Below are 72,089 nucleotides of genomic sequence, written 5' to 3'. Positions count from 1 at the left end.
TAGTTCAATTACATTTCCTTTTCTTCCTTCTTTTTCATAGTTTAATCATTTCATTTAGAGTAATTCCTAGTTTAATTTCGTTTCTTTCATCAAAACATTTATTTTTATTCCTTCTTTAGAAATTAGTTTTAGACATTAAAATTCATTAGATTTTGTCCACTAACATTTAAAGATTTCATCTAGAAGCATAACTTTCATTTCTTAATTTTTTTTTTTAAGCATAAGAAACAAAACCCCAAAACAACATAAAAACATACTCAACGAAGTAAGAAACATGGTTAACTAACCACATATTGTGCACCACACTTCATCATTTTGCTAACCCCGGTCGATAATTTATGTTAGCAATTTAAAACATTAAATTGACTGAACAGATGTATGATGGTACATTAATTTTAAAGTGATTGGATTAATATTGTGCATTGATTTTAGTGTAAGCATAAAAAATTATTGACAATGTACGTTGAATTTTGTGTTATAGTAATTCAACCTATTAATATTATTTTGTGTTATAGTAATTCAACCTATTAATATTGGAAAGAAAGAGAGACAAGGTATGATGAATCTTCAACCTATTAATATTGAAGAGGAACCACATTGATTAGTTCAAAATGCGTCGACAGGATCTTATTTTATGTGATTTTTACCAAAAATGTTGTTACAACAAGGTATGTTGTTTACTACAATATCTCGAGATAAAGATTTAAATGGTTTATGATTTAACCTGTACTTTTCATATAATTGATATGGCAAAGATGACAAAAGTAACAAGGGTGACAATAAAAATAGTTTGAGATTAATCATAATGACGACTATTTGTAATTTACTATATTCTTATTATTCACATTTTTTATCATTCAACACTATTACATTGTCACTTTACATTCAAAATTTTGATTTCATCATTAAAGTTATTCACAATATTTATCATCTCAACAAACTAAGATAACTAAGCAAATTTAAAATTAAAATGCCCAAAGTAATCTGAAACATATTTATCATATTTAGAATGAGTATATTAAAATTAGATAATTTTACATATTATTGATAAAATCAATCATCTGTTCATTAGAAACTGAAACTAGCCTAGATCCATCTTAACTCCAAATCTATCAAGCGCCATAGAAACTGAAACTAGCCTAGATCCATCTTAACTCTGGATCTATCAAGCGTTGAAGAGATGAAATCTCGAGGTACAAACATTTCCTCAAATTTTACACTCAAAAAAGAAATTTGCACCTCAAAATATTTGATCCCTCTCCGCGCTTAATAAATCCGAAATTAAACTTATGCTAATGTTATGTTACAATAATATATGGTGGAACTTCTCATTTTATGCTTTTAACTCTTTTGTAATATTTCTCTGTGAATATTTATTTTTAGTAGGCCTCGTCCTATCTTACGCATTATCCTTTGTGTATTTATTGTATTATATTTATTAAAGAGGAATATCACCACCTTAAAAACAAAGAAGGATTTGAACTCTTAATATTGAGTTATAGTAGATATCCATTAAGAGATAATGTTGAAGGATGGAGAACGGGCAGGATAGGGTTTTGTCTTTATGTTGCGTCAGTGATGTCGTTGCCGCTTGGTTGGTTTTCTTTTTTTATGCCCTCGGTGTCCTAGGTTAAGGGGAGCTCGTGACCTGGAGTGCTTGCAGCTTTAGATGGGATCATGTTCTGCCCTTTCATGCAGAGATCCACCCAGATCTTCAACATTTATATGTCGAGGGAGTAGAACGATGGAGGGAGATTCGACCTTGTGGATGACTGCTCCAGTAGGGTTTCCTCCAGGACTGCATACTATAATAAAAATAACGCGAAGGAACTAGTGTTTTGCGATTCCATAGTGGACGTGGTGGGGGTGCAACTTTGGCATCCCGTTGGTACTTTCTTCCTTCAAATATTGCATTAGCTGTCTTTTTTAAGTTTTGGAACACTCTAAGGTCCAGACCTTGGTGTTTTAGGGGCACTCAAGGTTACAACAGCTGGCGTCTTCTCTCATTGGCCATTGTGCCTGGTTTTTATTTTGCACAAGGTCGATGTAATAGGAGGGTATCTCTTGGGTTGATCTGTAAGCCCCCTCTCTCCCTGTTGCTGGCATATTTTTTAGGTTTCTTGGGTGTGTCAGATAGCTTGTTTCCAGAGCATATACGAGTGCCTTCTTCTCTCCTGGATCTGAGTTGTATGCTCCACAGGCTGTGGGGGATCAAAGCTAATTTCAAATATTTATCAAACGTTTAAATAGGAAAACCTCAATCTTTTGCGTTACGAGTTCATATTTTGTCAACAATATGAAACAAAGCATTGGGGTTACATGGTGCATTCCTATCATTTTTCGAAGTCTTCCATATGAAGGGAGGGTACTTCAAAACTCAGCCCAGATCAAAGACTAATACATCCAAAGGAACTCAATTGTAGTCCTGAATCTGGGGCTGATGGGTGGAGCTCCAATTCCCAGGATATCAAAAGGAACAACTACCACTTTTAAAGATGTAGTGAAAGGGAAATCTTCCACCTCAATAGAGAAGATTCAAAACACTTCAGGCCTCTACATTGTTGAACAAATGGAGTTTTCTTCATCCATTGAAGTTAATCTTCCAGAGGTGAATTCCCTTTTCACTGCCCTGCAATCTAAGGTCACCATTTGTAGGTTCAATGGCTTCTGGCCAAAATGATAAGCATTACATCAATGGGATTTTTCCTCTTAAACAATCAACTGCGACATTTATGTATGTTGCAAAGGCTTTTTTATTGGTAATTTGATACACAAAAAGATTATGATTATACTAAATGAAGAGCCTTGGTTTTGGGGTAATGTTGGGCTCTTCACAAGTCCATGGTTTCTAGATTTCGTTGCAACAAACATGGTGGTCTCAAAAAAGTCGGTATGAGTCAGATTCTGAAACCTACCTATTCCTTTTTGGAACCATAAGGTCCTAGAGAATATTGGAAACACCCTAGGAAACTTCAAAAAGAGGGATGTTGAAAGAATAGAGAAATGTATTTTCACTTTTGCTAGAATATGCATAGAGATCGACCTTAGCAAAGGATTACCATATCTCATTATTTTAAAACACAAAGATCTTCAGTGATCGCAAGTTCTAGACTACAAGAACATGACATTTAGATGTTGAATTTTTTTCCAAACATGACATTTGCAGAAACATGCCCACTGATAAAAAAAAGAACCCACAAAAGAAAAAAGCACATAAGCCAAGAGGATGACAATTTACAAATCTACATCTATTTGAAGAAGAAGAAGAAACTATGGAGAATCCAACAAAAGAAGAAGGGGGCTATTAGGATAAAAATGCCATTGCTACCCCCAATTAGTGTGGGCCAAATTCAGTGGCAATCTAGGTGTCATAAATTCAACCAACAATGGATGGATCTAGGGGTACAAAGCGTGACCACGTATTAGAAAGCTCATATTCAGATAAATAACACCCCCCAACGACACCTGTGGATGACATGGATCTAGTTCTAGTGGGCCCCAAATCTGGGGAACTGTAACAAGTCCAAAAAAGAATGGAAAGAAGGGGAAGATAAGTGGTTTTTACATTACTTAATCTTCCCTATTGTATTATATATTTCACTTTTTTTGTTCATGTATGCACTTTACAGCCATTTTGGATGCTCTCTCTGAATGCTTTAAAAGCATAAGCAAAATGTAGTTTTGTTTCTTTTTCGAAATAGAGTTACAGTTTTTCCCTAAGAAAAACAAAAGAAAAAAAGAAAAAGATTTTTCCTTATAATATTATCTCCAAGTTTTTTCTCAATCTTAGAGATTAAGAATCACATCAAAAACACATATTTAGGCAATAAGGCTAAAAAAAAATATAGTTCATTACCCCAAAAAAAAAATAATAATAAATATTATATTAATTATATACTAAAGAAAAATGTCAACCTTATATAACACTCAAAAGATATTTTTGAGAATGTTAACCCATTAATGACATTAATGATCTTATTTTCATTCAATAAATTGCTATATCCGGAATAATATAGCCATTAAGAAAATGATAATATCTTGAATATTGATAATAATGGGATTTTACATCTAGATTTTTCTAGCACATCAAAAGCACAACCTCACTTCACTAAACTCATAATCTTGGTTTTACACTGCATGTCTTAATCATGAATACAATAATGAATTGCCAAATTTTATTTATTTGTAATGCTTAATTTTTTCACTAAAAAAACTACAAATTAAAGTAGTAATTTTTCTCTCCCTAAATGCAAGTTAATACTAACACAAGGTTGAGAGAAACACAAGCATCTTACAATTTGTTATCAAAGGCAAGAGTGGGTTTCAATATCATGAAATTGTCTATGAAGAGTGGGTTCCTAAGGCTAAGAAATATGAAATTCATAACCCCCAGGGAAAAAAAATAATAAAAAATATGATATTAATTATATACATAAAAAGAAAGAAAGTAAAAATCAACTTTATATAGTACTCAACAAAAGACATTTTTGAAAATGTTAACTCATTAATAATCTTAATTTCATTCAACAAATTGCCATATTGAGCTAAACATTCAAGAGTACAACGATCAAGGTTTAATAGAATTCATTTCCTTTCTAAAAGAGAGAATGGAAGGTGGTTCACCTAATTGAAGAACATGAGTAGGTGCCAAAAATATTGTAAGACAAAATACAAGCTTTGTGGCACATACTTATAGCAATGCCTACCCTAGGCACAACCCCCTCATGCTTACGAGAAATCATGAATCACAATACCCACCTTCTCCACCCATGCATATTATGAAGAACTCTACATAGAGCCCTAGTTTGAACCTTCTTGTTCTGAAGAATATTGGAAGCATGCTAGGCTTTCTAAAAATGTAAGTCATCAGGATTTGGTTCATAAAGTTTTCTTTTACCAAGATACAACTGAATGATCGAGGGATCAATGGTAAATCATCTCCCCTACCTATGTGTGCATAGGATAGTGACCATATTTCTTGGGAATGGACTTGGGACCAAATGTTATGGGATGTGTGAATGGAAACTTCAATATAGAAAACTAGGTAGCATTAAAAGATAGGTTAGCAAAGGACAATGAAGTTTGGACTCTTAGCTATCATAATTGTGACAACTCACTGCCACTTTCCACATCTAATTGGCTTGTCTTTAGCCATATGTGACTACGGATATGGATATTAATATAGTATCAAGGTAATTATATATTGTATTAAAATTAGAAATTAAAGAGAATAACTCGTCCTCGAAGTCAAATGACAACACATGAGACTCTCAATATAGAAAACTAGGAAGCACTGAAAGATAGGTTAGCAAGGGTCAACAAAGTCGAGACTCTTACGTTATCCTATTTGTGACAACTCATGGCCATTTTCCATATGCAATTCAATTTTTTTTTAGCTAGATGTGACTACACCTATGGATATGAACATATTGTGAATGCAATTACAAATTGCATTAAAATTGGGGAATTGAAGAGAATAATCCATCCTAAATGTCAAATGACAACACAAGAATCTAGCCATCTTCTCAATAATCAATCGACCATACCACCCATTTTAAAATTCTAATATTGTTTTCCATCCAACCGCCCAAAGCACACCATAGCAAACATCAATGTTGTAAGTCCAATTGTCATGCAAAACCGTAATTTATACAACTTTGAAGAATGGAAACAAAGGTGTTTTTAATCTACCAATTCTAGTTCCAAACAAAGCATAGATGCAAGTGGGCTAAAATGCTACAAAATGTAATAAGCATGAGTAATTGTCAAAGAAATTAATTCAATATATTTACCCCTCATTCCCAAGGGATTCTTCAGCGATAAACTTGCCAAAATTATAAACCCTCTCAAAGGATAAATTATGAGAATTCCAATGCATAATTTGACAGTTAGCTTTTGGTTTGATCATAATACCTCAATTTGAACCTACATGCAATCTCAATGTCTTCTTAGTTTTAAAATCCTACTAGCCTTAGTTCATATGTAATGTTCCCAATTTTTGTGAGTGCAAAAATTTACTAAGGAGTTTTGCCAATTTTTGGTGATATTAAATAAAAAGGAGAAAATATTATTTTGTCGGAGAAAAGTGGAAATTATTATTTTAATGAAAAATGGCAGCAAAGTAATATTTTATTAGTGGAAGGTGGGGACCACCAAGGGAGAGGACTAGCAATTATAAATAGAGCTTGGAGGCCTCCATTTGGTATCTTTGACATTTGCAAACAAACACTCATATGTACACTTTGTTGTTTAGCAAGTCTACCGACTATTTAGCCACGAGTCTCTCACACAGGAGATTCAACCTCTACTTCAGGGGACCATCCGTGCCCGCCCTAGGGAGGTTGTTCTACAAGAGTTTTCAGGAGTTCCAGGGCAACAACACACATCAGTAACCAACGCAGAGAGGGGAGTGCGCATTTCTGGGCACCCAGGAGTCACGCAGAGAGAGTTTCAGACTAGCATGGATCTCATTACTTGTCGGGAGGTCAGGGAGCTGAGGTAGCAGCATTGGGCAAGAATTTTCGCTGGAGCTTTCAACTAGTTGAGCCAGCATACCAGCGATTCGCATTTCTGGGCAGAGGGACAGCGCAGAGGCCACTCAACAGAATTTTGTGGTGTTTGGGAGCAGCTAATCCAGGCCAAGAGTTCATCCGAGAAGTTAGGAGTTAGATAGCAGGGGTGAACCCAACATTTTGGAGGAGTTTGCAGAGGGATTTGCATGCAGTTTTCAGCAGGTTGAATTTGGCAGCCATAGCTGGGGTGAGGCTCCAAGGGGGTCGAAAAACAGAAGTCAAAACTAGCCAAATTCCCTTCTAGGTTTTTTTGGGTTTTGGCCAAGGAGTCTAGGGTTAAAAGCATATAAATTTCTGGGCAGTTTTAGTGCACTTTCCATCCATTCGAAATTCAACAGTGCAACAGTTTTCTGGGCAACACAGTGCAGATTGGTGCAGCAACTGAGCAACCTTCAGCTCAACCATTTTCCAAATTGGGTTTGGTCCTGCTTGTCCATTGAGACAAGCTCAGGTGCACCATTCCACTATTTATTGTATTTGGCTTGCAAAAATATAATGAAATGGCTCTGAAGTTCTTCATTTGCAGTTTTTCTGTGGGTGCTTGATGAATATTTTGTTTTTGTATTTTGTTGCATAGAATATTTGTTGTTATCACTCGTATGTCCTATTTGGGATCATTACAGTGGTATCAAAGCATGATCTTGGCCAATGGTGGAGTAGCCAGCAAGATGATGGAAGATTTGGGCATGTATGCACTGTGATGGGGGAACTATAGACAAACCCATGGTTCAACTAGGAGTTCTATTAGAAAATGGGTACAAGAATTGGACACATTTCCGGCTAAACCCCATGAGGGAAGCGGACGCTATTAGACATGCCACTTTGCACTTGGATGGAGATGCTTTGGAATGGTGGTACCGAGCGCTGATCCCTTTGGGTCATGTACGTATCACATCCTACAAAGAGTTCACACAGAGTCTTGTGGAGAGATTTGACCGAAAGGACACCAGACCCCTCAAAGGGAGTGGATAGGACGAGGAAAGCTAGAGGATGAGACCAAGAGGCATTTCTACTAGTGGAGGTCGAGCTTTAGATGTCAGAAGCTCGAGGAGGAGGTTGAGCAGGAGGACATGCAGGATGGTGAGGGGCACATCGATATACTCGGTGTGGCGTAGGAGTCACCATTGTTGGAGGCCTCTTTGGTAGCTCCAGCTGACACCTCGGTTGAGGGAGTAGAGCATACACTCAGAGGGCCATCTATTGATGAGATGCCAACGGTTGATGAGGTACCCAGTGCTATGACCCAGTTTCTAGATGATGGTCGCCCACAACAGGTTGATGAGGTGCCTGGAGGCATACTTGTCATTGAGGAGGTACCAAAAGAGACGGAGGGGTCCAGAGCGGTGACCGAGTTTACAGAGGATAGCCCCCTCCACAGTTTCATCAATTCTGGGCTAGCCTTCTAGCGTTGAGAAAGAAGGCCACGATAGTGCGAGAGGCCATTCTATAGCAAAACGAGGAGTTGGAGGGCATGAGAGCGGTTTGTGCTGAGTCAGCGGCCAAACTGACTCGCGTTGGGGAACGATTGGGTTCCCTAATGGTTCAGTTGGAGTGCACATTGGAGCGATGGGGCAACCCTACTCAGACATTACAGGCCGGTAGCACTAGCAGGTTACCACTACACATTGGAGAGGGAGAGGCAGAGTCACCTCGACATATTTTATGTGTTGACCAGGATGGTGAGATGAGGCGACATGAGTTGCGCAGGGGGCATCCTTGGCAGGATGGAGGGTTAGTTCCATGTACGGGAGTTTATGCTCTCGATCCTTCCCTTGGGGTTGGATGGCGAGAGATATTGAGTTGGTATCTGATGGAGCTGGCTAGGAGGTTAGATGCATCCATGGCCACAGCTCAGCGGAGGTTGTGGATTACCAGAGGAGCTTGAGGGCCAGACTGTTGTTGGGATCCAAGTGGGATTCTCCATCACATCGTGGAATCAGTAGGTCATCATGCACACACCTTTTCATATCCCCTTCAGAGTACCTAACAACACTTGTGACATGATGGATTGACAGAGGAGCAAGCAGATTACATGAGTTGTCATGGCATATTGATTGTGCATGGAGTCACAGGCTGATTAGCCTACTCTGGCAGGAGCTAGTAGGAGGAGGTGGCATCGACAGACCACCGGACAGGGCATTACATGGAGACGGTGCTCTCTCATTGGTATATTGGACACTGGAGCTACTGAGGATAGACACAATAGTGTCATTCCCATTGGCATGTGAGGAGTCAGACCGCTCAGGTCTTTTAGGGAAGATGGGGAGATGTAGCCCACATCATGGAGGGATTACTAGCAGAGTGGTGGATGTGTTGGCACATGCAGGATGGCATATGATACAGGGTGGTACGACAATAGGCAGTGGTACCCAGGGGTGCACAAGGATATGTCGCAGAGTCCAATCTTATGCAGAGGGATGTGACCTGATGCATACAGACCCAATTTTAGAACCTAGCATCTAGTGTTGTATAGAGGTATGCAGTGATGGGCAGTGGCTTGCAGAGGAGCATGGAGATGCGTGGTTGCTTGATGTAGCATGTTGGTTTGCATTGAGCAACTCACATCACATCGAGTACACGTGGGGAGAGCCAGATACAGTGACACAAGCAGGATACGAGACGATACAAGATGGTACAACAGTAGCACAGGATATCCAGTGGTGTACAACGATAGGTTGTAGGGTACAGTGTCAGGTCGAGGACTACAGGGATACTCAGTGGGATGCAGGGGCATATGGTGCTGCACAACGAGGTCTTGGAGGGTTTCCTCCAAGGAGACTTATGGACAGAGACATCGGGCATACCTTTGGGTGTACTTCACCCAGGATCAACGGGGACGCAGATGAGCGATACTCGATGGTATCCATGGGGACTCACATGCATGTACCTCTTATACATCACTTACAGGCACATACGATTTCGCTGTTGTCCTTTGAAACTCTGGGCGCGAGCAGCTGGGGACAAGGAGCTCACCCAAGATATTGGGATGACACTCAACACACTAGGGGAGAGACTTCTCAGTGGTGGCATTGGGTTGGTGCATGAGTTGACAACCACAGGTTGGGGGATGAGGTGATCATCTGCAGGGGTGGCATATCGTTCATCAGTGAGCCTACACTTGGGCGCAGGTCACGAGGGAGACATGTGTCACTCTTTCCATAGGGCATGTCAAGACCATGCATGAGCAGAGGATACTGTGTACAATTGAGGCAACTTTCCAGTATGTGTCTGACCTCCAGACATTGTATTGGCACATTATTGAGAGGGCAGATGGCAAACTCAATGGTGATGGTTGGCAGGAGCGGGATGGGTTCGCATACACTGAGTCGATTGCGAGTATTAGATACCCATCTATTCGCTGCCTTCAAGGGGTATTTATTTGGCACATGTTGCTTCCAATAGTGATCGATACTACGCAGTGGCAGGCACAAGGTAGTTTAGCATGCATAAGATTAGTTCATGATATATGGGGCCTATATGTTGGTTTCATGCAAGGATTAGGGACGAGGAACGGACAGATTCCAGCAGTTGTTAGAGTTATGTCACAGCAGGTCTGGCTATGGGATCCAGGGATTGAGTTGATTGATAGGACACTCCATTCTTTGATGAGTAGATTCATGGGAGAGAGTGATCTAGTTCACCTTGGGTGTGACACATGGGAGATTGTTGAAACCTCCATTATCATGTTGCTGCTCAAAATTTAGATTGACAGTGGATGGGTAGACATTGACATCATGGAGATACCTAGGTAGGATAAGCTTGGCCTTCATAGATATCCCACCATCAGGTTTTGGGAGGGGAGGATACAGTCTGAGCATGATGGGAAGCTTGTCATAGTCAGAGTGGCGCAGCGTCAGCATGGTGGCACCCTTCTGAGACTAGCATGGGATTCGGGTACAATAGGATTTGGCGGTTCATCTACCCTGAGGGGTGAGCTGCTTTCTACAAGGGGAGATCATTCAGATATTCCATTGGAAACTAGTGATTCATTGTTGACAGGGGGATCGTCACTAGTATGGCAGGATGTTCAACAACAAAGAGTGTTTCAGTGGCACATTTGGGACCCTGGCATTGGCTAGGCCAACGTTTGGAGCACAAGGATATTGCTTGAGGACAAGCAATTTTTGGTGGGGAGGACTATAATGTTCCCAATTTTTGTGAATGCAAAAATTTACTAAGGAGTTTTGCCAATTTTTGGTGATATTAAATAAAAAGGAGAAAAATATTATTTTGTGGGAGAAAAGTGGAAATTATTATTTTAATGAAGAATGGCAGCGAAGTAATATTTTATCAGTGAAAGGTGGGGACCAGCAAGGGAGAGGACTAGCAATTATAAATAGAGTTTGGAGGCCTCCATTTGATATCTTTGACATTTGCAAACAAACACTCATCTGTACGCTTTGTTGTTTAGCAAGTCTACTGGCTATTTAGCCACGAGTCTCTCACGTGGGAAATTCAACCTCTACTTCAGGGGACCACCCGTGCCCGCCCTAAGGATGTTGTTCTACAAGAGTTTTCAGGGGTGTTGGGGCAGCAACACACATCAGTGACCAACGCAGAGAGGGGAGTGTGTATTTCTAGGCACCCAGGAATCACGTAGAGGGAGTTTGTGACCAGCAGGGATCTCATTGCTTGTTGGGAGGTCAAGGAGCTGAAATAGCAGCATTGGGCAAGCAATTCACATTTCTGGGCAGAGGGACAGTGCAAAGGCCACTCAACAGAATTTTGTGGTGTTTGAGAGCAACTGATCCAAGCCAAGAGTTCATCCAGGAAGTTATGAGTTAGATAGCAGGGGTGAACCCAGCATTTTGGAGGAGTTTGCAAAGGGATTTGCAGGCAGTTTCCAGCAGGTCGAATTTGGCAGCCATAGCTGGGGTGAGGTTCCAAGGGGGTCGAAAAATAGAAGTCAAAACTAGCCAAATTCCCTTCTAGATTTTTCTGGGTTTTGGCCAAGGAGTCGAGGGTTAAAAGCATATAAATTTCTGGGTGGTTTTAGTGCACTTTCCAGCGATTCGAAATTCAGCGGTGCAACGGTTTTCTGGGCAGCGCAATGCAGATTGGTGCAGCAGTTGGGCAGCCTTCAGCTCAACCATTTTCCTACTTGGGTTTGGTCCTGCTTGTCCATTGAGACAAGCTCAGGTGCACCACTCCACTATCTATTGTATTTGGCTTGCAAAAGAATAAAATAGCTCTGAAGTTCTTCATTTGCAGTTTGTTTGTGTGCTTGATGAATATTTCGTTTTTGTATTTTGTTGCATAGAATATTTGTTGTTATCACTTGTATTTCCTATTTAGGATCATTACATCATATTTCGAAAGGCATTCATTGTAACTTGCTTTACAAATAATACTAAATGTATAATCACAAGTTGGAGGTAAGGAAAACATTGCCTTCATTTTAGTCCATGTACAACCTCATAGTATAGTTTGTGGAAATGTTATATTAAAGTGCATTCTTATTCCTTACCTTCACTTTGCTTGGTTAAGGATTAGCACAACTTCATCTTAACTCCAAACCTAGCAAGCACCGAAAGGGATTAATCTCTCAAGATGTGAACCCCTTTTAAGAGAAAAACTTGAGGGCAGGTTTACACCTCAAGGTATTTGATCCCTTTCAACACTTGGTAGATTAGAGTTCAGATAGATCTATGTTAGTTCTTTATAATATTGTTTATGTTACATATAAGTTTAACATCTTTGTATATAAAAAATTCGTATTTTTAATTCTGTGAAAACCCTCATAATACATAGAACTATATGCATATGAGCATGGCATTTTTCTATAACACATTTTATGATTTTTTTAATGTAATATACATAGCACACAGACACACACGTGCATATATATCGCTTAGAAATAGAGTTTATTGTAAATATTAAGTTGGTTCTGAATATGAATCATCACTATCTAAATATATTTTGAAATAACATTCATATTATGATTTTTTTCAAAGAAATTGTATATAATTCTATTAATAAAAATAAACTTCCAATATAACGAATTGAACTTAGTCAACTAATTATTTTTATTATTACTTTTTATTAACCTTTACTTTTTATTACCTTTCTAGTTGAGTCAATATTATGTTTCTTCTTATTATTTTTTATCTAACTCTTTACTACAACATTTTATCTAATGCTTCACTATAATATCTCCCCCATAATGGATTCAATATGATTTATTTTTTTTTCAAATTTGATTTTTAGATCTAACACCTCATTGATCTAACGCTCCAGCACAACATCTCCTCCATATTGAGCTATAGAGCACCTCTCCACACTTAAATTTCCTAAGCTATGGTCTAAGGCTCATCTTCACATATCATTATGCTTGTTATTAGTCCAAGGATAACCTAATAGAAGCGGGCCTTCCTTTGGAAAAAGAGGTTACTTTCCCTACATCCCTGTAAAAATTTAATGACTTAAACTATGTTTTGGGTCCTACCTTTACATTATAAAGATAGGGTATTACCTAAGCACAACAAAAGTAGTACTAGAGACTTGTGCTTTTCTCAAGAATAACTCAACCTCCCTTACCATCGTATCTAACTTTAGCATGGCTTAAGTAAGGGCATTGGTGTTAACCCAGATATTTGTTACATTGTGGTCAAATCTAGTTTGATAAACAACAACATAAGCTTTTGGTCTTTTACTACCCACCATATACAAGATCCAAATACATAGTATAGCTTAAACATTCTAAGCCTTTATATGAATTTACCTTCTAGATCACAAGTTTGAGGGCAAAGGACCCTTCTCTAATGCATGAACTTATATAATGTGCTTACTTTTTTCCATCCTTCTACTCTCTATAATAATGCAACTATTTTCACTCACTTTGCAAAATCATGCATGAGTTTGCTTTTGTCCATCCTTCAACTAACTCCTGAAATCCAAAATCTATTATTTCAAAATTTTACTTAAGGAGATAAATCTAAACCATCATTTAAAGAATTGTCAAATGCTCATTTATGATCCTTCCTCAAAAACTACTTATATTGTTGTAAAATTTAAAATTGAAAACTGATTTATCAACAGCAACGATCATTAATTGCCAGTTGGCAATGCTAAAATCTGCAGTCCCTTCAGGCAAATATATTTACACGAGAATTAAAAAGAGATCAATCCAAGGAGATTTTTTATTTGGATCGGAAGAACCTTCCTTGAATGAGGCCTCTACACAAAAATCAGTGCATCCACGAGAGAATTGAGATCAACCCAATGAGATCTTTGATTCAGATTAGAACAACTTTGGGGCACCCACCACCTAGGTTTAAGCAAGGCCCTTGAAAAAAAACAGAGTAAGCTGAGTGCAAAAACAAAAAAATCAGTTCTAATTGTTCTTGCTCCCTTGGCCATAATAACAGGTCTAGGAATGTGCATTCAAAGTGAAATAGCTTCCAATGAAAAGTAGATAACCAGCAACTTTGTTTAGGAGAAGGGAAATTCTGATTAAAAAATAATTTGTTTATATGGCTCCACCAAGATCGACTTGTTCAAAAATCACTGAGAAGAGTGTTCTGGCTTGATCAACCCCTGGTGCAGATTGATCCCATTGACAATCTACATAGAAGCCAACCGATTTGGTTGCAAAGCAATGATGAGGTCACCCACACTGATTTCGTTTAGTGTACAAAAAATGATGGCTAAAATTTCACTTTTAAAATGAATTGCTTGTTCAAACAATATCCTTCATAATCATGGTTCTAAAGTGAAAAATCAATATCCTTCATAATCACGGTTCTAAAAGGGAATGGGAAGAATCACGGTTCTAAAAAGGAATGGGAAGCTCCAGCAAATTGAGTGAAAATTATCATGGCTCAAACCATTGACTGCAAAGCAAAGGCCATTGAGGAAGGATTCAACCTAAGAAATCTGGGAAGTCAAGAAAACTCACAGCAATTCAAAACGTTAATGAAATCAACCATTCAGTCAATGGTATTATGACTATGACTTAGTCACAAGCATGTTCTCAACGGAGATCAGCCCCTTTCAAAGATAGAAAGGAACAAAAGACCTCTAAAGTAAAAAAAAAAAACATGTTTATTCGTACTGGAGAAGACAGTGTGCCTGTAAAATGGCAATAAATGAGCTAGAATTCTTGGACTTTAACAAGTTCATTTCAAGAAATTGACCAGGCTTTGTTCTTTATATTTTCTTCCAAGTTTTTTATTTAAAAAGAAGAAAAGAAAAGGTGTGGTACCTTAAGCTTCATCAACACTAGACAGAAAAGTTATAATCTAGAATCCATATTCCATAAGCAACTTGCTCTCCTAGTTTGTATTGAACATAGTCATTGGCCTTTAGTTTATTTTATCAGTGCACAGTGTTAATTTTAGGTATGTTCTATGCTTAGAGCAATTTATTTCAATTTTCACAGTTAGCTCAATATCTTTTCCAGATTAACAAACACATCAGCATTAAAGTAAACTGCAAATAGAACATAAACATAAATCGCAGAAGACAAGCCAAGACAAGAGGACACAAGATGTGGCGCTAGCTATGGACAAACCCCAATGTGGGGAAACCCTTGATCAATTCTTCTTATATGTTCTTCAATAGTTCAGCAGAGAGAGAGAGAGATAGTGCGTTTACAACAGAAGTCAACACTTGACTTTCTAGATAAGAGAATCGGTCATCTCTACATGAGATCAGTTGAAGACATGCTGCTTCAACTGATTCTCCAAGGTGACTCCTTCACCTGTCATTGTGCTGCATCTCGTCCATATGCTGCACCTCACCGTGCTGCACCATGCTGCACTCATCATCATAGTGCTGGACCTAGTGACCATGCTATGCACTTCATGTTGCTGTTCCTGTCACTGTGCTGCTCTCATCACGGATCTGCACCTCATCATCAGTTGCACCTGTCACTGTGTTTCACCCAATCATACACTCAAGGCATACTCAATACATCATCATCATCATGCTGCAATACCTTGTTGCTACATCATGCTGTTGCAATACTTTTGTTGCTCTTATCAAACAACGTCCACTTTGCTGCAAATGTATATCAGCCTTAGCTGCTTGCTATGGCTTGCAGCCTAGCAGAGCAGCTAGGCTATAGTTACAGATTTCTTCAAGCAGACCCAAACTAGACCCTAGATAGCAGCTTAGCCCTCTGACTTCTAATCTAATGACAGCTGCTCCCAAACGTACCTCATTCATGCTTTTGACCAGCAGTGAGATAGCTGTAGTTATGGCAAGATGTGACAGCGGATGAGGACATCTTCACGTCTGAGATTAGGGCCTCTTTAGGCCTCCTTACTGCGGCTTGAGGAACTCTTCACCATGTCATTCAAGTTACTTCTAGACCTTCCTTTGACGCTGTCCCTGTGCATCATAAGGCTATGGTATGACTGCGGCTAGGGCACTCTTTAATACACTTCCTTTTGACTGTGTCTAGAGCTATTTATGACCTCTTTCCAGCGTGTATGAGCCCTCCTCTTGCATAGAACCCTTAATGACTGCGGATTATATCTCCTAGAAGAACTGCTGTTAGGGCAGCATAGAGCCCTTCTTTTGCTGCGGAATAAGGCCAGCATTTAGAGTGCATCCGGACTGTGACTAGGGCTACACAGAACTGCAGCTAGGTCTCTTTTAGACCAGCGTGTAGACCTCTCCTCAGGACAGCAGATAGGGGACTGCTTCTAGGGCCAGGACAGCGGCCAGATTGTGGCTAAGACACTTCCTTAAGTGCTGCGGCTAGGAGACTGTGTTAAGGTCATCTCCATAGGGTCATCCATGACAACGTTAGGCTGTAGCCAAGATTTCTCTAGGACAGAGTTTAGGTCTCTCTGCGTTTAGGGCATAACAACGTTAGAACCCTTGTTCCATGACTGTGATAGGAGGCTTCTTCATTAAGCAGCGTTAGGGCTTTATTTCCATGCCAGCGTAGGTGTTTCTTCATGATAACAGTAGGGCTTCTTCCATGGCTGCATTAGGCTTCTCCATTAGAGCAACGTAGAGCCTATTCTCCCATGACTGCATTTAGATCTAGGGCATGTTATCTTAGGGCAGCGTATATCCTAGGGCACTCCCTCTAGATCTCATCTTCATCAAACCCAAAACAGAATGAAGAGAGATCACAAGAGTGAGTGAGTGTCAAATGACTTAAAGTCCTCTTCTATTTATACTAAAATGTAGAGCACAACAGGGGGTTATTTAGTTGCTGGCCAACCTTGACAAATTGTCCCATAACACAAATAAATTCATATCTCCATGAATACTTATCAGAATCGGATGATCTTTAGATCAATCCTACACCTCTCGATGAGAGGGATCCAAGAAAAATATCAACTTCCGTTAATAAGATAACCCACATGGAGTTTGGCCCTAGTTGCCAATTTTAACACACAGCAAAGATAGTATTACTAGTAGATATGCAGGTATAAGCAGCATGTTTTGTGACTGTATCTTCAACCAAGGCTAGATATGTAAGGTTCTGGTTGATATTAGGACAATAAGAATGGTGAAAAATGTCAAGATGGTTCAAGGTTGGTTGAGATACCATTTCTATTTTACAAATAATAATAACATAAAACCTCATTCCCTTCCCATGAAACAAGATAAAATACTTGTTTTAAGCTAAAATAATCTTTCAGTGCATCTCTGAGAGATGATATACAAATTCTATATCTCAGATTTTTTTATAGAAAATAGAATAAGTCAGCTTTTCACTAGTTTGATCAAATAAATTTACGCACACTTCAACTCAGCAACTTAAACTTCTGTTTGATTTCAAGAATTCCCACTACATAACAAGCAACCCTCGTTTATACACGCAACTATTAAATTGGTATTCTATAAAGCATCCCCAAGATTCCCAAAACTAAAATACAGCTTTTACTTTATTATCCTTTATTCTTGTCAATAACTAAATTAGTAAATTCATATGCATGAACTTTCCACCTTTGCACAACTAGCATTACACAGACTTGAGCTTGACAATTCATTGAGTTCCCACAATTAGAAATGATGATCCGATACTTTTTGAAAGACCCTATCTTGTACCAAAGTATAGAGGGGGGAAATGCAAGGCACTCAATAGGATGACAAAGCTACAAAGCCTATGTCTATGATTCCTGATGATTCCATGTTCATAATGTCCATTGGATGGCAAAGCTCAGAAATTATGCATGCCATATTTTTGAGTGGCAAGCATACTGCATTTTATAGTTCTTTTTTCAAAATGGCAAATCCCCAAAAGAAAAAGGACGTACCTTTCTTCATTTTATAAGCTACTTTGCTGAAGTGTAGAAAAGATATTTAAAATAAGAGTTATCAGCTATTGGAGATCTTTCATTGATTGGAAAAACATGACTATGCACCCTTCAACAAACTGGATTCGCTTCTGATCATTTGATTAAAGCCTTCTGTAGGGTACATAGTCACCCTATCGAAATTCATAAAATCAAAGATTGATCACATCCATGTGACAATCTCCAAGGAAGTCTTTTGTGAACATTATACTATATGATTTATTTCAATGAAAATCCATATATTCTCTCCAATTTAGTTAATTCTTAAACACTGAAAGATAAAGAAATCCTTGAAAAGAATGATTTTGGATTTCCATTACAAAAGAAGTTACCAACTATCCAATAGAAAATAAGTGCCAAGAACAAACCAAATAAATCATATGAGAATGAGTATGTAATTCAACATTCAGTACAAGATGTCTCTTTCTTGTAGCAGTAGTATCACTGTTCAGTACCGTTATTTTTTGGGCTGTAACATTGCAAGTTTATTGTTGGACTATGCAGCATTTCATTCAGGTCATAGGGTAACCGAAGTGTGCTAGCATTCTACTCAGATCATAGTGTAACTGGATTTTCAAAAACATATACCAGAAAAAATATCTGGGAAAAGCATAATAGCATGCATTCCACTAAAACAAAATCTTTATGCAGACATCCAGATAACTTCTTGTCAATCAGAGAACCAAACAACAGTAATCTAAATAACACTAGCCATTCCAAGCTTCTTTATATTAGCTATCTCCTTTGCAGGGTTTAAACCCTTAGGGCAAGCCCGAGTGCAGTTCATAATAGTATGGCAACGGTATAATTTGAACTCATCAGTTACTGCATCTATCCTCTCCTCTGTGTACTCATCACGGCTGTCACTTATCCACCTGCAATTGAAAATGAAATTTACATCATGTGTCTTATTCTTCATCCTATCATCTCCAAACCAGCAGCAAAACCAGGTGCACTTAATCCTTTATGCTAAGCATTTCCTCTGCCATTCCCCTTCCTACTTTTTAGGATATAGTCCAGTTACATGCACTTTCACATAACTAAGAAAACAAACAGTTGATATGCAGGATTTGACCACTTCATAGCTTATGTTCACAGACAGAAGCATTAGAAGAATACAATAAACATTTAATTTATATATCATTTTAAATTGTTCAATCAATCCATTCCATTGTGTCCACGCTCCAAGTTTGCTGTTGGAAACATCAATGTGCAGAATGCATGAATTCATGTTTATAATATATATAGACCTATATTTATACCCATGCATCAGGCACACTTTTGCATTTCACATTAAGCTACAAAGAAACTGAGGGAAATCTTTGACAAACCACTCATCGTTCACTTTGACATAGACAATGACAAATGATAAATCATGTCTATGTCATGTTGCACTTCCTTCACACATGGAGCGATTGTAACTTTGTAAGGTTTTCTAGCCATGAAGTTAATTCATAAAGCAAATTGAACCTTGTACAATTTTTCTCATGAATCTAAGCCAAGTCCTTTGTTCTTATTTCTCAACAAACTTTCAAAGGAAATCTTTCTTCCAATCTTGAACATACAGTTCTGTGGGTTGTTGCCATGTAGTGTCATTATAATATGATGTATTTTTCAAGTTCCCTCTATAGTAGCACATCAGCCTGTGCTCTCTTTCTTCTAAAATGGCAAAATGATGAAACATTTTGTAAGCCTAATTCAATCTTTATAAGATGCTTTAGCTCACATATTCCAGGACATAACCAAATTTCTAATGTACATGTACTTGTGCACCATAGCCATGTCATAAGTTGTGATATCCTCAATTTTGATTTTTTTTATTTAACAGGATTAACTAAGTTTATTGGGGAAGTGCTAAGCATAGCAAAATTTTGTCATCTGAGCATTGGAGACATTTTTGGTTCATGGGACTTAGGAGAAATCAAAAACTTCAATATTAGTGGAATACGGGGGTCACTCCTCATGGAATATGCACCCCTTGGAGGAAAAATCGATTTTGTGGAAAGGAGGTCGAAATATTTGGATGAGGGACCCACAAGGAAAGGTGAGGCAACAATTATAGATAGAGGGTTGAAGGCAGCATTGAGTACCTTTTGATAATTTGACATTTACACATTGTTGCTCTAGTTGTTCAGCTGAGTCACAAGTGTTGTTTAGCACTAGAGGTTTCCAAGGGGAAATCTCACCCTCTTCTTCGGTGGACCACGAGTGCCACCCTAGGGAGGTATTGTCACGACTTTGTGGAGACTTGGGGGACCAGTCTCAAGTGGTACGACTTGCCTTAGCTTCAACCTGGACGCAGAAGAAGAACCACACAGTTCTTGGGTGAAGTGGGGTACTGAAATTAGAGGCTATACCATTACTGGGCAATTCCTTGTCCAAATTGCAGGTGAAGGAAGAGAATTTATGGGAGTTGAGAGTGCCCTTCTCAGCAAGACAAATTTCTTTGGTTGGGCCTGCGTAGACTTGTCCCAGGACTGCGCAGTCATTGGTGGAGCTAATTGTGGGGAGGCTTGAGAGAAGGATTTAGGAGCTGAGCTGCTAGGATTTCATTTGGAGGGCCATTGGAGGAGGATTGTTGTAGTTTGGAGAGCAGAGATTGATAGGAGCAGCCACAGTAACAGAATTTGAATTTGGTGGAGGGCCAAGCTGTGAAGGGTCAAATTTTGAAGTTTGGAACCAAGGGAAACCTTTTTTGGGTTTTTGACAAGGATCTCATATCTAAAATTGCAGAATTTTCTGGGCAGATTTGAGGGGCCAAACAGGGGTCCCAACTCAGCGAGCAGCAAGAGGAGCCAAGGGAAATTTGAGCCGAAATTCCGAAGTCAACATTTGGCCAATTCCTTCGTGGGTTTTCGGTGGAGAGCTCGGAGTGAATTCCCCGGAATTTTCCGAGCATCGGATGAGGCCCTAACAACAGTACTTCACAACCAGCAGCATATTTCTTGACAGTTTCAGTGCAGAGCCAGGGGAGAGCCACATCAGATTTGGGAGGGACTTATTCTTATTCATTTGGGCTTAGCTAGCTTGCCTTGAGCAAGCCCATGTGCACTCTTTCCAGCACCTCATTGTACCCTCTTCATATTATAATAAAATGGCTCAACAAAGCAGTTTTTGGTGCAATTTCATGGACTGATTCATGTGTTTGATTTTCATGGTTTTATGTTTATGTTTGCTTTGTTATTTACTGTAAAGATTCCCTACGAATATTACATAAGTGATTTCAGAGCATTTGATCTTTTAAACCAGAAAGGGAACTCTTCAGGTGGGCACTTGCCTGCATGATGCATAAGATATGAAAACAAGATTCCAAAAATGGATAGAAATATGGACCCTAAAGGAATTTCAGGATTACATCAAGAAGATACCAGTGTGGTCCAGCAGCAAGCAGCAAAGTGATCGGTATTCTATTAAAACAGAGACCAGGTTGAACACCCAAGTGGGTGCAGATGAGGGAGTGCATAGATGTGACAGGAGTAAAAGAATAATCAATGCAGTGAAATAAGTTCCTAGATTGATACTTTGGGTTTTTGTGCCTCAAGATGTTGTCATGACAACTGCAACCAAAAACAAATCAAAAATATCATGAAGCGCTCACTTAAGATGTCTTCCCTAATTTAAAGAAAAAAAAACAATCAGTCTCATTCAAAAGGCAATGCAATTTATCATTCGATAGACTGCCTTTCAGAGAGCCCATATTTTTGGGAGTATTATTTGATTAGCAGAGCAACTATCAAGATTTAACCTATGTAGATTTTGTACAGTTATGCTATAAAGCTCATCAGACTCGGGAACAACTTGGAACTGCAGAAGAGCAACAGTGCAACTCTGGGAAACTTGGCAAATGAGAAAATACCCAAATTTTTCACAGATGTTGCAGGAGCAACAGAATAAGCAGTGTGGTGAAATAACTTCTTAGATTTGTACTTTAGGTCTTTGTGCTTCGAGATGTTTGTCAAACAAATCAAAAGTATTATGACCACATTCTTGGACAATGAAATCACTTTAAGATGAATTCCCTAATTTTTGAAAATAAAAAAGATCAGTCTCATTCACAAGGTAATGCATTTTACAATTGATAGAATACCTTGCAGAGAGCCATAATTTGGCAGTATTATTTGATTAGCAATGCCAGTATCAAGATTTAATCTATGTCGATTGTGTACAGTTATGTTGTATAGCTTATCAGACCCAGGAAGGCCTAGGCACTGCTGAAGAGAAAAAGTGTGACGGGGAAAACTTGGCAAACAAGAAAATAGTAAATAGCCAAATTTTCACCACTCCCCCAACAACCCCCACCCCCCTTCCCCCTCTCCCTGCCAACCCCACCCTACCCCTCAAAATAGAACCCACTATGCCTAGTTTTTGGATCAGACTCCGCAAGTTTTTCCATAACTGCCAAGTCTTCAAAAATTTCACCAATTCATGGTAACTTAACGGTGTTTGGAATTGGAGAGAAAACTCAGCTCATTCAGCTGCAAGCTGAGCTGACTCAATGAGCATTTTGACTAATTCCCAAGTCTTATAACAATTATCATGACCATTCTTTATTCTCAAATGTATTGGTAAGGAGATATTCATCAGCACTATAGATGATTTGGCTTGGTACTGCAAACTCTCAAGAGTGTTTAACTGAAATGTCCTCTGGAGACAAAGGCCAAGACTTTATTTCGAGGGAGCCATTTTATACCAAAACACTTTTTAAGCCTTCATGCCAAATCTTGGCTTTGAAAGTATAAATCTTTGCTTGGAATGTAAATAATGACCTAGACTACAATCATTATTCACATGTTACCATACAAAAATGACAGCTGTATTATTCAAAGATCAGGAACCTAATGGTCATCTCATCTTTCCTCAATGCCTAGACATAGTATCTAGAACAATCTTTAGAAGATAACACATTTAAAATACTCTTTTTCAAAGCTGATCAGTCTTATACAGAATAGAAAAGGCAGAAATAACTATATTTCTACCTTAATAACAAGAAAATTCCTTGACCAAAGCAAGTTTGTGAAAATTGATTTAAGAGGATAATGATTGAAGCGCTTTTGAATGGAACATTAATAAGAGAAAATCAATGAAGATAATCAAGAAGGAAAATGTACCAATCAGCAGCTGCTAGAGAAAACTCTCATTCCCAAGCTTGGCAGGCCAGCAAAGAAACTAAAACAAGGACTTAAATAGGCAAGCTGTCACATTTATTTCAAATAAATCAGTATATCCAATTCACCACCCTACACTAGAAGGACCTGTGAACAGCATGAAATAACTACTACAGATGAATTTGTGACTGGTTTTTTACCATAACAAGGTTTACAGTAAAGAAGATTGATTCTTAACCCTCAAAAATATGAAACAGCAAGGCACCATGACCTATTACTTCAAGAAGTTCAGCCCAGCCAACCTCCTTGTAGAAAATATTTTTCCATGGCATGTTGTTACCATGTATATTGAGGGCTAAAAGAGTCCATTCAGGAATATGTCAAAGCCATGAAATCTGTGCCTATTAAAGAGGCCATTCAATAATCACAGGATTATTCAAAGGTTGCTAGAAGTCGTTTTACAACAAGAGTTTCCTAAAAAATCCCCAAACAATGATCGAAAAACCTAGTTACCCTATTTGCACCACCTTTCGACAATTCAACAGCAGAATGGTGGAGCCTGCTATCATTGATAGTTTATGCACAAAAGAGCTATGTTTTAACTACAAAGCGAAATGGTGTGAGGTACATGAGTGCAAGACACCTGGGAAGCTCCACATGATTAAGATTCTAGAAGAGTATTAAATGGAGGCGGATGGAAATTAAGCAGAGCAAATAGCAGATGGGGAAGAAATTACTAAAATGGATGACAGATATTAGCAAGAGAGTCCAATAGTTTCTGTTGCTACCATGCATGGAATAACAAAATATCGGACCCTGAGAGTAAGGAGCAAGGTCAAGGAGTGGACTGTGGTTGCACTTATCAAATCCAGCGGCACACATAACTTCATAGGTTCCAAGCTAGTAACATCATTTGGGCTGAAAGTTAATCCATTACCAATTTTCTAGCAGCAGTGGCCAATAACACTGATGGTTTGCATAGGGGTCGTTTAAAGTGTGAAATTACAACTTGACAGTTATAAATTAAGTTCTGATTTTATGCCGACCAAATTTCTAGCAGCAGTAGGAAATAACACCTGGATAGTTTGCTTAGGGCTGGTTTAAAGAGTGAAATTACAATGAGTCAAAGAGTCAAAATGTCATCCACAAGACCAAGTCGGCCTATAGAGGCAGCTATTCGACCTCCTAGATAGCTATAAATATGAGTCAACTCGACCACTTGAGGAGCAATTCATTCACTCATCGATCCACATCGATTTCTGTGCAAGAAAAAGAAGAAAATCAGCGAAAGTCAAAGGGGAGAGAGAGCCAAGTCAGAGAAAAATCCAAGTTTTTTGCCCTAATTTATCCACACGTGCAAGATGTTCTGAGGTTTTCCAAGGCTATTACAGGGCCAGAATTCGGCTTTCATTACAGGACTGAAATTTTATGCAGTTTGACCAGAATTTCAGAGGTTTGACCAATGTTGACTTTGACTTGTTAGAGAAGACTTGGAGGAGGGCTGACTTGGGGTCTTTGTGGCAGTCTTGGTCTTGGTCTTGGGTCTTGGATATCTCAATTTGATTTGATTCTATAAGAAGAGGATTTCTTGGGTTTTCCCCCTTATGGGGTTTTTCCCTAGCCTGGAGCCTAATTTTTGTGTCCTTTGTCTCTTTTTTGATCTTCATGTTTTGTACATTTTGGTAATTGCTTGATGAAGAGAATACAAATTTAATAAGAAGCCAACAAAACATTCACAAGTAATTTTCAAGTTAAGAGAAATTGTTAAAATTGGCAACTAGGGCCAACTTCCACCTTAGGACAGCTCATATGATGGAGATGATTATTGCATTGAATTCATCTTGCGGAGAGGTACAATTTTGATATAAAGATCATTTCATTTTGACAAGCAGAAATGGAATTATAAATTTATTTATCTTATGGACAAACTGTCAAGGTCAGCCTCAGTCAAATGTAGGCTCATGAAGCCCAATGGATGTGTCTCCTCACCCTCAACAAATTGTATAAATAGAAGTGACCCTTCTCTCATTTGGACACTCGCTCATCTCATCATATCATCTTCTCTCTCCTCCCTTGATTAGTTCGTACACTTGGAGGCTCTCTCTTCTTCGCGCTTGTGGATGAAACGCTGATTTCTGGATTGGTTTTGGAGGCCAAAATTTCTGTGATTAGGGCAACGTTGACCAGCGTTGACTTGGGCGCTTTGACCAAGTGTTGACTTCTGATTTTGGGCCAGAACTTTGATCTTTCTAGGCCGCATTCTTTGGCACACAAATCGAGGCAATTAGGGACAGTTTGACCATGTTGACTGTAGCATTGACTTTTTGTTTGACAGAAGAAATTACAGCAAGGATTGTTTGGGTTGACCAAACTGTTTTGGGTTGACTTTGACCCTCTCTAGAGGCTTTACTATTCTGCTGTTGACCAAGTTGATTCGAGGTTGATTTGGGGCAGCTTTGACCACATTTGACTTTCTATTTAGGACTGATTTGACTGCTGATTTGGCAGATCTGTTTTGGGCTTGTATTTATGATATTTGTACTCTCTCTCTCTCTCTCTGCTGAACTATTGAAGAATAATAAGAAGATTTGATCAAAGGGTTTCCCCACATTGGGGTTTGTCCCTGGCATCTGCCACATCTTGTGTCCTCTTGTCTTGGCTTGTTTTCTGCATATGATTTTATGTTCTATCTGCATTTACTGTCAATGTTTATAAGTTAATGTGATTGCTACTGGATATAATTGGAATTTGTCATTGGGCTGCTAAAGGAACATTGAAGTAAATTGTCTTAAGCATAGAACATACCATTGTTATCTAAAATTAACATGGTATCAGAGCTAAGGTGAAGACAAAGCCCAAACAAGAGTGAAGCAAAGCAATCACTAAGGGAAGTTGTTGGACAAGGACTTGGAACTAGTTCCAATGACAACTACATATTTCTTCAAATCTGAGGACAAGCTTAAGGACAAATCCGACTATCATGCATGGAAAATGACTTTGGATTTGACTTTGGAAGAAAATGATGCCATGGATTATGTCAAAGGAAGAATAGCGAAGCCCCCTTCAAATGCATATGTTGCTGCTCAAACCAAGTACAAGAAAGGTGAGGTAAAAGCTAAGAAGATTATTGTTGATTCTATTCATAAACCTTTGGTTGCATATATTTCTGATTTGGAAACATCTAAAGGGATGTATGAAAGGCTGGTTGGAATGTTCAAGATGGATAGAGGAGAATCCATCCAATCCTACTTCATGAGGATCACCGAGATCAAGAATGATCTCCTATCTATTGGAAAAGTCAACGGTGATAGGGAATTCACTCTTATTACACTTTGAGGTCTTACAAGAGAATGGGATGTGTTCAACACTACCATCCTCAACAATGACAAGATTCTGGGATTTGAGAAACTATTGCCCAGATGCACTCAAGAAGAAATAAGGATGATGGAAAGAGACAAGCCCTCAAATGGAAACAATCCTACTGCCTTCTCCGCTCATTCTAGAAGAAGGAACAATACTGGTCCAAGGAATCAAGGACAAGGGTTCAAGGAAGGAAGAAAAGGAAGGTGCTTCAATTGTAACAAGTTTGGCCACTTCGCTAGAGAGTGTCCTCACAAGAAGGATACTCCAAGAGATGATGACAACAATAATAACAACAACTTCAAGGGCAATGGCAATCGAAGGAACAACAAGTTCAATAACAAAGGAAAGAGGAATGCTCCTGTTGCTCGAAATGGAGGTGGTCATCCTCCCAAGAAGTCGAGAAACTCCAGGTATGATGAAGCTAATGTTGTAAAGCAAAATGAATTTTATCTTATTTTTGCCCTCTCCATCGCCTCTCCTCCGGATACATTGGACCATTGGTTGATTGATAGTGGTGCCTCAAGGCACTTCATTGGGTACAAAGAAGCTCTCTCAAACTTGGTTGAAAAGAAGACAAATATGGAGATTATACTTGGGGATAATGCCACTTATCCCGTGAAAGGAATTGGGATCATTACTCTTCACTTAAATCAAGGTCAAACCCTTCACCTAGTAGAAGCGCTATATGTACCTGACTTGAAAAAGAACTCGGTTTCTATTTCTATGATGGAAGACAAAGGTTTTAAGGTGTCATTCATTGATGGGAAGGTTCGTCTTTGGCAAAGGAATCCAAGAGATGCATTCACTCTAGGATTCAGGGTTGAAGGTCTCTATTAGGTTGGAGAAAGTCCGTTGGGAGCAATGATTTGTGACCCCTCTTCAATCCGAATTATAGCACCACAGATTTGCTCACCTTCATTTCAAAGCCTTACCCGATATAGGGAAGATGGTCACAGGGATGCCCGAATTCAACTTATTTCATGAAGGTGTTTGTCAGGGATGTGAAGCTGGAAAACATACAAGGGGACCATTCCCCTAAAGTGAAACTCAAACCACTGATATTCTTCAATTGGTCCATTCTGATCTATCAGGTATGTTGTCTGTGACATCTTTGGGTGGATATTTATATTATGTTATTTTTGTGGATGACTTCTCTCACAAGACATGGATCTATTTCTTAAAGAAGAAGAATGAAGTATTCAAATGGTTCCTCTCCTTCAAAGCCTTGGTCGAGAATCAAACAGGGAAGAAGATCAAAATTATGAGGACTGATAATGGGACCGAATATGAGTCTAATGAATTCAAAGACTATTGTAGAGAATACCACCGCATATACTCCTGAATAAAATGGTATTGCCGAAAGGAAGAATCGTACTATCATAGAAGCCACCCGGGCTATGCTTCATGATCAAGGTCTTCCGAAGTTCTTATGGGGAGAAGCTGCCAACACCACTATGTATGTCCAAAACTGATGCCCACATCAAGCTTTGGACTTCAAGACACCGAAGAAGTATTCACTGGTAAGAAACCTGATGTTTCTCATTTTAGAATTTTTGGTTGTCCCATATATTTTCATGTGCTGAAAGAGAAAAGAAACAAACTAGATGCATCTGGGAAGAAAGGAACATTCGTGGGCTACAATGAAACTTCGAAGGCATATAGAATCTATGTGCTTGGTCAAAGGGAAGTGGAATTAAGTCATGATGTCACTTTCGATGAAGATTCTACACTTAGAAAGATTCGAGATCTTCCTATTCCTAGGAAGGCCAATGATGATGTTGATGCAGAAAAGCAGGATGAATCTTCGTCCGATGAACCAATGCCCGATGTTGAAGGTCTGATGGATCCCATTGATCCACCTCCTAGTGAGCCCTCTACTACAAGGAAGAGGTCTTTGTGGCTCAAAGATACTCTTGAAGATGCCGAGAAACACATTGCACAGAGGGGGACATTTCGTGAAAGCAAGAAACCAAATAGGTACCAAGGGTACTTAACTACCATGAGCACCATCGTAAAATCTGAGCCTTGTACATTCGAAGAATTCGTGAAGCAATAGGTTTGGAAGGATGCGATGAACGAGGAATATGAGTCAATCATGAAGAATGATGTCCAGGATGTGGTTCCTAGACCCAAGGATAAGTTTGTGGTTACTTCGAAATGGCTCTACAAGATCAAATAGGGAGTTGGTGGGAGTGTTGAGAAATACAAGGCCAGATTTGTAGCTCGAGGCTTCTCTCAAAAGGAAGGAGTAGACTACAATGAGATATTTGCACCAGTTGCCCGATATACCACCATCCGTTCGATCATAGCCCTTATTGCCTCGCAAGGATGGAACCTTCATCAGATGGATGTCAAAACTGCCTTCTTGCATGGTTCGCTTAAGGAGGAAGTATATGTGGAACAACTCGAAGGGTTCGAGGTTCAAGATCGTGAGACACATGTATGCAAGTTGAAGAAATCCCTCTATGGGTTTGAAGCAAGCCCTTGGGGCTTGGTATGGGAGGATCGATAACTATCTTATGAAGCTGGGATTTATGATAAGTGATGTTGACCCGAACCTTTACTTCAAGGTTGAAAAGGACAGACCTCTCATTCTGGTCCTCTATGTGCATGACCTCTTTCTAACAGGTGATGACCCTCTCATTCATCAATGCAAGAGGGAGTTGGCTTCCGAGTTCGAAATGGAGGACCTGTGAACACGTTGAGTCAATATATGGTTGAGCCTCATCATATTCGTTGGATTGCTGCCAAGAATCTCTAGAGATATCTCCGAGGCACAATCCACTATGGATTGAGATACACTACCCAGGATTTGAGACTACATGGATATATAGATGCTGATTGGGCTGGCAGTGTGGTGGATCGTAAGAGCACGTTTCGGTGCCGCTTCTCTTTGGGGTCTACTTCTATAACTTGGATGAGCAGGAAGTATAAATCGGTTGCACTAAGCATCGCCGAGGCCAAATACATTGCTACGAGTATGGCCTGTTGTGAAGCAGTTTGGTTGAGGAAGCTCTTCAGTGAATTATTTGAGCACGTGCTAGATACCACCATGATCTTTTGCGACAACCAGAGTGGGATTCGTCTATCAGAGAATCTCGTGTTCCACAACCGCTCCAAGCACATTGATATCAAGTACCACTTTATCCGGGATATGGTACAACGGGGAGCAGTTAGGCTCCAACACATCAGAACAGATGAGCAGGTTGCAGATATTCTCACGAAGCCTCTCGGGAAGGTCAAATTCTTAACCTTCCGAGAGAGACTTGGAGTCGTGGAACGACCCTCTTATGAGGATCCCATATGAGTTGACCACAGAGCTCTGGGATCTCCTCGGGCCGTCATGTACTTCTTGGAGTTAGCTATGAGCGACCATAAGTTGAGTGGCTCACCTTCCCCTAGTGGTGCGCTGGATACAGGGTGAGTGGTTCACCTTCCCCTTTGATACCCCATTATGGTTGACATGTGTGTAGGGTGAGTGGTTCAACTTCCCCTACCCGAACACATGTCTGTAGGGCGAGTGGTTCACCTTCCCCTATGATTGACATATGCTTATGATGAGTGGTTCACCTTCTCCTATGGCATATGAGCCGGATGAGTGGTTCACCTTCTCCTGTTGTTGCTCCGACACACGTCCTACCCATAGAGTTTGGGACTCATGGGAAGTACCTCTCATCTGGCCAATGAGTTGGGAAAAGTTGGTTAGGGACCATAGCACTAACAATGGACGCATCATGTATTGTCGTACTCCCTATGACTAGGATGCATGGTGTTCAACAACTTGATCTGGGATCAAGGACTGTCTTTAGTCAGTGGAGAGTGGTATGATACACTATCAATCACTTCTTCTTCATTATTACTTTATGGTTCAGCAGGGCAGAGCAACGCAGGGGAGTGATGGCAGGGATCGTTCAGGATGACGGGTTGACATGATGATGGATTGACAAGTGGAATATTCCATAGTTGAGAGGGAGTGTTAAAATTGGCAATTAAGGTCAACTTCCACCTTAGGACAGCTCATATGATGGAGATGATTATTGCATTGGATTGCTCTTTCGAAGAGGTACAATTTTGATATAAAGATCATCTCATTTTGACAAGCAAAAATGGAATTATGAATTTATTTCTCTAATGGAAAAATTGTCAAGGTCGGCCTCAGTCAAATGTAGGCTCATGAAGCCCAATGGATGTGTCTCTAAACCCTCGACGAATTGTATAAATAGAAGTGACCCTTCTCTCATTTGGACACTCACTCATCTCGTCATATGATCTTCTCTCCTCTCTTGATTGGTTCGTACACTTGGAGGCTCTCATTTCTTCACGCGTGTGGATGAAACGCTGATTTCTGGATTGGTTTTGGAGGCCGAAATTTATATAATTAGGGCAACGTTGACCAGTGTTGACTTGGGCACTTTAACCAAGCATTGACTTCTGATTTTGGGCTAGAACTTTGATCTTTTTAGACCGCATTCTTTGGCATGCAAATCGAGGCAATTAGGTATAGTTTGACCATGTTGACTGCAGCATTGACTTTCTGTTTGACAACAGAGATTACAGCAAGGATTGTTTGGGTTGACCGAGCTATTTTGGGTTGACTTTGACCCTCTCTAGAGATCGTACTATTCTTCTGTTGACCGAGCTAATTAGAGGTTGATTTGGGGCAGCTTTGACCATTGTTGACTTACTGGTTAGGGCTGATTTGACTGTTGATTTGACAGATCTGTTTTGGGCTTGTATTTATGATATTTGTGTTGATTTGGGGTAGCATCAGATGTGCTCTAGTCATGAAAATTGGTGGAGAGGCTAAAGCACATGAGATCTCCAAAACCCAGAAATGGTTTGGACAAATTGTACTCAGTTTGGGAGATATTAAAATAATTAATATTTTTAATGGAGTTCCTAAGTTTAAACTTAGGAAAAATAAAATATTAATGGGTATTAATATAAAACTGGGTTAGAAGGTTCCAAAAGTCATGGATCAAGCCAAATCTAATCTTAGTCATCAATTAGAGATTTAATCTCAGTCGTTGAAGGACCAACGAGAAAAGTATAAGAAGAGGTTTGAGGGTTAGTTGGAAAATACACACCAGAGTGATCAGTCATTCATTTTGCTAGAGCCAGGTTGCTAAGCAAAGTTGAATTAGTGATCAGCAGCAAGGGAAGTGAGTACTGGGCAGAGAGGCAGAGACAGTACTGAGAGACCAACGCAGAAGCAGGGAGAGCGAGAGCAGCAGCGAATTCAGGCTACGCAGAGCCCAGCAGAGACAACGCTGAGACCAGAGGGACTGCATCATCCACCCAGAGGCTGCTGGAGTGACACAGAGGGTCCCAGAGGCTGCGCAATGCCTCAGAGGGCTGACGCGGAGGGTCCTGGGGCTGATGCAGAGGCCAGAAGGGTCAGCGCTGAGCTTCAATTGTGTCGGAGAGGGTTTCGTGGGACAGGTTTTCTGAATACCTATTTCCGAATATAGAGTTATTGTTGCCGTGTATTTTTCTCTATCGGGTGAGCCAGTTAGGCCCCCAGTTGTATTAAAGAAATACTGCATAATAATAAACCCTCAAAATAGCTGCACCGGTTTTCCCGCATTAGGTTTTTCCGAGGACATTTGTCCAAAAATAACGGTGTCACTTGTGTGCTTGTTTTCTTTCAGTTGATGATCTATAGATGTTGAGACTGTACTTTGTGTTTATTTTCAGTATTTACATGGTTAAATAACTTGTTAAGTAATTAAAAAAGTAGGTGAAATAAAACAAATAGTGCAGGAAGAATGTTTAACGGCTTAGAATTAGAAATTATAACATGGTATCAGAGCGTGGTTGCAGATCACCGCAGAGCTGAAGGCATCAGCTAAGCAAAGCATTTGCACCAGAATCAGTTGTCCCAAGTGACAATAGTTGATCCTTGTAGAAGCAACAGAGGAAGGGTTTGTAGGTTTTAACCCTGTACAGAAATTACCTGCATACGAATTCTTAAACAAAGAAAATAAACAATGCGAGAGCATAACCCATAAAACACATATGCACAGAGATTTTTCCCTGGATCCCAAAACCGGGACTACCAGCTTGATTTTTCATTATATTCCTTTCAATGTTACAATACATATTTATACATGCCGAAGCATCCAATACCATGGACCGAAAACCATCGCGTCCAAAAAACATGTGCAAAAATCATGCACAAAACCATAGGTGGGTCCGCCCAACCTAACATATGGTCCAAAACCAAAATTTTCCGGGGCGCTGCCCCGGACCCCATAAAGTGGGGTTACGTGTGCCCTTCAAACCCCCTATTAACTATGTGGAAAGAATATAACACAACCCAACAATGACGCAGAGGGACTACGTCATCAATCCGGGCCAGAGAGAGGCCAGCGCAGAGGCTGAGAAGGATAGAGAGAGGCTCATGTAGAGCCACACAGAGACCAAGAGGATTGACGCAGTGGCTGAAGGAGCTATTTTTGTTGTAGCTGGGATTGTGCAGAGCCTAGAGGCCTAGTCCTTCAGTTGCTAGGGCGAAGGAAGCTGTGGGCAGTTTGCGGGAGCAAAGCTGGTGGGGTATTGTGGTTAGAACAACACCTAACAGGGCAAGACCAAGGTAGAGGAAGTTGTTGCCAAGGCAGATTTCTAGCCAAGGTATCTGGATTAGTGTTGCAGTTGCACAGAGGATTGGAGAGGGGCAACTTGACGGTTAGCAGAAGGATTTCTAAGAGGGAAATCGGGACTCAGAGGGAGTCCAGAAGAGAACTTCCAGATGAGAAGTAGAGAGACTCGGAGGAGTCGAACCAAGAACTTCCAAACAAGAAGTAGAGAGACTCAGCAAGAGTCGAACCGAGAACTTCCAGACGGGAAGTAGAGAGACTCAACAAGAGTTGAACCAAGAACTTCCAGGCGGGAAGTAGAGAGACTCGGAGGAGTCGACAGAGAAGAGCAGAGAGATGGCCGTGAATGGGCTGAGAGATCAGGACAGGTTGGACGGAGCGTCCAACTTTGTGGTTTGGAAGGCCAGGATCTTGTCCATTCTAGACAGACATCGTATCAAGGGCTTCGCCTTGAGAGTAATGGCTATCCCAGTTGACCTGATAGCTAATGAAAGGTACGAGGAGGCAATGGCTAAGGCAAAGTGCATCATCCCTGATGGGGTCAAGGATCTGTTAAATTTGGACAACTAGGTCCAAACTCCATGTTCTGATGCTCAGATTAAGAGGCTAATATTTTTGTTGGATTCCTCTTTCTGAGAGGTGTAAAATCCATATAAAAATAGTCTTAATCCGATGAGCAGAACTTATATTTTGAATTTATTATTCTTAATAAATTATATGTGCAAAGGTCAGCCTGTTTTGTAATGTAGGCTCACATGCCCAACAGATGTGTCACACACCCTCATTGATGGATATATATATACAGGAAAAGTTGGAGAGAATTTGATCACAAAAACAACTCACATCTTCCTCTCTCATCCTAAAAAGTACGAGCTACCTGGAGGGCGAATTTCAGCCACACGTGGGAAGGACGAAGAGGATTTTTCTGCTGCTAGGGTTTCGCAGAAAGTTTGACCAGCGTTGACTTTGGTCAACGCTTGGTCCAAACAAGCTGAAAACTTGTGGGAGGTTCGATTTTTGAAGGCCATACTACCTGGCACAAAAATCGAGGTCAAAGGGTTGACCGTTTTGCTGCTGCGTTGACTTTTAGCTTGCTGCCCCTGCGTTGACTTTTCAGGACAGCGTTGACTTTTGTAGAACTGACTTGGGTTGACTCATCTACTGGTTGGAGGGTTGTTGTGACACATGCTGGGCTGGCTGACCAAAGGAGACTTTGCTAGTTGAAGCATCCTGTTGACCGCCGAAACAAACACATACATTTTTCTTGTTTCTGATTTGTCTTCTGTAAGATCTGCTTATATGTTCTATCTGCATTTTGCTTATCTACTTGTATGATTGCTGTGAGAAAAGTGAAATTGCTCTTAGCATAGAACATCTACAAAACTTTACATGGTATCAGAGCTGAGGTGAAGACAAACTCTATCTATAGCAATCATCATCGAAGGAAATGGATTCCTCTAAGCTTGAATTCAGGGAGAATGACAAGCTGACTGGAAGTGATGACTTCCATGCCTGGAAGATGTTATTAGATCTCAAATTAGAAGATCATGATCTCCTAGATCATGTGACAGGGAAGATTCAAGAACCTCCATCAAATGCCTCTGCTGCTGTTAAACACAAGTATAAGAAGGGAGAAATCAGAGCAAAACTGTTGATCAGGGAATCCATAAATAAGAGTCTGGTTGCCTACATATCTGAACTAGGCACATCCAAGGAGATGTATGACAAACTGATACTTATGTTCCGAGTAAACAATGTGAACCAAGTGCTATTCCTCAAGAACAAGTTGAAGAATATGAAGAAGGGCCGAGACGAGTCTATTCAAACTTTCTTTATGAAGTTGACCGAAACCAGGAACAATCTGCTAGCTATTGGGGAGACAATAGCTGATCGTGAGATGGTTCTCACCGCACTTGGAGGACTTCCATATGAATGGCAAGTATTCACAACTACCATTCTCAACAATAATACCATCCCTAACTTTGATGAACTTCTGTCTAGATGTATGCAAGAAGAAACAAGGATGAAGGAATTTGATAATGAAAGAAATGCTGTCTATGTTGCTCATTCCCGAAAGAAGAACTCTGGTGGTTCCAAGGACAAAGGAAGGTCTAAGACTCAAAAGAAGAAGGGTAAATGTTTCACCTGCCATAGGACTGGACACTATGCTAGAGAATGCCCCTTCCAGAAGAATTCTCCCGATAGTGACGACAACAACAACAACCGAAGGAATGGGAATCAAAGAAATGACAAATCCAAAGGAAAGAGGAAGGCTCACTTTGAAGGAAACCATCCACCTTCTAAAAGGACCAGAAATACCAGGTATGAGGAGTCTAATGTTGTTGATAAAAGAAATGAGTATATTCTAATATCTGCTCTCTCAGCTGCATCTCCGCCCGACACTATGGATGTCTGGCTAATCGATAGTGGTGCCTCAAGACACATCACCGGATTCAAGGAAGCACTTTCTAACATGGTTGAAAGGGATACTAATCTAGAAATTACCCTTGGGGATAATGCCACTTATCCTGTGAAAGGGACCGGGACTGTGACCCTCCACTTGTCTCAAGGACAAGTCCTCCATCTACAAGATGTACTCTATGTACCCAAATTGAAGAAGAACCTTGTGTCTGTATCTGCCATGGAAGACAAAGGATTCAATGTAACTTTCTCTGATGGAAAGGTACTCATGTGGAAGAAGAGCTTCAAGGAAGCTATCTCAAATGGTTTTAGAGTTGGTACACTCTACCAGGTTGGAGGGAGTCCGTTGGGAGCTATGACTTGTGATACTATCCGTCAAACCGAACTATGGCACCGAAGATTTGGACACCTTCATTACAAGGCTCTTCCCGAAGCAAGGAAGGTGGTGACAGGGATGCCTGATTTTGGAAATAATCATAAAGGTGTATGTAAGGGCTGTGCTGAAGGAAAACATACAAGGGGACCTTTCCCCTCAAGTGTCACAAAGACATCTGAGATATTGCAACTGGTCCATTCTGATCTTTCCGGTATGTTCCCTGTAACATCCCTGGGGGGATGTTCTTACTATATGACATTTACTGATGACTTCTCTCGCAAAACCTGGATATACTTCTTGAAGAAGAAGGATGAGGCTTTCATGTGGTTCCATACCTTCAAAGCCTTGGTGGAAAATATGACCGGAAAGAAGATCAAGATTTTGAGGACTGACAATGGCACTGAATATGAGTCAAATGAGTTCAAAGACTTTTGCAGAGAAGCTGGCATTAAGAGGGAGACTACCACTGCATATACTCCTGAGCAGAATGGTGTTGCTGAACGCAAGAATAGGACTATTGTGGAAGCTGCCCGTGCCATGCTATGTGACCAGGGTCTTCCAAAGTTTCTGTGGGGAGAAGCTGCAAATACTGTTGTGTACATTCAAAACCGATGCCCTCATTCCGCTTTGGACTCCAAAACTCCCGAAGAGGTTTTCTCTGGTAAGAAACCTGATGTCTCACATTTTAGAATTTTTGGATGTCCTGTCTATTTTCATGTGCCGAAAGAAAAGAGAAGTAAGCTGGACGCTACTGGGAAGAAAGGAATGTTTGTGGGCTACAGTGAGACTTCTAAGGCATATAGAGTCTATGTACCTGGTCAAAGGGAAGTAGAGATAAGCCATGATGTCACTTTTGACGAAGATGCTTCCCTGAAGAAAGTAGTAGATCTTCCTAGATCTGAAGAAAACCATGAAGAAAGACCTGGAAATCTGGAAGAACCCCAGGATGAGACTATGCCTGATGTTGAAGAGCCAATGGACCCTATTGATCCTTCCCCTTCTCTAGGAAAGAGGCCATCATGGCTCAGGGACACCCTCGAAGATGCTGAGGGTCATGCTGCCCCAAGGGGAACATTCCGAGAAAGCAAGAAGCCGTGTAGATACCAAGGGTATCTAGCTGCCATGAGTACTATTATACAATCTGAACCTGGATCTTTTGAAGAAGCCATCAAGCATCAAGTCTGGAAGGATGCTATGCATGAAGAATATGAGGCTATTATGAAGAATGATGTCTGGGATGTGGTCCCGAGACCGAAGGACAAATCTGTTGTCACCGCTAAATGGCTCTACAAGATTAAACATGGATCTTATGGGAGTGCTGAAAAGTTTAAGGCAAGATTTATTGCCCGTGGCTTCTCTCAAAAGGAAGGAATTGACTATGACGATATATTTGCACCTGTGGCTCGATATACCACCATCTGATCCATCATAGCCCTTGCTGCTACGCAAGGATGGAGTCTTCATCAGATGGATGTCAAGACTGCTTTTCTGCATGGTGCAATAAAGGAAGAGGTGTATGTAGAACAACCTCTGGGATTTGAAGTTCAAGATCGAGACACTTATGTCTGCAGGTTGAAGAAAGCCCTCTATGGGTTAAAGCAAGCACCCAGAGCTTGGTATGAGAGGATGGATAGTTACTTGATGAAGCTGGGCTTCACTCGAAGCAATGCTGATCCAAACCTTTACTTTAAGGTTGAGGAAGGAAAGCCTCTCATTCTAGTGCTGTATGTGGACGACCTCTTCCTGACAGGTGATGACCCTCTCATTCATCAATGTAAGAGGGAGCTTGCTGCTGAGTTCGAGATTAAAGACCTAGGACTGATACACTATTTCCTAGGCCTGGAGGTATGGCAGAGACCTGGAGAGATTTTCCTTTCTCAAGGAAAGTATATTGTGAAGCTTCTGGAAAGATTTGGGATGGTGGACTGTTAGTCCGTGTCGACACCAATGGAACTCAACTTTAAGAAGTTGAGTGGCAGCGCTGCAGGGCCTATCTTGGCCAATCCTACTGAGTATCGTCAACTCATAGGAGCTTTGATGTTCTTAGTGAACACCCATCTGGACATATGTTTTGCAGTGAATACTTTGAGTCAACAGATGGTTGAGCCTCATCATTTTCACTGGGTTGGTGCCAAGAATCTTTTGAGATATCTTCGGGGCACGATAAACCATGGGCTGAGATACACTGTCGGGAGTGTGATACTCCGGGGATATACTGATGCCGATTGGGCTGGCAGTGTGGTGGATCGTAAGAGCACATCTGGATGCTGTTTCAATCTTGGTTCTGCTTCGATCTCATGGATGAGCAGGAAGCAGAAGTCGGTGGCTTTGAGCACCGCGGAGGCCGAATACATTGCTGCTAGTATGGCCTGTTGTGAAGCAGTTTGGTTGAGGAAGCTCTTTAGTGAGCTGTTCCAACATGTGCTAGATACCACTGTAATACTCTGTGATAATCAGAGTGGGATTCGTATGACTGAGAATCATGTGTTCCACGACCGATCCAAGCATATTGATATCAGGTACCACTTTATCCGGGATATGGTACAGTGAGGCGCCGTAAGGCTCGATCATATAGGAACTGATGAGCAGGTCACGGATATTCTCACTAAGCCCCTGGGGAAGGTCAAGTTCCTAACCTTCCGTGAGAGTCTTGGTGTCGTGGAAAGACCCTATGATGTGGGTCCTGTTGGACAATGAGCTCTGGGAGCTCTGGGGGGCTTTGGGGATAGCTTCTCGGAGCTATAAGCACTCATAATGCTTCTGCCCCACCCTTGTGATTATTGAGCTGGTTCGCCACTCATTTAATCTGTGCCCCGTATGCATCCTACCCATTGAGTTCAGGGCTCATGGGAAGTACCTCTCATTTGGCCAATGAGGTGTGGAAAAGCTAGAGACTATTAGCAAAGACTGATGGACGCATCAGAGATTGCCGTACTCTCTATCTAGGATGGCATGGTCCAACCACTTGATCTGGGATCAAGATTTGTGAGGTCTGGGACCTCTGGACTGATTATGTCAGTCGGGGAATGATGTCTTTGTGACTGACCCACTTCTGTTCTGAAATAAAGAAGCCAGCAAAGCAAGTTTCGGTGGGATGACTCACGATGTTAATTGCACTAATAGATGGAGTTCTCCCTAGTTGAGAGGGAGTGTTAAATTTGGACAACTAGGTCCAAACTCCATGTTCTGATGCTCAGATTAAGAGGCTAATATTTTTGTTGGATTCCTCTTTCTGAGAGGTGTAAAATCCATATAAAAATAGTCTTAATCCGATGAGCAGAACTTATATTTTGAATTTATTATTCTTAATAAATTATATGTGCAAAGGTCAGCCTGTTTTGTAATGTAGGCTCACATGCCCAACAGATGTGTCACACACCCTCATTGATGGATATATATATACAGGAAAAGTTGGAGAGAATTTGATCACAAAAACAACTCACATCTTCCTCTCTCATCCTAAAAAGTACGAGCTACCTGGAGGGCGAATTTCAGCCACACGTGGGAAGGACGAAGAGGATTTTTCTGCTGCTAGGGTTTCTGCTGCTAGGGTTTCGCAGAAGTTTGACCAGCGTTGACTTTGGTCAACGCTTGGTCCAAACAAGCTGAAAACTTGTGGGAGGTTCGATTTTTGAAGGCCATACTACCTGGCACAAAAATCGAGGTCAAAGGGTTGACCGTTTTGCTGCTGCGTTGACTTTTAGCTTGCTGCCCCTGCGTTGACTTTTGTAGAACTGACTTGGGTTGACTCATCTACTGGTTGGAGGGTTGTTGTGACACATGCTGGGCTGGCTGACCAAAGGAGACTTTGCTGGTTGAAGCATCCTGTTGACCGCCGAAACAAACACATACATTTTTCTTGTTTCTGATTTGTCTTCTGTAAGATCTGCTTATATGTTCTATCTGCATTTTGCTTATCTACTTGTATGATTGCTGTGAGAAAATTGAAATTGCTCTTAGCATAGAACATCTACAAAACTTTACAATGTGGCCCACCACATTCCCGAGAAGGAAATGGCAAAGGAGATGTGGGACACTTTGAAGACATTGTACCAACATACTTCCGTGCAAAGAAAGATGCTCTTGGAGAATCAGCTAAGGTCATACCAGATGCAAAAGGGAGAGCAGATAGATCTCTTCCTCGATCGGTTGAAGGAGATCCGGGACCAACTGACTTCCATAGGGGCCATGCCGGATCAGGAGTTGATGGTGAGGACCGCACTTAACGCAGTCTCCGAGGAGTGGGAGACATTTGTCCAGAGCATACTGGGCAGGGCGAGTCTTCCAGATTGGGAAGAATTGTGGGCGGCTCTTCGTCAAGAAGAGATCAGATGGCTGACCAAGACGGGAAGTAGCAGCAAAGGGGTCAGGATCAAGAAGGAAGAGGAAGAGGATGCGGCTCTAGCATCTGCGGGAAAGCAAGAGAAGAGGAAGGACCTCTCGAAGGTCAAGTGCTTTCATTGTGGGGAACTAGGTCATTATGCGAACCAGTGTCCGAGGAAGAAGAGTAAGGGAGAGGCTTCTGACTCGAAGGCAGTGCCAGTGAGGACGGAGAAAGAAGTCGAGGAGGATGACAATTGTGCCATGAGTGCTCATGTGCCACTTGAGAATAAGTGGGGAGACATCGCGCTGTAGTCAGGAGGACTACAGGCGATGAGGGACAGGATCCTTGAGGTACCTAACCTCTTGGATTATACCTTGCTACGGGAGCCCCGAAGAGGAGTAGCAAGACTGGCGGATGTCAGTAGAGACAGATGTGTATGAAGTGGCGGAAAGTGCTACAGTGCAGGAGTCCCCAAGCAGCACGAGGCTAGCAGGCTGCGACAATGTGAGAGGCACGGGAGTGTTGCACCAGTGCAGGATGGCACAGAGAGGTGTGCAACGGTGCGAGATGCAAGGAGTTGTTGCAGCAGAGCAGAGGCCAGTAGAGGGAGCACTTGTTAGCGGCAGAGAGAACTTCAGCATCGAGAGTGTTTCTAGCCTAACAGGGATGTCAGAAGTTGGGTGGATCAGTTACTTCTCAGTAACTGAGTTGCAGTGCAGTAGAAGTATGCAGTAGAACGATGCAACATGATGAGAGGGGGATGCAGTGCAGATGCAGTGCTGGGAGGATGGACCAACAACAGCATGGATGCAGAGGGAGTTGCCGTACAGATGCAGCAGTGGCAATGGCAGAGCCATGGGCAGCAATACAGGATGCAGCAGTGCAGAGGATGTTGGGCAAGGAGGCCTAGCATTAGCACAAGTACTGGTGCCAGATAATCAGAGTGATGCTCAAATGAGGAGTGTTGCACTAGTGTAGGATGGTACAGAGAGGTGTGCAACGGTGCGAGATGCAGGGAGTTGTTGCAGCAACGCAGAGGCCAGTAAAGGGAGCACTTGTTAGCGGCAGAGAGAGCTTCAGCATCAGGAGTGTTTCTACCCTGATAGGGATGTCAGAAGTTGGGTGGATCAGTTACTTACTTCTCAGTAATTGAGTTGTAGTGCAGTAGCACAATGCAGCATAATGAGAGGGGGATGGAGCAGATGCAGTGCTGGGAGGATGGACCAGCAGCAGCACGAATGCAGAGGGAGTTGTTGTACGGATGCAGCAGTGGCAGTGGCAAAGCCATGGGCAACAGTACAGGATGCAACAATGCAGATGATGTTGGGCGTGGAGGCCTAGCATCAGCACAGGTACTGGTCCCAGGTAATCAGAGTGATACTCAGTGAGGAGTATTAATAGAACACAATACTCGCTAAGAGGTAGTGTTGATTTTGGGTAGCATCAGATGTGCTCTAGCCATGAAAATTGGTGGAGAGGCTAAAGCACATGAGATCTCCAAGACCCAGAAATGGTTTGGACAGATTGTACTCAATTTGGGAGATATTAAAATAGTTAATATTTTTAATGGAGTTCCTAAGTCTAAACTTAGGAAAAATAAAATATTAATGGGTATTAATATAAAACTGGGTTAGGAGGTTCCAAAAGTCATGGATCAAGCCAAATCTAATCTTAGCCATCGATTAGAGATTTAATCTCGTTCGTTGAAGGACCAACGAGAAAAGTATAAGAAGAGGCTTGAGGTTCAATTGGAAGATACACACCAGAGTGATCAGTCATTCATTTTGCTAGAGTAGGGTTGCTAAGCAAAGTTGAATCAGTGATCAGCAGTGAGGGGCAATGAGTATTGGGCAGAGAGGCAAAGACAGTAGTGAGAGACCAACGCAAAAGTAGGGAGAGCAAGAGCAGCAGCCATTTCAGGCCACGCAGAGCCCAGCAGAGACAACGCAAAGGCTAGAAGGACTGCGTCATCCACGCAGAGGCTATTAGAGTGACGCAGAGGTTCCTAGAGGCTGCACAGTGCCTCAGAGGGCTAACGCAAAGGGTCCCAAACGTTGCGCAGTGCCTCAGAGGGCTAATGCAAAGGGTCCTGGGACTAATGCAAGTCAGCAAGAGGCTGACGCAGAGGCCAGAAGGGCCAGCGCTGAGCTTCAGTTGTGCCGGAGAGGGTTTCGTGGGACAGGTTTTCTGAATACCTATTTCCGAATATAGAGGTATTGTTGCCGTGTATTTTTCTCTGTCGGGTGAGTCGGTTAGGCACCCAGTTGTACTCAAGGAAATACTGCATAATAATAAACCCTCAGAATAGTTGCACCAGTTTTCCCGCATTGGGTTTTTCCGGGGACATTTGTCCAAAAATAACGGTGTCACTTGTGTGCTTGTTTTCTTTCAGTTGATGATCTGTAGATGTTGAGACTGTACTTGTGTTTATTTTCAGTATTTACATGGTTAAATAACTTGTTAAGTAATTAAACAAGTTGGTGAAATAAACGAGATAGTGCAGGAAGAATTTCTAACGGGTTAGAATTAGAAATTACAACAATTTGTATTCTCTCTCTCCGTTGAACTATTGAAGAATAATAAGAAGCTTTGATAAAAGGGTTTCCCCACATTGGGGTTTGTCCCTGGCATCCGCCACATCTTGTGTCCTCTTGTCTTGGCTTGTTTTCTGCATCTAATTTATGTTCTATCTGCAATTACTGTCAATGTTTATAAGTCAATGTGATTGCTACTAGATATAATTGGAATTTGTCATTGCGCTGCTAAAGGAACATTGAAGTAAATTGTCTTAAGCATAGAACATACCTTTGTTATCTAAAATTATCAAAAATCAATCCTAATCTACTAGCATCTTGGTTTCTCAACATGGTATCAAAGCTAAGGTGAAAAAGCAACTTGAAGATCACAATTTGTTGGAAACTTGAAGGTGACTCTATTATAGCAGATATATCTCTCTCACTCACAAAACAAATCAAAAAAGACTTGAAGAATCAGCCATCACTCATTTTTGAAGAAGATCATTGAAGCAGCAATCTCTCTCTTGAAGATATCATTGAAGGCTCTAGGAAACATTGTCACGCTCTTGCTCATTCATCACCCATTACTGAAGAAATCATCATAGCAACTTACAGACATTATTGTAGCAGCCATCCTTGAAGACATCACTATAACAGCCACCACTCAAGAACATCTTTGGAGACTCTTGGAAGCATCATCAACATTCTTGGAAGCACTCTTATAACAACCTCTTCTCCTTTGACAAGTAAGTACTTTACTACATTCTATGTCTCATCCTCCTAGTCAAATGGCATCTAACTATAAGGAAGAAAACAAGCTTGATGGAGCCTCTAATTTCAAGGCTTGGAAGAAAAGAATTGATTTGGTTCTTAGAGAAAATGAAGTCATGGATTTTGTTGAAGGCAATGTTTCAGTACTAGACAAGAACAATGCTCAAGAAATGGCCTTGTATAATAAAAGAGAAGTTAGGGCTCAAAGAATCCTCCTCCAGTCTATCAATAATCACCTCATCTCTTTTGTTTCAACCTTGTCCACATCCAAAGAAGTCCATGACAAACTATATCCAAAGATGAAGATGTGGCCTCAAACCTTATGAAAATCTCAAAATCAAATGATCAACTTCAAGGACTTGGAGAAATAATACATGATCCTGAATTAATCACTTTCGTACTCAATACTCTACCTCCGGATTGGAGTGGTTTTGTTAGTAGCATCTACTCAAGAAAAGATACCCCAACATTTGAAGAACTTTGGGTTCTATATGTTCTAGAAGAAGCAAGGTTGAAAGCCAATGACGACACCGAACCCAATAATGAAAATGCTCAAGCTTTTGCTACTAGATCAAGGAAGAGGTTTGGAATGTAGATATTCACTGTAGATTCAACAACTTATGTGGTATGCTAAAACACAAGACAAGAATCTACTATACTCTTCAACAGAAACCAAAATTGATCGATGAAAACAATAAGCAGAAAAGGAAGAATTTCGAAAGCACATAACACAATATTTCTCTGGGGAAAGCAACTGCTCAAAACCTTGACTATCTATATTGCATTAACCAGAAGATCTGAGAAGAAAATACAATGCTTGCTCAACCCGAACAATTCATGCACAAATACAATCTATCTCTCTACTTCACAAAGCAACTCAAGCCAATACTTAGCCATTTCTGCTATTTGCCAAGCCCCTACTTCCTTGCACAATTCCTTAGAGAATTAGCCCATATTTAATTGGGAAATTCTCTCTCCATAACTGCGCAATCCATCATAGACCCTCAACTGATTGCATGCACCATCTATACAACTCGGAAAATTATACAACTGATAGTACATTGTCCCTGAACTCTAATCTCAACTGGGTCTTCCTCTGAACTGACATGCATGAGTTATTTATGAGTGAATCTTCAGTTAACTAGTGGAGCAGTGAAGTTGCACTGGTGCTCGTCCCCACTACTAGACCTCCTACTAGTTCCTCCAACAATTGGAACTAGTTTAACTAACTATAACTCAGTTAGACTGAGTTAATTAATTACAACTCAAAAGAACTCAACTTGGGCCCCTAAAATTTAGGGATCACTCTACATGACTCTAGATAGACTTCCAACTCAAATTTCCTAAGCCAACTAAGTCAAATTAACTTAGTTAACTATTACAAGTTGCTATGAGAATATAATTTCGATTTAATTTCTAATTTAATTCAAGGACATTAAATTAGGATTTCTTGTTGCTATTTTTAACATGCCCTCTCAACAAGAAAGGGATTATCTGCTACCCCAATCCTGCCTCTGTAAAACTCGAATTTGCATCTCGACAAAGAGTTTGTCAAAATATCTGCATCCTGCTCCTCTGTGGGAATGTACTCCAACAACATAATCCTCCTCTACACACAATCTCGAAGATGATGATACCGGATATCAATATGCTTGGACCGATCATGAAAAACTGGATTCTCAGAGAGTTTGATACAACTCTGATTGTCACAGTAAATCACAGTTGGATCCATCTGTTGACCAAACAAACCAACAAGAATCTTCCTCATCCAAATAGCCTCACAAGTTGCTTGACTAGCATCCATGTACTCTGCTTCTGCTGAATTGAGTGCAACTGATCTTTGTTTCCTATTGTACCAAGAAACAATTGTTGACCCAATACTGAAGATCCCACCTGATGTGCTCTTCCTGTCAGATGGACTCCCTGCCCAATCTGCATCAGTGAAGCCTTGAAGCTTCACTCCCTCTATCTATTTGTACCAAAGACCATACTGAGTAGTGCCTCTGAGGTATCTCAACACATGTTTGGTTGCCTTCCAATACAGCTTGGTCAGCTTAACCATTACTTGACTAAGTTGGTTAATTGCATAACACATGTCCGGTTGTGTGTTCACTAAATACATGAGTGAACCCACAAGCTGCCTGTAAATAGTAGCCTCCACTACTTCACCAGAAGTAGCATCCTCCTTCCTCTAGTTACTACTTAGAGGAGTCTCCATGGGTTTACTGCTCTCCATGTGGAACTTCTTTAGTATCTCGTTGGCATACTTGCCCTGAGAGACAAACAATTCCTCATCTCCTTGCCATACTTCCATCCCCAGAAAGTAGTGCATGAGCCCCAAGTCCTTCATTTCGAACTCTCTTGCAAGATCCTCTTTGCAAGACTTGATCAACTTATCATCACCTATCAGAATCAAATCATCGACATATAAAACAATAATCAACAATTTACCTTCAACCACAATATGGTAAAGGTTCGCATCTGCTTCACTTTTGGTGAAGCCCAACCCAGTGAAATAGCTATCAATCCTGGTGTACCAAGCACGGGGTGCTTGTTTCAATCCATACAACGCTCGCTTGAGTCTACACACATGCAACTCTCTATTGAAGGTCTCAAATCCTTCAGGTTGCTCAATATACACCTCTTCCTCAATCATGTTGTTGAGGAATGTTGTCTTTACATCCATCTGATGTATCTTCCATCCCATCTACGCTAACAGTGCTAGAATGGATCTGATTGATAAGTACCTTGCTACAGGAGAAAAAGTCTTATCATAATCAATCCCCTCCATCTGAGAAAACCCTAAGGCCACAAACCTGACCTTGTGTTTCTCCACACTACCATCCGCTGCTTGCTTTACCTTGTAAAGCCATCTGGAACTCACCATTGACTTGTCGGTCTTGGGCAACATTCAACTTTTGACTGAAAAATGCAATGGACTTACCTTCCCGACTAAGTACCATTCCAATTGTTGTCCCACTAGCATCACAATCCACTTGGAACACTTTGTAAAAATTTAGTAAATCCAACACATGCTTCTTCAACAGCTCAAAACTTCCTTGTGTTGTTGCATTCCATTCAAATTCAACCTTCCTCATGCATGTAATTTGTGGAGCACATATTCCTCTAAAATTCCAAATAATCTTCCTATATAAGCTTGTCAACCCATGAAAGCTTCTTACCTCAAATGTACTCTTAGAAATAGGCCACTAGACAATGGTTCACAACTTCTATAGGAACAATCATTAATCCATATTTGCAGCAGGTCTATGGCAAGTTCTGGGCATATATCTCTGTTCTAAACCCTATTTGATAAACAGTCGAGGAGATAACTTCATTTTTTTAAAGCCGCTGTACTCCTCTGGTTTGACCGAACTCCATTGGAAATTTTGTGATCCTAATTAAATGATCTATGGAAAAGATCTATAATTCTATATCTGCATAGTGTTATGAAGAGAAGATCCAATGCGAGCCTCAGAACTTTGATATGAGTCCTCTCCGCAGTAATGGGCTAAGACCCCTGTGATATGTTTCTAAAAGGAAGCGCATGTTTGGATCTTCATTTGACCTCTTTGTGGCATGCATTACATCTTTAATATTTTCGAAAATATAAGTCTAATCGAGCTTCTGAGCAAGCTCTGTCATCCAGACTCATAATCCTTGTATTCAAGGCTTTGTTTCAAGCAAGTTAATTCCAGATCGGTGGAATCATGCAAGCCTCTTTATGGCATTTCATGAACTCTGAGACGCAGATCATATCTCTGTTGTGCGAAGTTCTCATGATCCTGTGAACTCCTGTTATATGCAAAATGGAATAATACGAAAGAAGTCTGAGCCTTCTGAAGTGCGAATCTGGATCCAAATCCTTGTGATAAAGCGAAGTCAATAAAGGTCTACCTTGTAGCAATTGCGAAGGTCTGTGGTCCATGCTTGATGGATAGGTGAAGTTCTGAAATATTCATGCAAAGTATGAACTCAGTAGGAGTTGAATAAGGCATCAAATTCATTCTAACGTTGCATACCATTCATTATGAACTCATTAGGAGCTGAATAAGGCATCAAATTCATTCTGAAGTTCCATTCACTACAGAGGAATGTTCATCATATATTTTTTTTTGTTGTGATCCATTCTTGGAAATCAGTAGATGATTGGGCCAATGATCTATCACTGATATACTGTGTAAATGACAAAGTTCAAAATCTTCTAGTCTATGAAAGATTTGGTTCTACAGTGTGTTCAGAAGCCTAGGGTACATAATAACCTGAATATAGGCCAAGATCCTTGACATATGATCTGTGTAAGATCATATAAGTCCGATGTCATACACCATTATTGAGATGCAATCTAATATGCATGTGATTGAGACTCTAAGTCACTATCTCTGTAGGCACCTTATCTTTGTATTTTTTTTTAAATCTGAATTATAAAGAGAAAGAATCTGAAGTTAGTCTCTGAAGCATGATCCATGACCCGAGCTTATGTAGCATCCGAATGACATCAAAGTCATTTCTGTAATTTGAGGCATCTAAGTTAACGCTGAGGTATTCGAGCTACTGCAATTCTGAGTCATGTGAACTCTTTGATCTCTTTTTGATCTAGATGATCCATGAAAAGTCAAATGCATTGATGCCTGTAAGAAGTCAAGTACTAATGTGTTTCAGCTCTGATCTCTGAGGTAATCTCCTAAAGGTATATATAAGTGTGAGCTCAGTTAAAACAAGCTGACCTGAATATATATTTATCACTTGATGAATTGCATGAGATCATTATCATGACAACTTATTTATGTGAGCTAGCTACGTCCTCTCTCATATCTTTGATGGAGCTGCTGATCCCAGAGTATCATGGCCTTGACAACGACTTTCTCTAGATTCCATATCTCCGGAGCAGGCTATCAAATTGTGTGATCGAAATTTTTTTTTGGAGTTAGGGCTGATGGAGTCATTTTTGCTATCCCTGGAGTTAATGGCACCTACTCCATGCAAATATTCAACTCTGATGGCAGTGAACTGTTGATTTTGGGTAGTAGCATCGGATGTGCTCTAGCCATAAAATTTGGTGGAGATGCTAAGGCACATGAGATCTCCAAGACCTAGAAGTTGTTTGGAGAAATTCCACCCAGATGAAGAGATATTAAAATAATTAATATTTTTAATGAGTTCCTAAGTCTAAACTTAGGAAAATAAAAATATTAATTTGTATCACTATAATATGGGTGAGAAAGTTCTAAGTGACGAGGATCAAGCCACTTCTAATCTTAGCCATTGATTAAGGACTTAATCTCGGTTGTTGAATCGTCAACAGGAAAAGTATAAGAGGAGGCTTGAGGGTCAGTTGGAGACACGCCAAGAGAGATCAAGAATTTGATTTTCTGGGGCGAGGTTTGCTGAGGAAATCGAGTTCGTAATCAGTTGCAGTGAGGGGCAGTTCAGCAAGGGATTTCCATCCAAGGCTGAAGAATACATAGCAGAGAGGCAATGAAGTGCTGGGAGAGACAGTGCACACCGTAGAAGCGCTGATGAAGAGGTCGTAGGAGCTTACGCAGAGGACGCAGGGGTCGTAGAGGCTGACACATAAGCCGTAGAGGGCTTCAGAGACAGCGTTGGGGAGATTCTGTGGGGCAGGCTAGGAGCAAATCAACAAATTCTGAGCCAGAATAGGGTGACGCAATTCCTGAGCAGTGCTTGGAGCAGTTTTTGCTGTCCAACATAGGGAACAACTGGAGTCGCTGTGGGGTTTGATCATCCGATTGCTGATTTGTCAGAATCTTTGTCTCCAGATAGAGGTACTACTGCCAAGGATATTCTTTGTTGGGTGAGACATTGCTCGCACCCTAGTTGTATTCACGAAATCTGCTTAATAATACAAACCCTCTATATGCTGCACCATTTTTCCCGAAGTGGATTTTTTCGGGGACAATTGTCCAAAAATAACGATGTCCCTTGTGTTATTGTTTCTGTTTATTTCAATGCATGATCTGTATATCTATGAAGGCTGCAATAGTGTTTACTTAGATGTTTATGCAATTAAATAACTTGTTAATGTAAAGAACAAGTAGGAGAGTGTAAACCAACAATTGAAGTAGGGGTTTTTGATGTGTTAGATTCAGAGATTTTCACATGGTATCAAAGCAATTGCAGATCATAGGCGACTAAAGGCACAAGCCAAGAAATCCGAAGAATTTGCAGCAGAAAAGCAGTTGTCTCGAGTGATAGCGTTGTTCCAAAGCCAAAGACGCAGAAGGGGAGTGACACAATGCAGAGAAGGTGACGCAGAGGCTCACGCAGTGCCTGCGTCAGCATTCTGAGCTAGGTGAAAGTGACGCAGTAGCTAGAAGGAGCCCACGCAATAGCTGCGTCAACTGTCTAGGCTAGCGCAGAGGCAGAGGGAGTCAGATCAAACTTACGCAGTGCCAATTCATCTTTCTGAGCCAGGAAGGATCAGCTCTCACTATGATTGCGCAGAGCCAAAAGGGCTCAGATTTTTCAGTTGTCGGGGCTAAGGGAGCTGAGCAGATTTCGATTTGAGGAGCTTGTGGGATGTTGTTTCTGTCAGTGCATAACAGTGTCTAAGGACACTAAACCAAGGTATAGGGAAGCGCTACCTCGACAGATTTCTAGCCAAGAAATCTACATCCGGGTTGCAGCAGCAAAGGAGGATTGGAGAGGAGTGATTCGACAGTTAGCAAAAGGATTTCCGAGAGGGAAATCAAGACTCAGAGGGAGTCCAGAGAAGAGGAGCAGAGATGGCAGTGAATGGATTGAGGGATCAGGACAGATTGGACGGGGCTTCCAATTTTGTCATCTGGAAGGCCAGGATCCTGAAAATCCTGGATAAACATCGCATCAAGGACTATGCCTTGAAAACAGTAACTGTCCCAGTTGACCCTGATGCAAATGAGAAGTATGAGGAGGCCATGGCGAAGGCAAAATGCATGATCCTAGACGGGGTCAAGGATCATGTAATACCACATATTGCTAAGAAGTCAACAGCAAGGGAGCTATGGAAGATCCTGACCACCTTATACCAGGGCTCTTCCATGCAGCAGAAGATGTTATTGGAGAATCAGCTGAGGTCATATCAGCTGCAGAAAGGAGAGGAGATAGATCCATTCTTTCTCAGGTTGCAAGGAATTTGCGACCAGCTTACTTCCATGGGGTCTACAATGGATCCAAAGTTCATGGTCAAGACTGCCCTGAATGCAATCTCCGAGGAGTGGGAGACGTCTATCCAAAGCATTTTGGGCTGAGCAACTCTCCCCAGTTGGGAGGAGATATGGGCAGCTCTTTAACAGGAAGAGCTCGAGAGATTGACCAAGGCGAAGAGTGGCGGTAAGGGAGTTTGAATCAAGGAGGAGGATGTAGGTCTCGCATCAGCAAGACATCAAGGAGTACAGAAGAGGAAGAAGAAAGACATCTCCAAGGTCAAGTGCTTCAACTGTGGGGAGCTGGGACATTATGCCTCTCAGTGCCCCAGGAAGAAAGGCAAGGGAGAAGCTTCTGACTCAAAGGTTGCTCCAGCAAAGGCGGAGAAGGATGTCGAGACTGATGACGATTATGCCATGAGTGCTCATGCGCCTCTAGAGAAGAGGTGGGGAGACATGGAGTTGTAGTCGAGAGGACTACAGAAAAAGGGGCAGGATCCTTGAGGTGCCCAAACTCTTGGATCACATATAGCTACAAGAGCCCTTAACGATAGTAGCATGATGACAGGTGTCGGGTGGAGCAAGATGTGATGGAGCGATAAGGCAGTGCTAGAGTGCAAAAGTCTATAGCAGTGCAGTGGAGGTTGCAGCAGTGCAAGAGGCACAAAAGAGGTTGCAGCAACGCAGTGGCAGCAGAAGGAGCACAAGGCAGCAGCAGAGGTGGCTTTAGCATCGTGAGGCTTCCAGACTGACCGGGATGTCAATATTTGGGTGAAGTCAATTACTTACTTCTCGGTAACTGAGTTGCAGTGCAGCAGTTAGCAGTGGCAGTGCTATGGGCAGCATGGGCAGCATTTTGAGAGGGAGCTGCACTAAAAATGTAGCAGTGGTAGTGGCAGTGTCATGGGCAACAGTACAGGAAGCAGCAGTGCAGTGGATGTGGAGCAGCAGGCCAAACATCAGCACAGAGGACCGATGCGGAGGATCAGTGTGATGTTTCTATGGTGAAGCATTGCTAGAGCACATTCCTCGCTAAGAGGGAGTGTTGATTTTGGGTAACATTGGATGTGCTCTAGCCATGAAATTTGGTGGAGAGGCTAAGCCACATGAGATCTCTAAGACCCAGAAATCGTTTGGAAAAATTCCACCCGGATGAAGAGATATTAAAATAATTAATATTTTTAATGAGTTCCTAAATCTAAACTTAGGAAAATAAAAATATTAATGTGTATTAATATAATATGGGTGAGAAAGTTCTAAGTGACGAGGATCAAGCAAGTTCTAATCTTAGCCGTTGATTATGGACTTAATCTCGGTCGTTGAATCGTCAACATGAAAAGTATAAGAGGAGGCTTGAGGGTCAGTGGGAGACACACCAAGAGAGATCAAGAATTCGATTTTCTGGGGCGAGGTTTGCTAAGGAAATCGAGACACTGATCAGTTGCAGTGAGGGGCAGTTCAGCAAGGGATTTCCATCCAAGGCTGAAGAATACATAGCAGAGAGGCAGTGAAGTGTCGGGAGAGATAGCGCAGGCCTTAGAAGGGCTGACGCAAAGGCTGTAGGAGTTGACACAAAGGACGAAGAGGGTTGTAGTGGCTGACGCAGAAGTCGTAGAGAGCTTCAGAGGCAATGTTGGGGAGATTCTGTGGGGCAGATTGGGAGCAGATCAACAAATTCTGAGTCAAGATAGGGTGACGCAGTTCCTAAGTAGTGCCTAGAGCAGCTTTCGTTGTCCAGCATTGGGAACAGTCAAAGTCACTGTGGGGTTTGATCATCCGGTTGCTGATTTGCTGGAATATTTGTCTCCAGATAGAGGTACTACTGCCAAGGATATTCTCTGTTGGGTGAACCATTTCTGGCACCCTAGTTGTATTCACGAAATCTGCTTAATAATACAAACCCTCTATATGTTGCACCGGTTTTCCCGAATTGGGTTTTTCCGGGGACGATTGTCCAAAAATAACGGTGTCCCTTGTGTTATTGTTTTTGTTTATTTCAATGCATGATCTGTATATCTGTGAAGGCTGCAATAATGTTTACTTCGATGTTTATGCAATTAAATAACTTGTTAATGTAAAGAACAAATAGGACAGTGTAAACCAGTAATTGCAGTAGGGGTTTCTGATGTGTTAGATTCAGGAATTTTCACATGAACCTGAGATGTGTGGGAATGGAATGCACTGTTTTTATAACATGAGTTGGTCTAATTATTCCCAAGCTTCATGTGGTTGGTTAGGTGATGGTTGATATGGGTCAACTAAATTCTGCCTGCTGCAAATATGTCGGAAGGATGAAGCAGCTGTTAAGCCTGAATTGTTGATGGAAGGGAAAACATGGATAGTTAATTGTGTTAGCATGAGAAATCCTCATTAAAGTTTGAAAATAGGTTTGCTTTCATTTAAGACCTGATTTATTGAAAAAGCTCATGCTACTAGAGATTCTTGATTTGAAGTTATGATGTCTCTCTGAAATTTGCTCTATTAAAGAGAAACGACGTCCTTCTTAAAGACTGCAACAGATCTTACACCTATTGAGTCTCTTTGGCTTCTAATCAAGGACTTGGAAAACTAAAAGTGTTGACCTATTTTGGACTTACCCTAGTGGGAGTGTGAACTTGAAAACCCTAATATTGACAGCACGAATAAAATTCAAGGATGTTGATCAAGGACAATGTAGATCAGAACCTCTATCAAGTCTAAAGGGGTTATGAAAGCCCAGGGTCTGTAGATTGATTGCTCTGCTTAAATAAAGGAACCCTAGTTTCTAGAAGTTTTCACATTTTGATGATGAGGTTGTTTTGCAGGTTCAATGTAGAAGACTAAAAATTTAGAGGGAGTTGTCATGATCTGAAAAGATAAGTATTTTTGTGCTTTGTTTTTTATTTTTAAATCGTTGCTAATGATGTGGAATTCTTGATGATGATATCGATTCCTTGATAATGAGATAACGATAATGTGGACTCGTTGATAACATGGACTTGTTGATGACATGATTCGTTAATGACATGGACTCGTTAATGATGTTGATGATGATAATGTGGACTCGTTGATAATGAATTGGACTAGACTCGTTGACTGATGATGATGAACTCTTTGATGTTCCGGACTCCTTGATGTGAACTCTTTGTTGATGATGATGTGAACACCTTAATAATGTGGATGTTAACTCTTCGTTGATGTTGATGTGAAGATGTGGATAATGGACTCCTTGTGAACTCTTTGACTTTCTGATAATATGGATGATGATATGGACTCCTTAATGATGATGAAGAGGACTCCTAGTTGTAGACTCCATTGATGATGTTAATGATGTGGACTTCTAAACGATGAGAACTCTTTGATGATGGTAGGGACTCCTTGATGATGTAATGAAATTGACTCGATTTGAGAAGGCTAAAATCAAGAGGGAGTTGACACACTCTTGAAATATAAGTATTATCTTGATTGTTTCTATTGATTATTTCATTATGAGTCTTTTGCCTTGCTTGGTTGTTCTTGATCTTCCATAGCTTCCTAGTGAGGATTGCAAGTACATAATGAAGACTGCCAAGGTATGGAAATCGTTGAAAATGACGGAAGAACAATGTGACAAAAGGACTCGTGATAGGCTTTGCACTCAAAGGGAGCAGACAAGATCAAGCATGTTTCTATGAAGAACACTTATGTGTAAGAGGGATCTGCTTTTGAGGCATGAACCTAGTGATATCCTTGAGACAATGGACTACAAATCCATCAATATCTCCCTAATGAATGATTTGAAGAAGCTGCAAGACTCTAATATTGTTAGTTCTAATCTGTTGGATTCTACTATGGTTGTTGATGCCTACCTCTGTCAGCAGCCATTTATTATCTGTTGGATAATGGATTCAACTATGGACACTGATATTCGCTTCTATTGTTGCCAATAATTGCTTCTCTAAGAAGCCACTGCTAAAGTTTACTATTCTCTGCTGATATTTGCTTCTAAGAAAAGCCCTAGCTGAAGCTGAATGAACAATTGAATGTTGAGATCCACCACGGCTACATTTTTTATGTTGAATTGGTTGTTGATGTAAATAAATTGGAATGACTGAGAATCCCCTTAAAGAAGGAGCACTAACTACATAGCATCATATTATGGGCCATCTCCTGTAGGCTATGTATCATGACACTGTGTTGTCCGGGAGATGTATTGATGAATCCTCCTGTAGGTTGTGTGCCATGAAACCTTGTGGTCTGGAAGATGTATTGTTGAATCCTCCTGTAGGTTGTGTACCATGAGACCGTGTGGTACGGGAGATGTATTGTTGATTCCTCCTGTAGGTTGTGTGTCGTGAGACCTTGTGGTTCGGGAGATGTATTTTTGATTCCTCCTGTAGGTTGTGTGCCATGAAACCTTGTGGTCCGGGAGATGTATTGTTGATTCCTCCTGTAAGCTATGTATCGTGAGACCTTGTGTTCTGAGAGATATATTGTTGATTCCTCCTGTAGGCTGTGTGCCATGAAACCTTGTGGTCCGGGAGATGTATTGTTGATTCCTCCTGTAGGTTGTGTGTCGTGAGACTTTGTGGTCCGAGAGATGTATTGTTATGCTATGAGATCTCATGGTCAGGGAAATGATTTGAGATGGATGTTATGTATCTTTCCTTATGATGAGAGTGATGATCTCTCCCTTAGGTTGTGAGCTGTGAGACCTATAATTGGTCAGAGAGATTGATCCTGACAAAGAGAGAGGTTTGTATTTGTGATCTCTTCCTTAGGTTGTGGGCTGTGAGACCTACGATTGGTAGGGAAGGTTGACCTTGAGAGAGAGAATGAAAAGTACCTCCTTGGCTATGAGGGAGTGTTGAATATTATAGTAGCCATGGTCAATATTTTCATCATGGAAATTTAAATTAAATATTTACCTCCTAAATCATGATAGGTCATCTCCACTAAAAGACCAGTCGGTTGGGCCCCTTTAAGGCACCCATTCAACCCCCTATGATGACTATATATATGTGAGGAATTGCTCCTCATCTGGCAATTTGTTTTGAACAATTATATATGTGTTTCTATGAGCTATTGAAGGAAAAAGGGCCGAAATTTCAAGAGGAGGCCAAAATTCTAGGAAAGGTCGAAATTTCAGGAAGTTGGTTTTTGACATGGCACATGATCATGATTTTGGTTACTTGTTTGGTGATTATTCTGCTATTTGTTATTTATGATCTATTGATGAATCTGAAAACTCTCTCTCTCTCATAAGGAAGAACTTTTCCTGAGTTTTCCCCTTTTAGATTTTGCCCTAGCTATGTGCCTAATTTCTATGTCTCTTGCCTTATGGTTTCTTGGTATTTCCACTGTGATTTGCTACTGCTCTTTTATTCTTATGAACGATTTTCTTATCACTATTTAATAAAATAAATGTTAAGTAATATTGATAATGTTTTGATGCTGTGAAAAATATGAAAATTATTCCAAGCTATGCCATAGATAAAAAAATTCAACAATGTACACCTCAAATTCCAACTTCTGAATAACCTTAGTTAACACTAGGTTTTCAATACTACCTCCATCAACAATGAAAGAACACCTCCAATATTGCATTTAGTCTTGAAAACGACATTTATTTGCTCTGACTACCTTATCTTCAAGTTATTTCTTTGGCTTCAATAACACTATGTTGAACATTAGATTTTCTCATAAACCAGCTGAACTTCAACTATGTCATCTCCAACAACAAATCCAATCACTCTCTGCACCTAATTGCACCAAGAGGTGCATTTTATAGCACAATATGAGGTAGATGTGTAATGTGACTAATGTTGGCATTGACATACATTAGCCCAGAAACAATAATAAAATTAGCATTATATAGCTCAATATTTGGTTAGATGTGTAACACGAGTAATGTTGATTTTAGCATACATAAACACAAAAAATAATAATAATAAAAAAAATCGAATCTATACAAACCAACCTATATCCATCTTAAACCAAATATACCAACCCCCAAGAGAGAGATCAAATCCCTCTATGTGCAAACTTTTTCTCAAATTATTGCATTGTCAAATAGGTTTGCACCTCAAAGGATTTGATACATTTCAGTACTTGATAAATCTGGGTTAAGATGGATTTGGGGCAACGTTAAATGAGCTCTTCCTTGTTGCTTTCTTCCAATAGTTAATTTGTCTGAAGATTCATAAGTCTAATGCCCTTGTGCTCCACACTTGAAGCATGTCCCACTGAATCTTCCTCTTCTACCTATAGGAGATCCTCTTCCTCTTTTTAGTGCGTAACATTGATTTTAGCATACAACACCACAGAAAATAATAATAACAATAACAATAAAAAAAATTGAAATTTGTATATACCAACTTATATCCATCTTAAACATGATATACCAAGGCCTGAGAGAGAGAGAGAGATCAAATCCCTCTAGGTGCAAACTTTTTCTCAAATTATTACATTATCAAATAGGTTTGCAACTCAAAGAATTTGATATGTTTCAATGCTTGATAAATCTAGCTTAAGATGGATCTAGGGCAATGTTATATGAGATCTTCCCTCTTTCATTCTTCCAGTAGCTAATTTCTCTGAAGATTCCTAAAATTGATGCCCTTTTACTCCACACTTGAAACATGCCCTAGTAAATCTTCCTCTTCTTACCTCCAAGAGATCCTCTTCCTCTTTAAGCTTCATAATTGCGTTTGGGGTTTTGGCTACCACTCATGTTGGTCACTTCTTGCTTTCTTCCACTTGTTTATCCTCTTCTAAACATTTTTCTTCCTCTATTTTTTGTTCCTTTTCCTCTAAAACTTTGTTGTTTCCTTAAAAACTTCTCTTCTACCTAGAGGACTAGTCGGTGTGCCTTTGCAATTGTCAGGGCATGCATTTGTAACTCCACGAATGATGCACTCTATTAGGAAAATCAGTAATATATACAAGGAGAGAGAGACTATTGGGATCTGTATTCCAATGTCTCTTTATCCTCTCATTTGTGGAATCTGTCGAAACTTATTGTTTACGTGACCTCCAGGAGACAACTCCTAATGCAAGACTCATAACATAACCTGAAGTAGATACTCCATTTTTTTATCTCCATCAAAATCAAAATCAGAGTACCCAATTAAGCTGAAGTCATCCACCTGTGTATACTTGAGTCCAAAGTCTTGAGTTCCCTTCAAGTACCTTGAAACTCTTTTTGCAGCAGACCAATGACCCTCACAAGGCTTTTGCATAAACCTGGAGAGGATTCCAACAGCAAATGAAATGTCCGGTCTAGTAGTAGTTAGGTAGTTAGGACTTCCTACGAGTTGTTGGTACTTTGTTGCATCCTCAAATTCATTTCCTTCTGTGGATTTGAGCTTTAAATTTTGTTCCAATGGAGTGGTCAAAGGATTGCACTCAGCCATGCCAAATTTGTTCAACAAATCTCCAATATTGATCATTGAACTTCAATGATCAATTTAAGTTTAAATTTAAACAAGAACTAATGTTTAAATTGATCACTCAGCCATGCCAAATATGTTCAACAAATCTCCAATGTTGATCATTGAACTTCAATGATCAATTTAAACAAGAAATTCGGATGTTGGGTTATTTTAATACCTAGATAGTAATGAACATATCCCAAATTTGTCATCTCAAAACCTTTCCTCAATTCTTTCTTTATGGATGCAATGTAATTTTCATTGTTCCCTGTCATCAGTAGATCATCTACATACACCACAAGATATACAACATTTTTTCCAACTTTCTTGACAAACAAAGTTGCATCATCAAGATCATAGTGTTTGAAATTTAGTTTCAAAAGATGCTCAGTCAATTTCTCATACCAGCTCATGGTGCTTGTTTGAGGCCATACAAGGATTTGACAAGCTTACATACTTTGTGCTCCTGTCCCTTCACAACAAATCCTTCTGGTTGAGACATAAAAACATTCTCTTTCAAATCTCCATTCAAGAAAGCAGTTTTTACATCCATTTGATGGACTTTCCAACCGTTACGAGTTGTCAAGGCAAAGAGAGACTAGATGGTACCCCATTTTGTTGTGGGGGCAAAAGTCTCCTCATAATCGACCCCTTCCTTTTGTGCAAAACCTTTTGCCACGATCCTAGCTTTATGCTTGTGAAGTGAGCCATCTACTTTATACTTGTTCTTGAAGACCCACTCACAGCTAATCAGTTTGGTTCCCAATGAAAGGTCCACCAACTTCCAGGTTTCATTCTTTATCAGAGCATCATACTCTTTCTGCATTGCTTCTTTCCATTCATCATGAGAAGCAACTTCTTTGAAGGAAGTTGGTTCGAAATTTGTAGACAAATTTAATTCATAATCATAAGAAACATCCATATCAACAGTTGAATCAGAATTGTCTACATCACCTCCATTATGTCTAGTAGAACTTCTTGTTCCTGTCTTTCCAACCTCATCAGGATGAACACTTTCAAGTGTCTTGGAGAGCCATTTTGGAGGACCTTTCTGAGATGGCCCAGGTTGTTCAATTGACTGAGATGGGGCTGAATCAAGATTTAGCCTTCCAATTCTCTCAATCACATCACTCAAAGTGTCTTCTTGATCAATAGTTGGAGCTTCATGAGGGGGAGAGAGTGCTTCAAAGGAGATTCCACAGATTGATCCAGGATAGGGATCCCCCCTTCAAGATGTGGAATCTCATTATCAAATTCCTGAAAAGATTTTGCATGTCTGAATCTATCCAAGCAATCAAGTTGTCGCTCAACAACATTGTCAGTCTTGGAAGATTCAAGAAAGATCACATCTCTAGACAATATAAACTTCTTATTTACTTCATCATAGAGACGATATGCTTTGGAGGTATCTGAGTACCCCAAGAAGATACATTTTCAACTCCTTACACCAAGTTTGTTTCTTTGTTCCTTAGGTATCAAGGCATAACAGGTGGAACCAAAAACCTTGAGATGCCTCACCGAAGGAATGTGGCCATACCACATTTCATAGGGAGTCTTGTTTTTTAGAGCATGAGATGGACATCTATTCTTAATATACACTACACATAGAATTGCATCAGTCCAGAACATCAACTTTACATTTTTGAAAAGCATCATTGAATGTACCATATTTAAGATTGTCCTGTTCATTCGTTCGGCTACACTGTTCTGTAGAGGATTATAAGGCACTGTTGTTTGATGTTGAATACCATGCTGGCTAATAAAGTTTTCAAATTCATTTGAAGTATATTATTTTCCATTATCAGTACGAATAGAGCCAATATGAGATTGTGTATTGTTTTCAATCCATGCATAAAAGTTTTTGGATGTTTCGAAAGCTTCAGATTTGTTCTTCTGTAGATATACCCAACACATTATGGTGTAGTCATCAATAAAATCCATCATGTATTTATTTCCATTTGCAGAAGGAATAGGCATAGGGCCACACAAGTCAGAATGAATCAATTCAAACTAACGGGCATGCAACTTTGTCTTCAAAAAATCATCAAATAATGATGCAAACAATGATACAGGCTCTCAATATTGACCAACGCACATATACAAACTCATATGAACCAACGCATACCATCAACACATCCCTCAAATACCAACCATTATACATGGACCATCCAACTTATACCATCACACATAAAGTTCATCGTACAAGGCATAAAATATATAAGCAAATTCCAACACAGTCCAGCGCAATTAAAATGAGCCAACTCATATAACAACCAGCAGATAATACCAATCAAACCTCATGGAGAGCATGGCTCAACACACATATAAATGGCTCAATTTAACACTATGCATATAATTCAATTCAACATAGAACACCATCACCAATACATATGCCAGAGTTTAATGCACATAGGATTTAAAGCACATAAGATTTAACGCACATATGAATATGCACATACCAAGATATTCATAGGATTTTTCTATGTATCATATATATCTTTCAACGCACCATACACTGCTACACCAGCTTGCTACTTTAATCAATGCATCGAAGGGACACTTAACTAACACTCATATAATCTCAATGTTACGGCTCGGGATAAACTCACTATTATCCTATGCTGGTTCAATGCAGAGCTTCAAAACTATTCAACGCGTTCACAAACAACCAAATTAGAGAGAATACGACCAGCAATCAATTTCACACATTTCTGAAGACTACTACAATCGCTTTCAACAGAGAATTAACACATAGGGATGTGGAGAAGGTTCATTGCACAAATAATCTGAAGAGATAAGTCAGCATACACGCCAACAGAGAATTAACATTCCAAATTTTGCAAAGGACAAAGCAGGGAATAAAGAAAAATTTTATGTCAAGGGAGAGAGGAGTTACTGAGCATAAAAGACTAGATTGGGACTTGTAGCTCTGATACCATGTCAGCCAAGCATTGGTAACTCCACGAATGAAGCATTCTATTAGGAAAAGCAATAATATATACAAGGAGAGGGAGACTATTAGGATTTGTATTCCAATGTCTCGTCATTTTCTCATTAGTGTATTTACAATATTTATTCCTAATCCCTAAAGATTAGGTGTCAAAAACAACTAAGCAAATTCTCACCATACTAATCTTGTCCTTAATGGCATATGTGAGACCATTCACATATTTAACAATGGCTTCTTCACTTTCTTCACTTCGTCCAAACCTTATGAACAACTTATAAAGCTCCTTTGAATAATCCTTAACAATCATATATTTTTGTCTTAAGTTTTGTAGCTTTCTAAATAGATTTAAATAGTCATCCACATGGAATAGTTGACCCTTCAATTTAGAAACCATTCTATCCCAAGCTTTTACCTTCTATTTGCCCTTCTTCTATTGATTTAATAGCACATTATACCATCACACGGTTGCATGACCTTTTCACTTTGTACATGCAAACTTCACTCTTCTAGGATCTTCAAGTTGTTAAATGCGAAGAATGTCTCTTTTACTCCAATCTCGTTCAAAAGATGTTAAAAATTCAAGTGCAATCCCATTCAAAAGATGTTAAAAAATTCAAATGCAGTCTTGTTCAAAAGATGTTAAAAATTCAAATGCAAAGATTCTATTCTAGTAAATAAATTTTTGAGGTAAGATCATTTGTTTAGAAGTGATAGCTCTCACTAGGTAAATGGCCAAATTTCAAGTAAGCAACACACACTTAGGCATTTGATCAAACAATCCCTTGAAGGTGCTTGGTTCCCAAGGTTATGCCATCTTCAATGCCAAAATGAATCTTAAGTATATTTTTTTTAGGCACTTCCTTCAACTAGTAGTGCTACCTATTACCCAATAAACACTTAAGCCAAAAATGGTCAGCACTAAGGCTAGGTACTTTGTCCATTACCATGTCTAAACTACTTGCCCAAACATTACAACCCACAAGATGCTAACATGTTTTAGGGGGACCAAACCCTAGTGGGGAGAATATCACTCCCATGCTTTACCAACCAAACAATGCCTTGTCGACAGATCTAGGGTATATTAGACCATAATATATTGAACATATTCCCTCTGACTCTATGGTATGGCGTACCGTATCAAAGTGAACCCAGTAGAGTAGTTAAGACCACATGTCTTAGCAAAGGTTCTTGGTTAATAAAAGCCCTCAAAGTTTTAAAAAATACAATCAGTGGTTTGCAACTTTGCACTTTGCAAGTAAAATATAATGGTAAAGATAGTGTCTTTCGAACCTTGGATCAGTGGGATAGGAATCAGGATAGGATGAGAATAATATACAATAATCTAGCAAGGAATCAAAGTTATAAAGATAAATATACTATAACTTATAAGTGGTTATAATCATTTTAACGCCACATGCAAAAAAATAAATGTGAATAAGTGGTTTGCAGCTAAATTATAAAGGTGAAGATAGTGACTCTGGAACCTTGGATAGGTTGTATAGGATAGTAAGGGAATCATGTGTTTTACAGCAATTAAGCAGAGTTATAGAGATAACTATACAGCAAGTGATCAAACTCATTTAAGAAACTGTGGGGGTGTTTCATACCCCCACAAGGTTGAAATCCAACAGAGACGTGTTTTGCTCCTTTATTGTTTCGTGCTGCAATGGAATCTTTCAAGTGTGTAGTAAGCGGGCTATATTTCATTGTACTACTCCTAGATTAGGGAAGGGCCCTCTTGCCGCACAGTGATAATTAGAAGTATTTCGACAGTATTTTAATTTTAGTAAATTAACAATGATCATTGATAACATAGCAGCTCTTTCAAAGGGGAAGTGCAAATTTCAAATCTCTCACTCCCATGTTAATGTTAAAGTAAATGTTGAATAGTGTTTGATACAGAGTTATGGTTCATCGCTTCTAAGAAAGAGGAACGCAATCAACAAAAAAATGTAAAGATAATTCAAGATACAAGGATCGAAGAAAGGGCGTGCACACCTGTTAGCGTGTAGGAGCGCAGCGGGGCCGAGATACTTCTCGGGGTTCCACCAGTAGCTAGGGCAGGAAGTGCTGCAACAGGCGCAGAGAATACACTCGTACATGCCGTCGAGCTTGGCCCGATCCTTCTTGCTCTGGAGATTCTCCTTCCCATCCGCAGGGGGCGTCTTCCTCTTGAGCCAGGGTTCGATGCTCTTGTACTGATTATAGAAGTTGGTCATGTCCACAACCAGGTCTTTGATAACGAACATGTGCGGCAAGGGCGTGATGGTGATGGCTGAATCGGAGGCGGTGTCGATCTTGGTGAGGCAGGCGAGGCCGTTGCAGCCGTTAATGTTCATGGCGCAGGATCCACAGATGCCCTCCCTGCAGGAGCGCCTGAAGGTGACCGAGGGGTCCGTCTCGTTCTTGATCTTGATCAGAGCGTCCAGCACCATGGGCCCGCACTCCTTCGTATTTATCGTGTAGTTCTCCAGCCGGGGCTTCTCTGCGTGCTCCGGATCCCAGCGGTATATCGAAAAGGTCTTCGGCTTCGATGCCTTCGGCTCTGCTGCGGATGTGGCCGTGCTGGAGAAGGAGCGGGCGAGAACCGAACCCACGCCTTCTCCTCCACTGGGGAGCCGACGAAACACACGCGAGACTGCTGACATTGTATGGATGTATGGATTGATCGATCGCTCAGGTCCCTTCCAACAGCCTCCAGAACCGATTTCTAAGAATCGCAGACAAACCAAAATTAAATCAATTGGAGTGAAAGAGATTTTAACATATATATTCCGCAAAACTCAGAGCCTCTTATTGGCCTACGTGACACGGACCTTAACTTTTATTATTGGTCTACGTGGTACAAATCTCACTTTTATTATTGGTCTACGTGGTACAAATCTCACTCTCTTATTGTTGGCTTACGTGGCTCAAATTTTCACCAGGGTCCGTAGCAGTCATTTAATTGAAGGAGACTTTGAAATATATATAAACCCAGTGTTTATTATTGGTCTACGTGGCACAAAACCCCCCTCTTATTGTTGGCGTATGTTGCTTGAAATATCACCAGCGGCGGCAGCAGTCATTTGCAATTTTAGCTCTCTATTTTTAAGTCAATGTGGGCAGGGACGGGCAAAGTTTTCCCCGTGCTCTTTAATTTCTGTTCATTTGCAGGAAATTTGGAAAAGGTTGATGTTATTGTTTGAGACTTTTCTGGTATTTCTTTTAATGTGATATGTTGCTCTTTGACTGCAGTCAGGATAATGCTAGCTAATCCATGGGCCCGGCCACAACTCTATGGTGTTCAATTGAATTGATAGGCATTGTATATGAATCTGGTTAGCGTTCTTTATTGAATTTCTAGTTTTTCTATATATTTTATTTATTGTGTTTGCTATACACAATGTTGGTTTCAAAGGTGTTAGTGGATATAGCTAAAATTAAGATTAAATAGATGTTGGTTATTTTTCTTAGAGTGGGAATACGACATACTTGTGTTAAGACAAAGAATGTTTGCTATGTGAACCAATAAATGGAAACTATATGTTTACTATTTATCATAAACAAACAAGGCAATGTTTTCCATAATCTCAAGAGTGGGACACTATATTCCAAATTCTCAATGTCAATATGGCATCTGGTTTTATATTTTTTTCTTTGATGAAGGTTCATCGTTATTTTTGTATATTTTGTTTGTAAAGGTTAGTGAAACTCTGTGTCCCTCAACATTATGGGAAATTCTTACTATAGGAGTTTGGCATGGATGAGTTTTTGTTTAAAATTTAATTTATGATTTATTTTTATGGGTAATCATATGGATGAGTTTTTACTTAAAAACTAATTTGTGATTTATTTTTATGGGTAATCATATAAATGTTTCTTAATTGCATTAGTGACTCACTATAAGGGTATTTAATTCTATACATGGAGTTACCTAGTTGGGCAATTTGTTTTTTCTTTTTTAATGTCAATAACTTAATTATTTTGGAATTTCATCACTATTGATCATGAAAACAATATAGAAGCTACAATTGCCTAGGCCAACGGTCCTCTACAAGGTTCACTTTATAGGTTTGGTTTAGAGCTATCATTGTCAACTACTAGTGATCAACTTGATTTGGATTGAGTTCAAAATCGTATAACATTACAAGAATATTGTATCTCCTTGTGAGTTTGGTTATGCGATTTAGGTTGTGTTGGCAATATATGGGTGGAAATTTAGATTCTCAAAGTTACATATTTTATATGGTATATTGTTTAGAACCCATCCGAATGGGGCCCTCCCATTATAGTTTTCTAGCTCAGTTCAAACAAACTATTAAAAAATTCTACTAGCCCCTTTATCTAGTTAAAGGCACTTGCTCAGATGTCTCCTTCCATTTAATGATAAATGTTTGCCTAAAATCTAGCTACCACTCAAGTTGCTAACATTGTCATTGAAATTTCCCTATTGTAACATCCCCATTTTCACCCCAATTAAATGTAATTATTTTTTCCTTATTGCCTAGATTGGCATGTAAATGTTGAATTGGTTAAACCATGAACAATATGTATTTATTTCCCATTAATTAAAATGTTGGGCATTTGATTGGGAACAATATGTATTTATTTCCCATTAATTAAAATGTTGGGCATTTGATTGGGAATGCAAGCATCGATACAAACTATGATATCATGAGTGGGAAATGGTGGGGGATTGCGGTAATTTTGTTGCCAAAGACTTGCCATGAAATTCAAATTCAAATCTAAGCCTTTTCCCTCTTCACCAACAACCCCTTGATTGTGAATGGCTAGGTAGTTAGAACAACACCCTCATAATTATGGAAGTTGGGGTGGCAATTGAAATGTTGCTTAATAAGTTAATAGAAGGAATGGATTGAGTACATTCCATAGAATTTGAAATTGACCCATATATGTGTCCGAAAAATTGAGGTAGACATGGAGGGTTGTACAGTAGCATATTGTAATTAACATGGAAATTTCTAGAGGGCAGAGGCCTACAAATGGAAAAAGGGTTTGAAATAATCATTCATGCATAAAGACCCATGCATGAAAAGTAAAGAAGCACATGAGTGCTTGGAGTAGTGAAAATTGTGAGTAGAATGTTGCCATTCCTAAGTGGAATGTTGACTAGAGCGGTTTGAGTGATTCAACTACACATTGGGTGCTCAAAGACACCCAGATAAAGTGCCAATCACGGATTGGATCATCGATGGTGTGTTTTGGTTCTTCCAAAACTGAATTTTGCTCACCAAATACTTGCAGGACAGATCTATAACCTAGGTAGTCAAAGTGTGTCACTATTTGATGTCTATTAGTAGACTATGAAAAGAAATGGGTGAGGAAATCATCAAAATATTTTAAAGTAGAAAATGGATTTTCGTATTGTTATGTTAGTAAATTGAGAAGCATTTGGAGATCATGGTGGCCCTAGGATGGGTAGGGAAGACATCTCTTTGATATATTCTTGTGTATGAAGGAGATTTTCCTTCCTCTAGACCCATTTACTAAAGAGTTGACAATTCCTTCTTGTGGTGTCATGACTTATCTAGGGGGTGGCTAGATATAGAAACTAGTGGTGTAGTTGAGCCCAAGGTTGGGAGGGAAATGCTTCTTCCTATATCAATTGTTAGCGACAAGTTATCATTGAGTAAGTGTCCTTGTACCTCAATTTTCTATGTAATTGTTAATTAATGTATGGAAAATGATGCTCATAGTTGTGCAAATGATTAATTGCTTGCTACATTGTGAATTTGAATGTATCTATGCATAGTTGACTTCTTGAATTTATAAATATGTTGTTTGACTTAAGAGTATTCTAATCTGAACTTTTAAAGGGAACAAAATGAAATATAGATTTATAACCAAAAACACAGAGATATAGTAAAACTTCACTTCAATATGTGGAAAACGTTGAAACTGTATACATGCAGCATGAAAGCAAACTAGTTTAAATGATGGTATTATATCTCTTAGGAGAGATGTGATGGTTATGTGTCTTCTTGAATTGTGTTACAATGAGGCTCAGAGGCCTTTTTATCATGAAGAAGCAATTAGAAACCCTAAACATCTAAAAATATAACCCTAGGAGATGAAGCACCAAAGGCATATGGGCCCCAGTGGGGTAAGTTGGAATGTTAACTTCTCAGGGTCGTAACTTTCGCATACGATCTTTGTTTGGTGCACACAATAGCTCGTTGGAAAGGTTTATCCAAGTACTACATTTTTTTACTATCATTGACCCATTTCCCCAAAAAAACGTCATTTAGGGCATCAAAACAGCTCTAAAAGTTCAAGACCTTTAAACTGCCAAAATAGGAAAATTGTGTTGTAAGCTAGTGGAATTAGGTGAGTGGCCACCAATGATCCAGGCGGATATTGGTCGCCACCTTCCTATTTCACTTGGACCCCCAACACTGTTTCCTTTCAGTTTCCTTAATTGTAGAACAACTTTCTATTTTTGGTTGTTTTTTCGGGTCTGTAACTTCCAAAGGCATTTTGAGGTCCTAAAAGATGTTTTCTAGGAAAACGGAGAGATTGGAAATGTTTTTTGCCTCCTCATGCAGATATTTGAAATGAAGTATTGTGATATCCAAATGGAGATCGTATGCCAAAGTTATAACCCCGAGAAGTTGGCAATCCAACTTACCCCAATGGGGCCCAAAACCATTGGTGCTTCATCTCCTAGGGTTAGGGTTTCACACTTCTTCTTTATGATAAAAAGACCTCTGAGCCTCATTGTAACATAGTTCATAAGGCATGAAGCCGTCACATCTATTCTAAGAGATAAGCTACCATCGTCTGAGCTAGCTTGTTCCATTCTCTATGTAAACAGTTTTAAGTACTTGTTATTCATTATTTGAAGTTCTCTTATTCCGTAGTATCTTTGTGTTATGTTTAAATCTGTATTTAATTTTGTTCCTTCATAAATATGTATCATCCAAAATCCATGTGGATCAGTCCTTCCCCCTTAAGAAGCAATGGTCTCCAATTCATTGAGTAACTCTATATGATGGGGAAATTTTTGTTGAACTTAGCCCTTGGTGAACCACTAGCTGTGACAACCCCAAGTGCTTGCACTCATGTATGCAATGTAAATATTTGTATAAAATGGGTTGAGTAATGCGACACGAATTCCAAAGACTGATTAGGGTAATTTCTTGGGATTCTTAATTGTTGTGACAACCAAGGAGGGTGGTAGGTATGCATTCTAAATGCACTGGAGCATGCCATTAGAGGAAGTTGGACAAGAGGACAAGGGTCATGCTCCCTTGGAGAAAAATGCAAGCAAGAGAGGAAAGAAAAATAAAATGAGGGTGATAGCACTGTTGAGAAGTACGCCCAGAGCACGCAAGAAAAGAGCAGGTCATTGGACTGCATTTAACAAACTAGTAACAGATAGGGGAGACGTGGCACACTTGTCATTGGCTAACAAGATTGTGTTGGCAAGGTAATTGTTTGAAGGTTTACAAGGGAAAATACAATTTGAATTTTTAGGGGATAGCGCAACAACAGAGAGGATAATTCGAGCTATGGGGAAAGGCATTGGAACAACTAAGGAAAAAGAGAACATTAGAAAGCAAAAGAAGAGGCAGGATCGAGCAACCTGTTAGAGAGAAAGTGAAGAGAACATAGGGGAGCAAGGAAATAGCATTTGGCTGGCAAGAAATTAGGAAGAAATCACTTCTAGGTGAGGAAGAAATTGCTTTTCAAGTCCCTAGTGGCCAAAGGGTGGAGATGGTGATTCTCAACAAATCCGAAAGGGCTGGGGTGGAGGAATTATTCCTAGGAAAATTCCTGGAGGCTTTCTAGATGGCTTCTTTGCTATATGTTTGACTTTATTGTGGTTTTGGAGCCCCCAAGTTGGGTGGAACCACATTATTGAGTTTTGAAGGGTGGAGACAATGAGTCTCTAGACTCCATGTGCATTTTACTACTTGCAACTCAATTGGAGGGTGGGGGTGGAAAGATCTCTAGAGTCCCTGGAGCAATTGGAGGTTATGTTTCAACCCTTGAGCAGAGGACCCCTTAGTTTCTAGAATCTAGCTTGGGTTTGATAGCTACAAGTGAGAACTAGTTGCAGTTATCTATGGTTGGGTGGAGAGTCATAGCCCCAGACTCAGTTTCCACAATATTTACAAGATAAGTGTTCCTTATGTGTTTCCTATGATAATGAATGGTTGTTACATTTCTGGTCTGAAATAATACTATTATGCATGATGTAGTACTATGCTAGTGTATTTATAGTATTGTCTAATGTGTTGTGCTAATGTTTAAAGGCGCGAGAATAACGCGTAGGAATATTGATTATGTCAAAGAAATGTTTAGCATGGGAACTCTTTCTTATTCTCTTTCTTATGCATTATGGTGATTATGTTGAATACAAGCTTTCATTAGCATTGTTTATGCTTGCAATGTGGAATATTGAGGATTTCCTCCTCTTTTATCCTTATTGACCTGTTATTTTATATGAGGGTCTTATTCAAGCCTCCAAAGATGTATACCCTGGTGTTGGGTATACACATCCATTTTATCAAGGGCTCGGTTTGATAGATCTATATGTTGTGTTGTGCAAGGCACAACCTCATGAGTTTAGTTGACTAGATTTTATGCCCCTGTGCTTCTTGCAAAGTTGCATCTTTGCTATGTATGCATTAATGTTGAATCTCCCAAGGTTAGATGTTTATATGACGTGGTAAATCCCTACTCAAATGGTTTTTGTACAGTTAGGGTGTTTAGCTTGATTAATACTCTACTAGTAGGTATTCATATATTGACTATTTATGTCAGTAAATGCCTGGAAACCCCTTCACAGATTGTTGTATCATTGTTTGTTATGCAGGAAATGTTTCTCTGTGTGTGAGTGTGTGTGTCAATATCTGTGTGTGTGTGTGTGTGATATGAGTATTAGATGCTTGCTTGGTGGCCTCAGGCCTGTAGTATTGAATATTGGATGACTAACCATGTGACCCATGCCCAGAATTCCCGTCCCTGACAAGGAAATGCTTGTAGGCTTGTAATATTATCAATCATGTGCCTAGGTATATGGCTTATGCCTATAATAGAACTGGAAAGGGGAATCTCCCATGTACTTGTGGAAAGTCGATTCCTTTTGGTTTCCTTGGCACAAAAATTTGGTTGGTTGCCTTTATAATCTTGGTAAGCCTATTTGTTCCTCGAAGGAGATCTGCAGATCTCTGAGATGAAACCAATCTATCCCATGTAAGACACAAAGGACCCAAGGGACATTCGAACTCTGAGAGGCTAAATGGATAGGTCCCTGCCCTGAATTGATAAGTTCTTGGTCTGTATGGACAAGTCCTTGATCAATATTTTTCATTACAGCCGCCATGAACCTAAAGAGGGTAACCTTGTTGTAAGCTCAAGAGGGATAGCACAGAAGAGTGTTACATAAAACCTTAATGGCTATAGTTGGACTCTGGCGCAAGTCCAGAGTCTTGCATAACCATCGTAGCCAAGTCATGGTTGAATTCTTTCAAAAATGACACATAGTGTAGAACAGGAGGAATCACTTATAAAAAAAAAAATTATTAGGTTCAAGATCATGGGATGGACATGACATTCAGTCCAATTATGTAATTTGTATAAAGGATGGGTCAAATGCCTCTAATAAAACCACTGGATTCAAGAATGAGCATAATTCTCATTTCCATGTTTCGGGTACATCCACCTTAGCTAAGCGATAAAGGAAATCCTTGTATGAATGGCTTTCCTACAAACATAGGCATAAGGCTCAAGCTTATAGCCTTATTTGTTTATACCTTATTTGGATGGTCTAACAAAGCCTTGATGTGGAAGCGAATGAGTGGGTGTTTCATTCACACCTTATCGCAATTGCACTAGTAGAAGGATGACGTGTCCCAGAGGCCTTGTCCCCGGAAGTTCACAAAGGTTGTGCGGAAGTAACACCTGACCTAACGAGGATCGACTTAGCGTGGAAAAGCTCACGGGTTGGAGAAGGCCAGGGTGAGTTGGATTCCATGGATTGGCCAGTGGAAGGGGCCCAATAACCATGTGTAAGGTCTATCATAATGGAAAAGGGCTTAAGTCAGGCCTGCTTTGACGAAGAAATTGGCGTGACATATGACAAAAATATCTCTGTCCCAGAGTCTGTCTCCTCGAGGTAGCAATGTGTAGCAACCAAGGGAGAGTCAGGATGACTCACTGTCAAGATGGTGTGGCGGGACCTGGGTGTGTGGTTTCCTTAGCCCATTACAAGATGACACACAGAGCGGAGCCGTCAGAGATACCCTGTAAGAAGGGAAGTTGTGGACCAGTTGGGAGTGTTAGTCGCAGAAAGGAGTGGTCCACTAGGACACGTAATCCCGAAGGCTATTCCCTAGGGTTTAAAGAGGGACACACTTTTAAAAGAGATGGGATTACATAAGCCCAGGCTGTGGTGACTTACACGCGAGCCTGAGATTTTGATCATTGGTGTAAGGGCAGACCCACAAATAAGTAAGCCCGAAAGGTTTTTCCCATAACCGCTTGCAGTGTTCAGAGGTGGAGCATGAAGGAGGGTGACGTAAGCTCATGCTGTAGTGGTAGACACGTGAGCCCGATAGTGTAACCATTGGCGTAAGGATGAACCCACCTTATAAGTCAGCTCAGAAGACTGACCCTAGAGCATTCGTAAGCACGCAAAGAGGAAGGGCCAGGTAAAAAAGCCCAGGAGATAGAAAAATTTTCGTAAATAAGTGATCCATCAGTTGACTGCTAACAAGTAAACCTAGAGCTATATGTGAGCGCATAAATTTGAAGAGGCCCTGTAAGAGAGCCCTGGGAAATGGGAATATATTCGTCAACAGACGATCTGTCAGTTGGTTGTATTATATATATAGATAGATTGATTGATTGATTGTGTGTGTGTGTGTATGTGTGTGTGTGCATGTTAATACATAGTATGGGGAATTGTGGAGACCCAACCCATGAACGAGTCAACAAGTAATACGTCATTGCCAAGTGGCGCTAGTATTGTCTAGGTATCCACGTGGCGAGTTCATGTCGTGGTACCTTTTGATTCGTAAAAAATTCAAATGATTACATCTCTTGAGCTGGAGGTTGGATTGAGGTAAAATTTTATATCACCGAAATCGTCTCATCAAGACAAACACAATGGTGACATTTATTTCGAGTTCTAAAGAAAAACAAGTGTAACTATCCCATCTCTCTAACTAGATAAGGGAGATTGGATTATCAAGTGAACACTTTTCACTAAGGATAAGGTGAGGTGTTTATAGGCGCTATCAAAGCTTCCAGGTTTAACACTTGGATTGGATGGGATCTATCATG

The 72,089-nt window shown here is 40.2% G+C and overlaps 1 protein-coding gene across 1 annotated transcript; it reads right to left on the bottom strand.

Annotated features, from left to right (window-relative positions):
* Positions 1–18,205: 18,205 nt before the first annotated feature.
* Positions 18,206–63,554, bottom strand: LOC149249953 (succinate dehydrogenase [ubiquinone] iron-sulfur subunit 1, mitochondrial-like). The gene is made up of 2 exons (XM_089458861.1): positions 62,793–63,554; positions 18,206–18,708 (listed from the first exon to the last, which is right to left on the bottom strand). The coding sequence occupies exons 1-2, from the start codon at positions 63,440–63,442 to the stop codon at positions 18,531–18,533; spliced, it is 828 nt and encodes a 275-aa protein (XP_089314987.1). The 5' UTR covers positions 63,443–63,554; the 3' UTR covers positions 18,206–18,530.
* Between the last annotated feature and the right edge of the window lie 8,535 nt (positions 63,555–72,089).

The sequence above is a fragment of the Pinus tabuliformis genome, chromosome 7, assembly GCF_031772625.1.
Source record: "Pinus tabuliformis cultivar Carrire ecotype Pingquan chromosome 7, CPIR1, whole genome shotgun sequence".
NCBI classification, from domain to species: domain Eukaryota; kingdom Viridiplantae; phylum Streptophyta; class Pinopsida; order Pinales; family Pinaceae; genus Pinus; species Pinus tabuliformis.
The sequence above is the reverse complement of the archived record's forward strand: the minus strand, read 5'-3'. Positions and strand labels throughout refer to the sequence as shown.

Excerpts from the sequence above, each read along its gene's own strand:
- LOC149249953 (XM_089458861.1), bottom strand. The coding sequence starts at position 63,442 with ATGTCAGCAGTCTCGCGTGTGTTTCGTCGGCTCCCCAGTGGAGGAGAA. Across the intron at positions 18,709-62,792 it reads GCGCTCCTACACGCTAACAG|GTGGATAAGTGACAGCCGTG; the intron begins GTGTGCACGCCC and ends TTTCAATTGCAG.